Source organism: Vicia villosa, unplaced genomic scaffold, assembly GCF_029867415.1.
Source record: "Vicia villosa cultivar HV-30 ecotype Madison, WI unplaced genomic scaffold, Vvil1.0 ctg.002000F_1_1, whole genome shotgun sequence".
Classification (NCBI taxonomy): domain Eukaryota; kingdom Viridiplantae; phylum Streptophyta; class Magnoliopsida; order Fabales; family Fabaceae; genus Vicia; species Vicia villosa.
This window is the reverse complement of record NW_026705807.1, coordinates 103,079-175,167: the sequence shown is the minus strand read 5'-3', so window position 1 is coordinate 175,167 and position 72,089 is coordinate 103,079. Positions and strand designations below refer to the sequence as shown.

The 72,089-nt window shown below is 38.7% G+C and overlaps 3 protein-coding genes across 3 annotated transcripts in view; all 3 read right to left on the bottom strand.

The window, feature by feature from the left end:
- LOC131637445 (RING-H2 finger protein ATL33-like) overlaps positions 1–88 on the bottom strand; it is a 1,025-nt gene extending 937 nt beyond the window's left edge. The window contains exon 1 of the mRNA XM_058908030.1: positions 1–88. This exon is cut by the window's left edge and continues 937 nt beyond it. The gene's annotated coding sequence lies outside the window, so the exon portion shown is untranslated.
- A 27,287-nt stretch (positions 89–27,375) lies between these two features.
- On the bottom strand, positions 27,376–30,591 carry LOC131637451 (uncharacterized). The gene has a single exon (XM_058908035.1). It carries the CDS (start codon positions 30,589–30,591, stop codon positions 27,376–27,378), a length of 3,216 nt encoding a protein of 1,071 aa, XP_058764018.1.
- Positions 30,592–30,976: 385 nt separating this feature from the next.
- Positions 30,977–32,785, bottom strand: LOC131637450 (uncharacterized). The gene is made up of 3 exons (XM_058908033.1): positions 32,208–32,785; positions 31,630–32,093; positions 30,977–31,473 (listed from the first exon to the last, which is right to left on the bottom strand). Exons 1-3 carry the CDS (start codon positions 32,783–32,785, stop codon positions 30,977–30,979), a joined length of 1,539 nt encoding a protein of 512 aa, XP_058764016.1.
- Between the last annotated feature and the right edge of the window lie 39,304 nt (positions 32,786–72,089).

Genomic DNA, 72,089 nt, shown 5'->3' with positions numbered 1-72,089 from the left:
AGGAGTAGGGTGAAAGGGATTGAATTTGGAGTGTTGAATTTTGTAGTGAATTTCTTTGTAGCAATAATTGATTTGGGTAAAGTTTGTGTGTGAGAGTGTGTGTATGATTTGATGATGAAAATGGGAATGGGGAAAAAATTGATTACATAATGTCAAGACAAAGAACTAACATGTGGACCCTTTGGCCACATTATCTAGTTTCTTTGACGTTGTTTTTTAATGTAGCTTTCTACATTTCTTTTTTTTTTTTGATAAATGCTTTCTACATTTCTTAATACTAATAAAATATGATTAAGTTAATTTTGAACTTTCATTTCATAGTAATTAACCTTCACATTAATAATTTTTTAATCAAATTAGTTTTAAGAGAGCTCGAAGATGTTTGGATGGAGCATTTTATTGAAGGAAAGAAATTTTTGAGAAAACTAAAAATGGTTTGACCAAAATCTATTGTTTGGATGAAAAATATGAAAAGTTATTTATGAAGTATTTTGTTCAAGTTAAATTTATAGAATTTCAAATGACACAAAAAAATAAAGAATTTGAAATTACTTCATAACTTAAGTGTTAAATTGTTTATTATTATTTTTTTAAAATTTGCAAAATGGTCCTTATATTTTATTAAAATTATAAATTTATTCCAAAAAATTTCATAAAATTGTAAATAAATCTTTAATAATTTTCCAAATTTACAAAATAGTCTCTTATTCCCTATTTTTAATCTAAGAGTTGTCCGTTAAGGATTTCTTAAACAAGTTCACAAAGGATTTTTCAATATGAGGTTGTTCTTTAATTGGTTTAATCCTAAAAGATTTAAAATCATGAATATTGAACGGATGAAGATTTTAATTTTAACCTAAAAGGAGATACATGAATTTTTCGCAATATTTGGTTATGGTTTAGCATTGGTATGTTGATATTTAAGTTAAAAGTTTACTTTTCATCAAAAAATTTAAAAAATCTATATGAGTTCAACTATGGAGGGTTCATTTCAAAGTTCCAGACAAATCAATTTGGTAGGAAATTGAGATAAAAAATAAAAGAAATTATTAAATTAGATGGTACTTTTTTTTTTAAAAATAGGTGATTATGGAAGATGCATGTGTTTTAAGGGTTATGGTTTTGTTGCTTTAGTTTTAAATTTTTGGATTTAGTTTTATATCATTGAATTTTCTCATCAATTGTACTTTTTTAATTGACTTTTAGATCTATATTTTTGTTAATTTGTAATTCCTTGTGTCGAGGCAGTTTGTTACTCGAACACAAGGTGTGTCGAAGTGTGTAACAGCTTGTTACACATAAGTTTGTTTTAAATTTAGATAGTTTGTTTTAGATTTAAAATAGATTAGATTTGATTTAGCTCCAAAATAGGTATTTTGGGCTTTTATAGTTTTGGGCTTTGGCTTAGGGAGAAGACTAACCTAAATCTATAAATAGGGAGTAACCCTCATTATTTGTAATCAAGTCATTAATCTTGTATTCACAGAAGTTGCAGTTGCAAGTGAATAACAGAATTTCCACAGTTTGTGGGCAGAGAGAAACTCTGCAGAAAATACTTCCTTCTTCTCTTTTAATTTCCGCAAACCCTAATCCTAGTTTTGTTCCTATTTTCTTCATTGTCATCTTTAACGATAAGGAATTACTCAAAGGTTTGAGAGTCTAATTCCAACATCTGGTATCTAGAGCTCCGGTTAATCGATTCAAGGCAAGAAGAATGGCGATGGCAATGAATCATCCGAATGGGCATTTTCCAGCAACACTACCAATTCTGAAAGGAGATAACTATGAGAATTGGTGCAAGCAGATGAAGGTTGTATTCTGTTGTCAAGATCTTTGGGATCTTGTAAAAGAAGGAGTAGAACCGCTTGCAGAAGGTGCGAAGGAGGAAGAAAAGGCTGCTTATAAAGAATTGAAGAAGAAAGATTATAAAGCTCTCTTTATAATCCATCAATGTCTGAGTCCAGATAATTTTGAAAAGGTTAGTGATATTGAATCTTCAAAAGAAGCTTGGGAGATTCTTGAAAAATCTTTTGGAGGTGCAGAAAAAGTGAAAGAGGTGAGGTTACAAACTCACAAGAGAACATATGAATTGCTTCAGATGGAAGATAGCGAAAGCATAACTGATTTCTTCACTAGGATTACGAAACTAGTGAATCAAATCAAGATATGTGGAGAAGTATTAACAACAAGAGCTGTTGTCTCAAAGATTTTGAGATCTTTGGCCCCTAAGTTCGACCACATCGTGGTAGCCATAGAAGAGTCGAAGGACTTGTCGAAGTTGACAAAAGAAGAGCTTCAAGGGACGCTTGAATCTCATGAACAAAGAATGGCTGAAAGAGCTGCGGGCAAGTCGAAGAGCGATGTGGCCTTGCAGGCTCAGTCAGCAAACGAAAAGAAAGGTAAAGGAAGTTGGACTGGAAATAAAGGTAGAGGTGGCTACAACAATTCGACTAGTCGAAATCAGCAAGAAGGAAATTGGTCGAATCGGAGAAAACCCTCATATCAAGGCAACCAGAGAGGTGGTGCTGCAGGTAGAGGAAGAGGTGGTGGTCGAAAGCCTGACAAGAGTCACATTCAATGTTTCAACTGTCAGAAGTATGGTCACTATTCGACAGCTTGTCCAGAAAAGAATAAAAGTCAAGAAAGTGATGCAAAGCTTGCAAAACAAGAAGAAGAAGAAGAGATGTTGCTGATGGTCACAACAAAAGATGAAGATAAATTCAAGGACCAGTGGTACTTGGATTCAGGATGCTCATCACATATGTCTGGAAGAAAAGATTGGTTTGTCAACATAAAACCCTCAATGAAGAACATGGTGAAATTTGCAAATGACAATACTTTAGCAGCTGAAGGTATTGGTGATGTAATGATTACGAGGAAAGATGGAAAGAGGTCAGTAATTTCCAATGTGTTGTACATACCAGGCATGAAGAGCAACTTACTCAGCATTGGGCAGTTGGTCGAAAAGAATTACAAAGTTTCGATCGAAGACAAGATGATGAGAGTTGTCGATGCAAGTGGGAGGTTAATCTTGAAGGCTCCTATGTCACAGAATAGAACCTTCAAGATCGAACTCAATGTGATGGAGCACGAGTGCCTTGCAACTGCAGCTAGCAGAGATGAATGGATATGGCACTATCGACTAGGGCATCTCAACTTCAATGACATCAGAGACTTGAAAAGAAAGAATATGGTTTCAGGACTGCCAGAAATCGACATTCCAAACGAGGTATGTGAGGAATGTGTGCAGGCGAAGCAGCACAAGAATAGCTTCAGCAAGGATGCAGGAAGTAAGTCGAAGGCTATTCTCGAAATCATATACTCTGATGTATGTGGACCAATCCAGGTGGATTCGAATGGAGGTAACAAATACTTTGTTACATTCATAGATGATTTCAGTCGAAAACTATGGACTTACCTGATCAAGAAGAAAAGTGAAGTGATCGAGGTATTTGTCAAGTTCAAATCTATGGTCGAAAGACAAAGTGGTCGAAAGCTCAAGGTTTTGAGAACTGACGGTGGTGGAGAATATGTGTCGAAAGACTTCGACATGTTATGTGAGAAAGAAGGGATTGTGCATGAGGTGGTGCCACCCTACACTCCACAGCAGAATGGAACTGCAGAAAGGAAGAATCGAACCATCATGAATATGGTAAGAAGTATGTTAAAAGGCAAGCATTTACCTAAAGAATTTTGGGGAGAAGCAGTGTCGACTGCAACATACATTCTAAACAGATGTCCGACAAAGAAGCTAGAAGGAATTACTCCAGAAGAATGTTGGTCTGGTGTGAAGCCTAGCTTGAGTCATCTGAAGGTATTTGGATCTATAGCACATAGACATGTACCAGATCAGTTGAGAAGAAAACTTGATGACAAGTCGAGTCAAATGATACTTATAGGATATCATTCGACTGGAGGATACAAGTTGTTCGACCCAGTGAACAAGCAAGTAGTGATCAGCAGGGACGTGATCATAGATGAGCTTAAAGAATGGGATTGGACTGAAAATGTCAAGAAGGATTCAGTGAGAATTCTTTATGAAGAACCAGCTATTGAAGTCGAAAGAGAAGAAGTTCGGCAAGAAGAAGTCAGAGGTGATGCAGGCCCAGGCAGACCTCAGAGAACAAGACACATGCCTGCAAGGTTGCAAGAATGTGTAATTACATCAGATGATGTAGTCAATGATGAAGGTGAGCTGGTACATTACGCTTTCTATGCAGATGTCGAACCTGTCAATGCAACTGAGGCATTGAAGGATTCGAAGTGGGTGAAAGCTATGAATGAAGAATTGAAGTCCATCGAAGACAACAATACTTGGTCACTTGTCGAATTGCCTCAAGGCAAGAAGGCAATTGATGTGAAGTGGGTATACAAGGTGAAGTGTAATCCCAAAGGTGAAGTGACTCGATACAAGGCAAGGCTTGTGGCAAAAGGATTTCTTCAGAAGGAAGGAATTGACTTCGATGAGGTCTTTGCACCTGTTGCCAGGATCGAAACGATCAGGTTGGTTGTTGGTCTGGCGAACATGAACAATTGGCACATGTGTCAGATGGACGTTAAATGTGCATTCCTGAATGGACCCTTGGACGAAGAAGTCTATGTTGCACAACCAGTTGGGTTTGTGAAACATGGAGAAGAGAAAAAAGTGTACAGACTGCATAAAGCACTGTATGGGCTGAAGCAAGCTCCAAGAGCTTGGAATAAGAAGATCGACAGTTTCCTAAGGGAGGAAAAATTTGTGAAGTGCACAACTGAACATGGAGTATATGTAAGAAGAAGCAAGAGTGAATTGCTTATACTATGTCTCTATGTCGACGACTTGTTGATAACAGGTAGCTGCAAGAAAGAGATCGAAGGCTTTAAAGGTGATCTCAGCAAGGAATTTGAAATGTCAGATTTGGGTGAAATTTCATACTTCCTTGGCATTGAATTCCACAAGAGTAGTAGAGGATTGATGATGCATCAAAGAAGATATGCAAGTGAAATTCTCAAGAGATTTGAGATGGAAGAATGCAATTCGACTTCGACACCTGCTGAAACAAGATTGCAATTGTCGAAGAACCCAGATGAAGAAGATGTCGACCCAACCCAATACAGAAGACTTATTGGGTCATTGAGATACCTTTGTCACACAAGGCCTGACTTAGCGTACAGTGTAGGTATGATAAGTAGATTCATGCAGAAGCCAAAGGTATCACACCTAGCAGCGGCGAAGAGGATACTGAGGTATCTGAAAGGAACTCTCGACTATGGCATTCTGTTTCCTGCAGCTGATAAGGGAAAAGAATGCAAATTAGTGGGTTACACCGACTCGAGTTGGTGTAGTGATGCTGAGGATCGAAAATCCACAGCTGGTTATGTGTTTATGCTAGGTGGTGCACCAGTTGCTTGGAGTTCGAGAAAGGAACCAGTAGTGGCACTATCATCATGCGAAGCAGAGTACATAGCTGCTTCTCTTTGTGCATGTCAAGCAACATGGATGGTGAACTTGGTCGAAGAGATAACAGGTAAAGATCATGGAGCAATTACCATGAAGATCGACAGCATGTCAGCTATCAATCTGGCGAAGAACCCGATAGCACATGGTCGAAGCAAGCACATCGAAATGAGGTTCCATTATCTTCGAGAGCAGGTAGCTAAAGGAAAGATGAATTTGGAACACTGCAGAACTGAGAATCAGATTGCAGATATCATGACGAAGGGAGTGCTGGTCGAAATCTTCAGAAGACTAAGAGCTATGATGAATGTGGATAGCTTAGACACAATGAATTAGGTGGTGTGTTAATTTGTAATTCCTTGTGTCGAGGCAGTTTGTTACTCGAACACAAGGTGTGTCGAAGTGTGTAACAGCTTGTTACACATAAGTTTGTTTTAAATTTAGATAGTTTGTTTTAGATTTAAAATAGATTAGATTTGATTTAGCTCCAAAATAGGTATTTTGGGCTTTTATAGTTTTGGGCTTTGGCTTAGGGAGAAGACTAACCTAAATCTATAAATAGGGAGTAACCCTCATTATTTGTAATCAAGTCATTAATCTTGTATTCACAGAAGTTGCAGTTGCAAGTGAATAACAGAATTTCCACAGTTTGTGGGCAGAGAGAAACTCTGCAGAAAATACTTCCTTCTTCTCTTTTAATTTCCGCAAACCCTAATCCTAGTTTTGTTCCTATTTTCTTCATTGTCATCTTTAACGATAAGGAATTACTCAAAGGTTTGAGAGTCTAATTCCAACAATTTTTTAGCATACATAAACTGTTTGATTACCGTGTAAGCAATATACTTTAAGTTATTTTGTCAAGTTTCTATATCAAGAATTATATTTGAGATTGATTTAAGTCGTGACATTGGTAGAATCTCAAAACATTATTAAATTTGCAAAAAAAAATTGAGATTCTAGGAGAGTGTGATTCGAATCGCACATTTCATGACTCAAATCAAATGAAACATAAACTTTTAGGAAATGTTTCAACTTTCATGACTTGAATCACAACTTGTACTTGTTTCAAATAATAGCACCTTTTGATTCGAATCACATATTACACTTTGTAGCAACCTGCCCTAAAAATTAAAGATTAGAGTCGCCACCTATTCTGCCAAGGCGAATAGGAAACCTCGCGCGGTTAAGAGATCAGGGTAAGATACTATATTCAGGTCGAGGGAAGGTGTTAGGCACCCTCAACCCTTTCCTATGGTTTGCATTATAGGGCTAATATAAAGAAAGGTGATAGAAAGTTAATAGGGTAAATGGCAAAAATTATCAAAGTTAAAGGTTTATGATTAAGGAACATAATCGGGACAAAATGAGATTTATGGGGGAGGGGACTCGCCTTGTTGCCAAGTGCCTACATACCTCCTTATGGAGGATCAGAGTCTACGTAGTTCGGGGAAGGGTTGTACGCCCTTAGGATTAGAATTTGATTTGATATGGTTTGAAGGCTTTTTGAATGGCCTATCGTAGTTTTGAATAAGGATGAAAATCCGTAGTTTAATTTGAAGTGTTTTGAATGTTTTAGATTTGGGAAGTGTTTTAGGATTTGGACGTACAACCCTGATTTTAGTATGTACTATTAACCGCAATGATCAATAGATTCGATCACCATAGTTAAAAGATTAGTAGTTGTATCATTACCAATTTTAATTGATGGATTCAATTATTACTAATAATGAATGAAAGTATCTTTTAGAAATTTTAATAATTTAATTTGTATCATTACCCCTCGTAATCGATTGATTCGATTAAAAATAATAATGACTTAAAATAAGGAAAATAGGCTAATCATCGCAACCAATAAAAATGGTTGAAACCCTTTAGCCAAATAAAAGTATTTATTTAAATTAAATAAGTATTTTAAATAAAATCGATTATTGCCCATCACGATTAATGGATTTAATCGAGACGAATCAATAAATTGGGAATTCAACATTTATAATATATATTAACTTATTTATAAAAATAATTTATTATTATATAATTAAATATTAAAAGGAATTAATTAAAATATATAAATTAAATAAAATATACAAGTTTATTAGAGATTTTGGTTCAATGTGATCATCACTAAGGTACATGGCATAGGGACTAAATTCTGGGCGTTAGATTTAAGTTTAGTGATGATTTAGTGGTCCAAATCTGAGGGTATATGGTGGGCTACTGAAGTGCAGGTGCATGGGATCATGTGAGAAAGTTCAGAAAAAATGTATGCAAAGGGCCAGGGATCGAACCCTGGACCCTTGGGACAAACACACGCGCGCTCACCATCTCAACCAACACACAATTCTGTTTTTTATATGCGTTAATAAAATAATATATGAAACGAAGACCCTGGGCTAACACGCGCGCGAAAATTTAAACCAACCAGTGGCGTAATGCCACGCAATCGTCTTCCCCAACAGAACCTGTAAAACTCTGGATATTTAGCTACGATTTAGCTACGAGCATGTTCGTAGCTTTTTGACCTGGATAATAGCGAATAGCATATACATACGCATAAATATTTCGCGACCTCTCTAATCTCTTTGTCTGAGGCATGCGAACCCAACCATGCATTTGTTTTATCCTAATTTTGGCCCTAGCAAAAAGCCCTAATTTAAAGCTCCTAAAACCCTAAACGGCCAACAATGGTGATCAGTGCTAATCTTGCCCAGAATTCCAATTAAAGGATCATACACGTTCGCAACACACATACAAATCATAATATGCACACAAATTGACATGAAGACGCATAGATTATGGCCATCGATCCAAATTTCAGAATGACTTACCTTGGCTAAGTGGAGATTAAACTGGGGGTGCTGAAGTCGTGTGATGATCCCAACAGATTCAAAATGCTCCAAGGAACGTGTAGCAATGCTCAAACCTCTTTGAAACGCTCCTAATCCTCGAAACCGGATTTGAGTTTCTTGAAGAATTTTAGGTTCTTGAATGCTCTGCTCTGCCCAGATTTTCCAACCCCTAATGCATTGCTTTATGTTATATATTTATAGAGGCACAAATTAGGTCAATAAAATAGTCCAAAGGCCTCCTGAATCCAATCTTGCAAAATTTAAGAAATTCCATTTGGAACTTGAATGAAATCTTTCTATATTGGACCAAAATTTGATTTAATCTTTCCAATCTTTGCTAGCACGAAATTGTATTGAAAATATGCCATAAATGTTGATTGGGATTGATTACTTTAAGACTTAGAATCCAATATTTGATTTTCCTTTGAATTATACAACTTTAAATCACTTTTTAAATGAAATAAAATTATATAATTCGTGGCATATGGTTTGGATAACATAGATAGCTTGTGGACCAAGATTGAATCATAAAAAGGTGGGCCCATTTGCAAAAAATTCCAATTTGAACCTCTTTCATTTCACATTTTGCCTCCAAAATTACCCAACTTTGGCAAGGCATATCTCCCTCAATTTTTAAGCTATGATGGAGTTCTAGGACTTTTTGGAAACCTCAAGATGTCCTCTATAAGACACTTTGGAACATATTTTTCATTTGGAGATTTTATCTTGATCATATGCCCTCTGACAAAAAGCTGCTTTTGATTGATGTTTGAAAAGGACCTGTAATCTTTTATATCATATCTCCCAAATGAAGCATTTCTGGCTTTGGCTTGTGAGAGAAAAAGTTGTAGAGAATCCAATTTCCTTCCAATTAGGCTTTGAGTGGGGAATTTTTGATGTCCCATGTGAAAGTTATGGTCAGTCAAAGTTGAATTGACTTTCTCCTAAAGAAACCCTAATTTGAACCTTTTTGCATTTGTCCATTTCTGAGTTTCTATTGATGAATCATGATCAACCTTTGATCAAATGATGGATATAATCTCCCATACTTGATGTTGACCAAAAATCAGAGGTTTTGACTATGCTTTGACCATGGTTGACTTTTAGGTCAAACCAGTTGATTGTGGATCATCTGAGCTATTGAACAAGTAAACTTTGGAATTGGGTCTTGAATTTTGACATAGAGGTATCTTGGATCATAATGGGTCTTAGAGAACTTCATTAGAGACCTTGTTTTGCTAATTCCTTCAGGAGAGTAACAAACCCTAGCTTTAGGAGACTCTTGCTCAGGAGAATGACTGGATGAATCTCTTGAACTTTGAATCCTTGTGAATGATTATGGAAGGCAAATTTTGGGGTATGACAGCTGCCCCTGTTCAATCTTCTTAAACCTGAAGAGGTAGATTGGCTTGTTCACCTATCGTGATCTGATGGTGGAAGAGGATTGAACACTAAAATACCCAGAAATTTGCGATTGCCGGTGTAGGAAACAATTTTTTTTTTGAGATGGGCTTAAAGATGCCATCCAGTTGTTTGACAAGGTGCTTGTCCAAAGCATATGCTTTTCATACCGGGATCATATTGATTGTGTCTGAGGAGATGTGTGTCGCTACCGCGAAAAATGGAATCAGAGTCGCCACTAATATATTTATCCCATAAGGGAAAGGAATACCAGGAAACCTAACTCAGAACAAGAACAAGGTCTTTCGACCAGAGAACAGGGCACGGGAGTCGGTTACGCAAGGGGAAGGTGCTAGCACCCCTCACGCCCATCGTACTCGATGGTATCCACCTATGTTTGTTTCTATCTAAAGGGTGTATCTATGTCTAAAACTAAATGCGAATGAATGCAAAAGAAATACGGGGAAAAGAAGGAATTATTTACAAGTGTGCTCGCTTAGGCCCCGCGACCCAATGCCTACGTATCCCTTACAAGGAATCAGAGCGACCGTAGTTCGGCTCCATATTTTCTATGTTTTGGTGTTTTTTAGGTGAACAGAGGTTAAAGTCGCACTCCACGATGCTCGACCTTTGGAGACTTATACGCCTAATTATGGAATGGATTCAACATGTTCTTAAGAATGCCACGAGGGCGAGAGATAGAAGAGAGTTTGAGCGTTTCGAGGAAATCCCTTAAGCAAGGGAAACTCGAGTTACTCTTTGGTTTGTGTTTTTTAGAAGTTGGGAACTTACGCCTGAATGAGACCCTTAAGCAAGGGAGATCCAAGCACTCGAACATTCCCTTAAGCAAGGGACGTTCAAGCTTCCATTCCCTTTTTAAGAATTTTCACTTTGATTATTAATGTTTTAAGTATTTTCTTTGTATTTTTTAAAAGGGATTTTATTTAACCATTTATTAGTGTCTTAAAGTTGAAAAAGAAAAAAGAATGAAAATGGGGGGACTAGCCTAATTTCTAAACCTAGAGTTATTCTAATTCTTATCTAAACTAAATCCAAAGGAGATTAACTAAAAAAAGAGTCGTTTTAACAACTAAGGGCATTTTCGGTATTTCTCAAAATATTGAAAAATATTCACAAAAAGGAAGAAAATAAAATCTAGACTAACCATGAAATATTCACAATCAATACTATTTTTTATTCATTTTAAGACTATTTTTAAGAATTGAAACTAAAAAACTATGTATTTATTACTTAATAACCAACCAAAATAAAGAAATTCTACTATTAAAATTCTAATCAAAACAATTAATCCTAAAAATTCTAATTGGTAAGAAAATATTTTGTCATTTTTTATTTAGGCGAAATCAGTTAACAAGCAATAAAAGTAATTAAAAGAACTATTTTGTTTTTCTTTTTATTTATCACCAGCAGGGGGTGAATTAGCAAACTAAATGAATTGGGAACTGGTTAATAGACGCATTGGGCCTGAAACTGGGGGGTGTAAAAAGCGCCATGGCTAGGCCCAAATGCTTAAACATGAGACTGCATTAGTGGAAGGGGTGTACAAACAGAAACAGATTCGGGCCCCAAATGATCTTAAAGCAAAACATGGCCCAACGTCCCTTTTTATTAATCACTTCATTTTATTTATTTTATGATCAGCATTCATATCATCACCTTATTATCATGCGGACTGACTAAAGCGTGACATGCCAAAGAAATAGACAAAAATCAATTGGTCACCAATGGTTTAAGTCACAAAATAACAAAGAAAAGATTTCCAGCCAATCAACACATGCCAACTCACTCGTTCCAATCATGATAATTAAACAAAAACTCAAAAAAAAGGGAAACCATCCAACACATGCGCGACACCTCAGCAAACGTGGGGAGGGATTATGAACAAACAGAGACGCCGGAGCTAGGGCTCCGGTCGTCTTCCACGGCCGGTCTCACGGCGGCGCCACCACCTCTTTTCCAGAAATAAAGAACCATACTACCGCTCCACTCGGATTTCCTCACTGATTCTAGATCTACCATTTGTTTCCTCTAACTCTTTCACTAACGCACAAACCGAATCATACTTCCGTGATCTTGACATGAACAAACTTCACTAACACATCAATCCATTCCTAAGCATTTACAGTAAATGAACACAAAGCTTAAACACTTAAACACTTAGCATATCAACAGATCGAAACAGACTAAGAATCAGATTTTCACAGCAAATCGATACATAGCAAAGCATGCACTTAATCTTCATTTCAGATCTAAATAGCCTATCACATGCTTCTATTATGCTGAGAGAGTTTTCAGGTCTTACCTGAAAAAGTTCTGGATTCGCGTTTATGCAGAAACTTCGCAAGATGCAATCCAACGCCTTGAGTTTTGAAGATGATGATGAGTGACAAATGCTTCAAATGCTTTACGAGAAGTAGACTCAGAAACCTTTCAGGATGAACCTTGATCTTCGATTCTCAGTGAGGTGATAGTAACAATATGCAAGACTCGAAGCTCAAAGATGAGGATGATGGAATTCGGATCTCTGAGCGATGATGGTGCAGTGGCGGTGATGAAGATGGAGACTTGAAGAGAGCGATGATTGATGAAGGTTGGGAATGGATGAAGGTTCGCTTATGGTGGTGATGTTGAAGATTCGGTTGAGAGTTTGTTACAGTTTGTAACAAACTCTGTGGAAAGGGAGAGTTGAAGATGAGAGAAGGGAGAAAAATGGAAGAGTGTGTGATGAGTGAAACTGAAAAAAATGAATCGTGAGAGAGCCCTGCGTGAGAGTGTGTGTGTCCTTATATAGCAAGTGTGGGAACTTGTTTTTTTTGTGAATGTGTGGAGTGGGACTTGTAGCTTTTCCTTTTCCCAAAACTTAGTGAACACATTTGTGATATTTCAAGTAAGTTTTGTATCTGCTTTCCATGTACCTAGCAATTGCATGGCAACTTATGGGGTGGTGACTGTTGACAACAATGCATGCACATCTTTCCAACACCTTGCATGGATGACTTCGTTTGCACATAATTCTCACCATAAACCATCAATTGTTTCGAATTCGGTATCAACATGAAGAGGACACATAGTAGAGAGAATTTTGTGCTGGAGACTTCTCATAATAATGCTTGGAAAGAAGATAAAAATGCCTTTAAACTCATGGTGTCATCACTGCAGGAGCTTTGCGCGCGCGTGTCTTGAACTGGCCTCAGAAACTTGGTAAATCGTGACTAGGTTAAGGCATGACTTTAATGCCTCATGAATGATTGCACACGCATCCATTTTGCTTGATTCCGGTTTTAATGGATAATGGGCATGGAGGAGAAGAGGATTGTGTTGGACTTGCTCTCATATGATGCTTATACCTCTCTACAATTAACTTTGGAAACGACCCGCCACATGCTTGACAAAATGCCTAGTGCTTGCCTTGGATTTGTGTCCCTGCCTTGGCTAGAACATGACTTGGTGGGATCATGAATTTAAGCTTCTCTATCTCGATCAACACTTGTCTAAATGATCCAATTCTTGTCTCATTAGATAAAGGGAATGGAGGAGAAGAGATGCACACCAATTTTGTGTTTTATGAAACTTCATACTTCTCCAAAACTGGCCTCAAAGATGGCACACTACATGTTCGATTAAATGACTGCGCATGCCCAGCAATTCTGCCCAGCATCATGACTTGAATAACTTGGAACCTTCAAACTTTGTACCTTTGTATCTTTTCAACCATGATTCAAATGCAAAAACTTTTAACTACAAAGTTGTAGTGTGCCATGAGATGAACAATTTTTATGTTGACCTTGTCTTGGAATGATGCATAGAACCACGTGTAAACTGGGCCTAAAGTGAGCTGTCCAACCATTTCCCAAACTTCTTAAAATTTCTCTAAGTGTAGATACTTTCTCTTTTGGGAAATTTCATTTTTCAACTACTTTCTAAATTTGGCAATTTGACAAATTTCTTGATTTTGATTATTTTTGTTGACCTTCTTTGACCAATTTTCATCCAAAATTCAACATTTGACAGTTGACTTTGACTTTGACCAAAAAGTCAACATTTCCTGATTTTTCTGATTTCAGATGAATTTCCCGATTAATCCGTTTAAGATCTAGTTCTCAATCAATTTTCAATCAACATAAATCCACTGAATATTTCCTCAAGCGTTTGCACTCTTGTACTTAAAAAATCATTCCTGATTAAATGTTTGACCAAAAAGTCAACCTGGTTGACTTTGGTCAAAAACCCTAGTTTTGAAGGATCATATGAATCTGGAGACTGTATCTTCTATCAAAGCTTTGACTTGTAAATATTCAAACCCTGATTTCAGAAGGATGTGAATGAAATGTCTCACCCATCAATTTCAGACCTGACTTTCCTTTTAACCAGAGCGTTCTCAATTTCCGCTTCTTTTTATCAGTTTCTTGGAGTCATGGTAATGAAATGAATGGATATATGAATGAAGGACCTAGATGAGGTATGCATATGAATGTGATATGAAATCCAATTGGATATAAATAAATGGGCAAATTTTGGGGTGCAACAATGTGAAGTAATGTTTTACATAAGACTACCTGAAGAGGTTCCTGAATAGGGTATATCAAAGGCTGGTGCGAAGAAGCTTAGGCTTTGAACAAAGCTTAGGAAGAATGTCTTGGAGAAGACTCACTAAGGAGTTCTTTGAAAGAACAAGGTATGTCTTAGAAAAGATTGAATAAATAATTTAAGAAGGCTACCTAGAAAGGATATGGAATGTCTTAAAAAAGATTACCTAGAAAGGCTATGATGCATATTAGGGAAGACTATCTATAAAGGCTCCTAAAAGGGACATGATATGTCTTAACAAGACTGCCTAGAAAGGTTCCTCTAAAGGATATGAAACTTCTTAAACAGGACTACCTAGACAGGTTCCTATAAAGGATATGAAACGTCTTAAACAAGACTACCTAGACAGGTTCCTATAAAGGATATGAAACGTCTTAAACAAGACTACCTAGACAGGCTCCTATAAAGGATATGAAACGTCTTAAACAAGACTATAAGGTTAACTTAGATATGTCTCAAACAAGACTGACCTAGAAAGGCTCCTGGAGAGGATAAGGAGGGATTGGATATATGTTTTAAGAAGATTACCTAGAAAGGTATGATATGTCTTAAACAAGACTCGCCTAGAAAAGTTCTTGGAAAAGATGTGATACGTCTTACACAAGACTCACCTGGAAAGGCTCTTAGACAGGATATGGGATACCTTAAACAAAACTACCTAGAAAGGTTCCTATAAAGGATATGAAACGTCTTAAACAAAACTACCTAGAAAGGTTCCTATAAAGGATATGAAACGTCTTAAACAAGACTACCTAGAAAGTCTATGATACATCTTAAACAAGATTACTTAGAAATGCTCCTGGAAAGGATACGGTACGTCTTGAACAAGACTACAAGGTTAACCTAGATATGTCTCAAACGAGACTGACCTAGAAAGGCTCCTAGAGAAGATAAGGAGGGTCTTAGAGAAGACTGATTGGAAAGGTTGATAATCATTTTGGACAAGACTACCTGGAAAGGTAAGGAATTCTTTGATTGCTTCTGGATTGCCTTTGAAGAAAGACTTGGAATGAGGTATTAGAATTGTATCTGTCATGATTGAATCGTTGATATGATCGTATTTGCACTGTACTTGGACGATAATATCCCTTTGATTATGAAATGACCTGAAAAGGCAACGTTAATTTTATGCAATGTTATGATGCATATGTCATGTAATGAGATTCTCGAAATAAATGAGAGTCTCTTATGTTATGTATGACGATTCCACATTGTAGGTTATAAGTAATACAGGCGTAGGAAGGCCAATTACACAACAATGCTCCTTGTGTGATACTAGTGTGATTTCCCCAATATCAGAAATTTTGAGAGACGTGCCCCTTAACCTGAAGGAGGGATCTTTAGAGGGAACTCGAGTTTTACCATGTCCTGCCACGAACCTGATATGCACTGCCCCAGTAATTGAATTCTTGAAAGATATGCCCCTAGTCAATAGGATCCTTGATTGTATGCCCCTGTTTTAGGAAAACCCTCTGGACGTGGTTTCCCCATTCAAGAGTTTTTATCAGAAATGATCGCCTTTGATTAAACCAATTTCGAGGTCTCCTTGATGCTAAGTGTTGATTTGAATGTGAAGCAGATGCTTTTCAGAATTAGCCATGCGTTTTTTTTGTCGTATCCGATGGACAAAGTTCGTTGAATACTCAGAATGAGATGACGTTTTCTGGGATATTTCCTAAAGAGGTTCCTTGAAAGGATAGGAAGTTGTCTTAAACAAGACTGTGCTTTTAAACAAAGCTCAAGGCGACATGTTTGTGAAGAGGGTCAGAAGATTCCTATAGAGGATAAAGACTATTTCAAGGAATGTGGCGTTTTAAACAAAACTTAGGGAAAGACATCTTGAAGAAGATTATCCTAGAAAGGGATGGGAGACCGTCTTAGAGAAGACTCTTTACTTTAAACAAAGTTTGACAAGGTTCTTGGAAGCATAAGAGAGATTCGAACGTGTTTTAAGAAAGACTAACTGAAAAGGTTGACGGGTATCTTAAAGAAGGTTGCCTAGAAAAGTTCCTGAAAAAGTTAAGAGACGTCTTACAGAAGACTACCTAGAAAAGGTTCTTAGAAAGGAATATGTCTTGGAGAAGACTATCTGAAAAGATTCGAAAATAGAAAGGACGAGAGGGTGTGTCTTAGAGAAGACTTTCTGAACACGGCTCCTAGAAAGGATAAGAGATTTTTGAACCTGTCTTGAAGAAGACTACCTGAAGAGGTTAAGAGACGTCTTTAACGAAAACTACCTAGAAAGGCTTCTAGAAAGGGTGTGAGAGTGGAATTGACACCATTTGATACTGAGTGACCTTTGCCACGTGCTCCCAGGTAATGGGCTTGCCCCCAAGTAAATAGGATAACGATGGGCCATGCCCTTGTGTATACAATAGCCATCCGAGTCAGACGTAAGAGATATTTCCTCTTTTTGCCGTGCTTCTAAAGCTACTTCGTCAGTCAGTAGGATTTTTAGCCATTAGCCATGCCCCATGCAACTTCTCCCTGATGTTTAAACATTTGAATCCACATAGACAAGTGTACTTTATAATGAAATTCATAAGATGCGAATGCATATGTCTGTCTTGAAAGCTTAAAAACATTTTTTTTGAGTAAAACGAAGTTTTTTTTGTAAGAAAGTGATATCAACTCAAGAGTTATAGTAGACCTTAAGGAGTCGGGATACCTTTTGGTAACGGTATGCTTTCGAACTAACCATGCTTCAGTTAGGGCTTTTGAGGGTTGTAACGTGGCCTGGTTCACGGTTTTAAGAAACAAAGGATAGTGGCTCAAAGTTTATTTGTATCCATCCCCATCTTCGTGATGTTCTCCAGTCCTATGCTCAGTTAACTATGCGTTTAAGCTCCAAAAGACTTTGGGAATACTGATATTTATGATGGTTTAAAAACCAAAGGTTTATTTGCAAAGGCAATCATCCTCCTTTCTTGTAATATTTTCCTTTTGTCGAGGGTATGTAGTGACCTCTTCTCGAATTTGTTATCCCTAACTTTTGCCTGAACTGTTCATTTTAAAACTACAGTCAGCGGGATGCCCTAATTTTGCCTAAGTCTCCTTAATAGGTTTTGCCTTAGCAGGCCCTTGCATTGCTTTCTTTTTCTTTGCGGCTATTGACTGCCAGACTTAATGATGACGGGGAACCATCGGTGATTATGTTCAAAGGAACAGTTTGGAGTAATTAAGTTAACTGAGCAGCTACCCTACCCCAGGTTATGTATTAAGGGTTTTATTTTATATGAAGGAAAACTCCTACTTCTTTAGGCTCAAAGGGGTTGACGAGGGATTAACATCCTTATATCTCCATTATTTAGGAATTGAAACAATGCCTGTACATCGTCAACACGGTCTGTTCGAAAGCGTAATGTATGAAATCGTGGTATCGTTTTCGTCATTCTCCCTCTAAAGGTGTACAGCTTTAACGAGAGTTGAATATCGCAAAGATGAAAACTAGGTAAAAACACAGTTTTAAATATAGTGAGAACACTAGGAATAAATCAAGACAAACGTAAGCAATGCATTAATGATTATTGTAAGGTACATAGCATATGTCGTAAGACCAATGTTTAAACAAACGGAAAGAAATTGCGAATGAAAACGAAACTAATGATCTAGAAAATCCTCCTTCTAGCCACCTATGGCATTAGACTTGCGAGGATCTTCGAACTCAATGAGCCCTTCTTCAATTAAATCTTGGATCTTGTGCTTCAACGGTCCATAATCCTCTGTATCATGACCAGGACTATCTGAATGATAAGCGCACCTAGCATGATGCTTGTACCCGGGAGCGGGGTTAGCTGGAGCTGAGTATGGAGGTAGCAGAGTTACGAAGTTCTGACTGAGCAGGCGTTGCAAAGCTTGAGACAGTGACATGTGCAATGGGGTGAATGATCGTTTTGGCTTGGACCTCCAAGTGTGTTGGCCACCCTGTTGCTTTTGCTGATCCTTTCGTTGTAGTACTGGGGTCTGATTAACCAGGATTGCCCCCACAGTGTTGGATTCCTTTTTTTCCGTCATATGACTTCTTTGTGTGATAGGAACCTGAGGGTGCCCCTTGTATCTTCCCATTTTTTATCCCATTTTCAATCCTCTCACCGATGACAACCAAGTCCGAGAACCCTGAAGATATGCTTCCGACCATCTTGTCGTAGTACGGTCCTTGCAAAGTGCCCATAAATATGTCCACCAGCTCTTTTTCCATCAAGGGAGGTTGGACTCGAGAAGCCATTTCCCTCCACCTTTGGGCATACTCCTTGAACGATTCATCCTTCTTCTGTGACATATTTTGTAATTGCATCCGGTTGGGTGCCATGTCCAGGTTGTACTTGTATTGCTTCAAGAATGTGTTAGCAAGATCATTCCAGCTTCGGATATAGGATTTCTCCAGTTGCATGTACCAGTCAATAGATGCTCCGCTTAAGCTATCTTGGAAGAAGTGTATCATCAGCTTTTGATCGTGAGCATAAGCAGCCATTTTTCGCACATACATGCGCAAGTGATTCCTCGAACACGTGAGTCCTTTGTATTTCTCGAAGTCGGGAATCTTGAATTTATGTGGGATAGTCAAGTCTGAGACCAAGCTCATTTCGAAGGCATCCACGTCGAAGACATCGTATCCTTCTACCATTTTTAGTCTCTCTTCTAGCGCCTTGATTTGTTCACTGTCCTTGGAGTCTTCCCCATAGTTAGGGATAGACTGTTGTGTCCGAGGTGCTTGGTCAGTGTTGTCCACCTCTTGTACTCCGTATTGTAGATCTAGGTGATCATCATCCTTAGGGACATTGTTAGCGGGAATGCGAACTGTGCGGGTTGTCCCTTTCGTTTGTGGAGTGGGGACAAATCCTTCTTGAGAGGTCTCTCCTTTCTCTTGGAATTGGATAGCTCTCCTGACAGATCGGACCTGAGGTCTGTCCTTAGCCGGGCCAAATCCTGAAACAAATCCTAGCAGCGGGTTTTCGTCGTTGGGGATCTCATCCTGAACCAGGGTATCCCCAGACTGAACCTTTTTTGCCTTGTCTTGTTTATCTAGGAGGGCCTTCATGAATCCTAGCATCTGAGCCATACCTCCTTTAACCTCTTCCATACTAACCTTTAGTTGATCCACTTCCTCACGAAGGGCGGCTTGATTCTGTTCTAGCTGATCCATTGATTTCTTTTGCTGAAATCTTGTTTGATAAGACGATCGGGATGTTAGGTTACCCTTCCCAATGATCCCTTGCTCCGGAGATAAAAGAGAAATCTTCTCTCAATGCCATGGAAATGACGTGCATGCCATGAATGATATGCTTTATTCGTATTTATGTCTTATCCACGTTTATGGATAAAATATAATAAATCTCTTTTTTTTTATCTCTCTTATTTTTTTTTGAATAAGACATGATGCAAGAATGCACATGATGCATGATGAATGGAAAAAAAAATAAAGAAATCACAAACAAATAATAAACAACATATATATATATATATATATATATATATATATATATATATATATAGCACATAATCACATAGGCCCTAGGTTCATAGGTTCGACGTAGCGGCTTTAGGGAGCCTACCGTTTCCATGGGTATGTCCTAGACACGTGTCTCATGGGGTCGTTCGTAGCCTCCGAGACTTTTTGTCACTTTGGATTTTAGAACAACTCATTTTATCCAATGAGGTTCGAATTTTTGGGGTAGGTTCTCGGAGAGATCAGCTGAATACCAAGTCCTGCCCTCAACAAGGTCAAGCCTCGTATTGGACATTTCCGGATATTCAACCCACTCCGAGTGGAGTTATCAATGAGACTCGTAGGCGATTCAAGTCCCCCCTGGTCTCAAGGATAACTCCCACACTTAGGTTTTAACACGACATAATATACCCAACAGTGCATATAAAAATATAACAACCAGGCAGTTAAATATAAATATATTAACATAAACAATTAAATATTTTTAGACAAAAACAAATTTAAAAATAAAAAATAATTACAAACCCTAAAAATGGCAAATTAGCCAAACCCTAAAAATTTGCGACACCTAAACCCTGCCAAAACCTATAGGAGCATAGTATTCACCATTTTAAGTTGTCCCCAGCAGAGTCGTCAGCTGTAGCAACCTGCCCTAAAAATTAAAGATTAGAGTCGCCACCTATTCTGCCAAGGCGAATAGGAAACCTCGCGCGGTTAAGAGATCAGGGTAAGATACTATATTCAGGTCGAGGGAAGGTGTTAGTCACCCTCAACCCTTTCCTATGGTTTGCATTATACGGTTAATATAAAGAAAGGTGACAGAAAGTTAATAGGGTAAATGGAAAAAATTATCAAAGTTAAAGGTTTATGATTAAGGAACATAATCGGGACAAAATGAGATTTATGGGGGAAGGGACTCGCCTTGTTGCCAAGTGCCTACGTACCTCCTTATGGAGGATCAGAGTCTACGTAGTTCGGGGAAGGGTTGTACGCCCTTAGGATTAGAATTTGATTTGATATGGTTTGAAGGCTTTTTGAATGGCCTATCATAGTTTTGAATAAGGATGAAAATCCGTAGTTTAATTTGAAGTGTTTTGAATGTTTTAGATTTGGGAAGTGTTTTAGGATTTGGGCGTACAACCCTGATTTTAGTATGTACTATTAACCGCAATGATCAATAGATTCGATCACCATAGTTAAAAGATTAGTAGTTGTATCATTACCAATTTTAATTGATGGATTCAATTATTACTAATAATGAATGAAAGTATTTTTTAGAAATTTTAATAATTTAATTTGTATCATTACCCCTCGTAATCGATTGATTCGATTAAAAATAATAATGATTTAAAATAAGGAAAATAGGCTAATCATCGCAACCAATATAAATGGTTGAAACCCTTTAGCCAAATAAAAGTATTTATTTAAATTAAATAAGTATTTTAAATAAAATCGATTATTGCCCATCACGATTAATGGATTTAATCGAGACGAATCAATAAATTGGGAATTCAACATTTATAATATATATTAACTTATTTATAAAAATAATTTATTATTATATAATTAAATATTAAAAGGAATTAATTAAAATATATAAATTAAATAAAATATACAAGTTTATTAGAGATTTTGGTTCAATGTGATCATCACTAAGGTACATGGCATAGGGACTAAATTCTGGGCATTAGATTTAAGTTTAGTGATGATTTAGTGGTCCAGATCTGAGGGTATATGGTGGACTACAGAAGTGCAGGTGCATGGGATCATGTGAGAAAGTTCAGAAAAAATATATGCAAAGGGCCAGGGATCGAACCCTGGACCCTTGGGACAAACACACGCGCGCTCACCATCTCAACCAACACACAATTCTGTTTTTTATATGCGTTAATAAAATAATATATGAAACGAAGACCCTGGGCTAACACGCGCGCGAAAATTTAAACCAACCAGTGGCGTAATGCCACGCAATCGTCTTCCCCAACAGAACCTGTAAAACTCTGGATATTTAGCTACGATTTAGCTACAAGCATGTTCGTAGCTTTTTGACCTGGATAATAGCGAATAGCATATACATACGCACAAATATTTCGCGACCTCTCTAATCTCTTTGTCTGAGGCATGCGAACCCAACCATGCATTTGTTTTATCCTAATTTTGGCCCTAGCAAAAAGCCCTAATTTAAAGCTCCTAAAACCCTCAGGCCAAAGGCGGGGTGTACTCTTCAAGAGTGGCATTCATTCGAGTTGCCACACACATAGTATGGATTTCAAATGATTGAAAAATGAGATGGGTTGAATGCCCACCCTCATTCGCACTCTAATCTGCACGCAGCATACGGGAAAATAACCAAGGCAAACTTGCAATAAGCAAGAGATATCCCTTATGCAAAAGCCAGTAAGGGGACTTACAAAAAGTGAATACAAAGAGAGGACTGGTGACGACCAGACTCTATTAGATGATGCCAGTAAACACTGGACTTTGAAAGAGGTATTGTTATTCATGGAACGTAAGAACTACATGGTTCCCTCAGGCCAAAAGGCGGGGTGTAATTCTACAAGAGTGACGATCATTCGAATTGCCACACACAAAGTATGGGTTATCCAAACGATTGATCTCAACAACGGGAAAAAACCATAGAGACAACGATCTTGACGAAGAAAGACTTTTTATCCAATCCACACAGGAGTGAGACTTCTTCTGGGGATATACATTACCTTGTGCCTTTGGGGCACAAACAAACTTGGCTTATGCATGCTTGATTTTTCACGGCGTAATGCTCCATATTCATGGAAATGCTACGCTTTTTTGTAGATGCAATGCGAATGCGATGATTACTATATGCAAGAGAGGATGAATGAACATCGGAGGGAGCCCTCCGTCCTAAGCACTCTGTGGGGACTCTTTTTGCTTTCTTGTTTGTAAGGCCACCAGATGGTTTCTTGGACGACCCCCCAGTGTGTCACTTCTGTAGGGGAGAACTTACACCAGAGAGGCCGCATCGTCATCTTGTTTTGAAGCTTGAAGATTGCACCTCCCCTTTTGAACTTTCACATCTCTGCCGAAGAATAAGGGAATCTAATCAACACTGCGGAGCATTTGATCCTTGGATGAGAGCTCTTCAGAGAAATAAACTCTGGTACTTGAAGGAGTGGGGGCCTTTGGGTTCTTGAAGCGTGGGTACTGGCATCTGACTATGCTGAAGGATCAAAAGGCTCCTGCAAAACAAATCAAGCAAATATGCCCCAGGTATGATGGTTCGACCTCGTCCACCATCCCAAGTACTCAGAATCTTTGAGCAATTCTATCTGTTTTAGATCATGTTCTTTTTGTAGGACTTCGATGTTAGAAATGCAATGCTTACCAAAATAATTGGACGTTTTTGTAAACAAAATGGTAAAAGTAAAATGGTGTAAAAACAAAATTTGAGTGAAATATCTTTTTATTAATGAAGAAATAAATGCCTAACATAGGCGAGTACATCAGGAAGCGGCCTCCTTAAGGAGGTGGGCCGCCAAAAAAGGGAAAACAAACAGCATTTACAAACATGGCAACGTAAGAAAAGATTCCATTGGGTTCCAATCTTGCTATGCCTTGCAGATCTTCCATGTTCCTTCTATTTTGCTTTCAGAAATGGATGAATAAATTTGATCCTTTACCCCTCTGAGTCCTCCAATTGTGGTGACTAACTATGCTCGAGGATCCAATGCACGACGCAGTCATTCGCTTTTTGTCCCTCTTTTGCCTGGACCGCCCTTTCGGGTTTTCAATCCACCAGGACCCCTTTTTGCCTAAGTCGCCCTTTCGGGTTTTCAACTTAGCGGGTGTACTTTATTTCTTTTTCATTCTTTTTCCTGATCTTCCCTTTTCTTTTATTTTTATTTCTGATCAGGTTTATGCGAAGTATTTTTTAACTGCGTCGGCATTCACGGGAAGTGGGAAGTCTTCGCCATCCATAGTTGAGAGGATCATGGCGCCACCTGAGAAGACTTTCTTTACAACATAAGGCCCTTCGTAATTCGGAGTCCACTTTCCCCTAGGATCGTTATGAATAGGCAGGATCTTCTTGAGCACAAGGTCACCAACCTGAAAGTGTCGAGGTCGAATCTTCTTGTCGAAGGCTCTCTTCATCTTCTTTTGATAGGCTTGCCCATGGCATATGGCCGCTAGTCTCTTTTCATCAATGAGGTTCAGTTGATCAAATCTGGTCTGAACCCAATCAGCTTCACTGAGCTTCACATCTGTTAATACCCTTAATGAAGGAATCTCAACCTCAACCGGAAGAATCGCTTCCATGCCATATACTAATGAGAAGGGAGTTGCCCCTGTGGAAGTACGCACCGAGGTACGATAACCATGTAAAGCAAAAGGCAACATCTCATGCCAATCCTTATAAGTGATCACCATCTTTTGCACAATCTTCTTGATATTCTTATTGGCCGCTTCAACTGCGCCATTCATCTTTGGCCTATACGGGGAGGAGTTATGATGCGTGATCTTGAAGTCCTCGCATAGTTCCTTCATCATCTTATTATTGAGGTTGGATCCATTATCAGTGATAATTCTCTCAGGAACCCCATAACGACAAATTATATGGTGCTTGATGAAGCGAGTCACTACTTGCTTGGAGACATTTGCATAAGAAGCAGCTTCAACCCACTTGGTGAAGTAGTCAATGGCAACGAGGATGAAGCGATGTCCGTTAGAGGCGGTGGGCTTAATTTCCCCAATCATATCGATGCCCCACATAGCAAACGGCCAGGGAGATGTCAACACATTCAGAGGAACCGGAGGTACATGAACCCTATCTGCATACACTTGACATTTGTAACACACCACCACATGGTTGAAACAATCGTGTTCTAGGGTCGACCAATAATAACCTGCTCTCAATATTTTTCTAGCCATGGTATGCCCACTTGCATGTGTACCAAAGGATCCTTCATGCACCTCTTGCATGATCTTTGCTGCTTCGTGTCTATCCACGCATCTGAGCAACACAGAATCAAAGTTCCTCTTGTACAACACACCTCCAGCAATGAAGAACTTGGCAGACAGTCTCTTCAAAGTTTTCCTATCTGTAAGGGAAGCACCCTCAGGATATTCTTGGGTCTCCAGAAATTTCTTAATGTCATAAAACCATGGTTTCTCATCAGGAACATTATCAATAACACCACAGAATGCAGGCTCATCCAACCTTTTGATCACGATTGAGGGCGCTTCATTATCCCATTTGACTTTGAACATGGACGCTAAAGTGGCCAAGGCATCAGCCAAATGATTTTCCTCTCGAGGGATATGATCAAAAGTGATCTCATCGAAATATTGAGCCAGTTTCACAACATGTTCTCTATAAGGAATCAAATTGGGGTGGCGTGTTTCCCAATCTCTGTTAATTTGGCTAATCACCAAAGCGGAATCTCCATACACTGCGAGATTTTTAATCCTCAAATCAATGGCGGCCTCAATACCATATATGCAAGCCTCGTATTCAGCCACATTATTAGTACAATCAAAACAAATCCTGGCCGTGAGTGGAATATGAAAACCTGTTGGAGAAGTAAGTACAACCCCAATACCATTACCCAATGCATTAGAGGCACCATCGAACACGAGCGTCCATCGCGCCCCTGGTTCAGGTCCTTCCTCTTGATCTTGACTTTTGGAAGTCTCTGCCACACACATTATATCCTCATCAGGAAACTCGAAGTACATAGACTGGTAATCATCCACAGGTTGATGCGCAAGATAATCAGCAATTACACTACTTTTAATGGCCTTCTGAGTAGTGTATTGTATGTCATATTCTGTCAAGATCATTTGCCAACGGGCAATCCTTCCTGTCAATGCTGGTTTCTCAAATATATATTTGATCGGATCCATCTTTGAAATCAATAAAGTGGTGTGAGTCAACATATACTGTCTCAGTCGGCGAGCAGCCCATGCCAAAGCACAGCAAGTTTTCTCGAGTAGTGAGTATCTTGATTCACAATCGGTAAACTTTTTGCTAAGGTAATAAATCGCGTGCTCTTTTCGACCGGACTCGTCATGCTGACCCAGCACACACCCCATTGAATTCTCGAGGACCGTCAGGTACATAATCAAAGGTCTACCTTCCACTGGAGGCATGAGAATTGGAGGCTCTTGCAAATACTCTTTAACCTTATCAAATGCCTTTTGACAATTGTCATCCCACTTTATTGCCTGATTCTTTCTCAATAGCTTGAAGATAGGTTCACACGTGGCGGTAAGGTGTGAGATGAACCTTGCAATATAATTCAACCTTCCCAAGAAACCACGAACCTGTTTCTCAGTTCTCGGCTCAGGCATCTCTTGTATAGCTTTTACCTTGGCGGGATCGACCTCAATACCCCTTTCACTTACGATGAAACCAAGCAACTTTCCTGATCTCACTCCGAAAGTGCATTTATTGGGATTCAACCTTAACCTGAATTTTCTTAACCTTTCAAACAATTTCTTCAGGTGGACAAGGTGTTCCTCTTCAGTATGGGACTTTGCAATCATGTCGTCCACATAGACCTCGATCTCTTTATGAATCATGTCGTGAAACAAAGTCACCATAGCTCTTTGATATGTTGCCCCAGCATTCTTCAACCCAAACGGCATGACCTTGTAACAAAAGGTGCCCCAAGGCGTAATGAATGTTGTCTTTTCCATGTCCTCGGGTGCCATCTTTATTTGATTGTAACCTGAAAAACCATCCATGAAGGAGAAAACCGAGAACTGAGCAGTGTTATCTACCAATACATCGATGTGAGGAAGCGGGAAATCATCCTTTGGGCTTGCTCTATTCAGATCTCGATAGTCGACACACATTCGTACCTTCCCATCTTTCTTAGGTACAGGTACAATATTGGCGACCCATGGCGGATAAACTGTTACAGCAAGAAAACCTGCATCAAACTGTTTCTGAACCTCTTCCTGGATTTTCTTGGACATGTCAGGACGTGTTCTCCTGAGTTTCTGTTTGACCGGTGGAGAGTTTTCTTTAAGAGGTAACCTGTGCACAACAATATCAGTATCTAATCCAGGCATATCTTCATAAGACCAGGCGAAGATATCAGAATACTCTTTCAACATTCCAATCAACTTTTCTTTCACATCCTCATTCAAAGACGCCCCTATTTTAACCTCCCTTCTCATCTCTTCGGTGCCAAGATTCACCGTCTCAATAGGCTCTTGATGTGGCTCGATCACTTTCTCTTCTTGTTTCAACAATCTGGCCAACTCATCAGGGAGTTCACAATCTTCTTCATCCCCTTCTTCAGCGGTATAGATAGGATTGTTGAAGTCATAACGAGGCATAGCAAGATCGTTATCAACAGAATCTGGAGGAGCGATGGATCTGCATGAATTATGATTTATGCTTTATTTTAGAATGGAGGGATGATTATGAGTGAGAAACGTTGCCATTTTTTATTATTATTTTTTTTAATTTAAAACAAATATAAAAGTAAAAAAAAAAGATGAAAGACAGGGAGCAAAATATTTGAATGCAAAAACGTCCTTTTATTAATGGTTTTAACATTGAAAAACAACAAATGATGCCCTACATGTGTTCACTGTGTCTTGGGCAGAACACAGGAATTATTGTATGATAAACAAAACAAACAGTATTACTTTTGATCAGGAGCAGTTGAGATGATGTCTTCAGATGACCAGTTGAGAAGCTTCTGTCCCGGGACACACGGCTTGATCCATTCTTCAATGTCATAATCGCTGTCCATATCATCATCAGCAGCACAAATATGATCCTTGACGATGCCAGCACTAGAGAACTTGATCGGAACGAAGGTTCCGGGCTTCTTGGAGGCCTCATTAGATGAACTCTGACCCAGCTGATACCCAATCCCACATTTATCCTGTTTGATTGGTAGATCCAAGACTCGGCCCCATCCTTCAGGATGACCAGATTCAACCACAGCTTTAGCTTCCTTTAGTGAAGACATGGGAGCCTCCAACTTCTTATTGTCAACATAAGGGATCTTGACAGTCTGGACAGCCTCAAAGGCTTGGCAAGGCGTCTCGTGGACCTCTCCTTCCACATCAATATACTTGAAGGACGCAAGATGGTTTACCACGTGTTCTTCCTTCCCACATATTGTGACTATCTTTCCTTGAGTCGCGAATTTGAGTTTCTGATGCAATATGGAAGTCACGGCCCCAACAGCATGGATCCATGGACGTCCCAGGAGACAACTGTAAGACGGGTGGATATCTATCATAAAGAAGGTAATAGTGAAGAGCTGAGGGCCTATCATTATCGGCAAGTCAACCTCCCTAAATACTGATCTTTTGGACCCATCAAAGGCTCTCACTGTCAATTCACTCGGCCTTATCTTGACACCAGAATAATCTAGCCTCATCAAAGACGACTTCGGTAATACATTCATAGAAGATCCATTATCCACGAGAACACGAGATAACATAGTCCCTTTACATTCCACTGATATATGCAAAGCTCTATTGTGGTTTCTGCCCTCAGGAGGCAGATCAGCGTCAGTGAATCCCAATCCATTACCAGCATTGATGTTTGACACCACTCCTTCAAGTTGATTCACTGAGATTTCTGGGGGGACAAAGGCAGTACTTAGAAGTCTCAATAAAGCATTTCGATGTGTCTCTGAACACAAGAGCAACTGCAAAATCGAAATCTTTGATTGAGTTTGACTCAGCTGGTCAACCACTTTATACTCACTTTTCTTGATGATCTTTAGGAACTCTTCCATCTCTTTGGCCACAGTATCTTCAGAATTAGAGCTTTGCCCCTGGTCCACTGTATCCTCTACCACTCTTTTCCCTTTTGCTTGAGCTAGAGCTTCTGCATTGTCATCACGAGTATTATGGGGAGGATTAAAAATACGACCACTTCTCGTCATTCTTCCAATGCCCACAACATTATCAACATCTTCTTTCTCAACCGGCGCTTTAACCTCATACTTGGCCCCTTGGTAGAAAACTTCTCCTCCATAATTCCATGGGATTGCTTTTTCACTGTTATATGGGACGGGACCAGGAAGTGTAATAACCAAAGGAGGTGCTCTGGCAGGAATTGGAATCTTGGCAGGAGTATACGGGATAGATGCCACATTAACTGCGTTTTCAACCATTTCAGGACGTCGCACACGCTCAAACTGTAGATACCCACTATCCATCAACTGTTGAATCCCTTCTTTCACCTTATCACAAACTGAGGAAGTGACCAAGCAATTAGTACAGAATTTTCCACAACCAGCGTATAGACTCATCCTCAACAATTCCTTCTTCAATAATGGCAACAATGAACCCAATTCGATCACATCTTTAACCAGGTGAGTATCTTCAACAACCTCGATAGCATTTGCCGCATGGGTTCCATGGGGAGGCATAGGATTCTGAACAACATTAGGTCCTTGAGTAGGAGTAAACTCGATGGCTTTAGAGTCGAGAAGATCCTGGACTTTATGCTTCAATGCTTTACAGTTTTCAATATTGTGTCCAGGTGACCCAGAGTGGAACTCACATCTTGCATTGGCATCCCAATTGGCAGGCAACTTAGCAGGAGTGGCCAAAGTCCTCAATTGGACCAAGTTCAAATCGAGGAGATATGGCAATACTTGTGCGTATGTCATTGGGATCGGATCAAAAACTCTTTCTGGCAATTTCGGCCGTTGCTGATACTGACGCGGCTGATACCCTTGTTGTTGATGCTGGAAGGGAACATTTGGGATAGTCACAGCGGCTACTTGTTGATGAGCCTGGCTTTTGCCTTTACCATAGTAAGCAGCACTCGTTTCACCTTCTCTTTTCTTAGCAAACCCATTATATGGCTTCTTTCCACCAGCCCCAGAGGAGGAACTAGCAGCACTTGGATTCTGTATTCTACCAGCCTTAATTCCACTTTCAATTCGCTCACCAATCATAACAAACTCGGCAAAACTTGAGGATGCAGAGCAGGCGGAGTAGTATTGACCCTCCAGAGTGTTGGTGAACAGGTCCATCATTTCTCTTTCCAACATAGGTGGCTGGACTCTAGCCGCCAACTCGCGCCATTTCTGTGCATATTCTTTGAAGGACTCATTAGCTTTCTGGGATAGATTCTGTAACTGAGTGCGATTTGGTGCCATGTCAACATTATACTGATACTGCTTTATGAAGGCCTCAACTAGGTCCCTCCAACTTCGGATGTGAGTTCTCTCCAACCTCATATACCATTCCAAGGATGCCCCAGTCAGGCTATCTTGGAAAAAGTGCATCAACAGTCCTTCGTCCTCAGAGTATACATGCATTTTGCGATAGTAAGCTCGGACATGTGTCTTAGGGCAAGTGTTCCCCTTGTATTTCTCAAAATCAGGTACTTTGAATTTCGGTGGCACACGGACGCCAGGAACCAAACCCAAATCACTGATATCCATACCAAGTCCTTGGCCTTCCATGGCCCTCATCCTTTCTTCCAGACCTCTAAACATCCTTCCAGCATCATGTGGAAATCCCCATTCACTTTCAGGAAACAAGTCCTCATGTCGGTCCTCTTCCAACACGGGGATAGCAGCAACCCTTCTGATTTGTTGTGTGGTTTGTCCTTCAGGAGTAGGCTGGGGAGGCCCACGAGGATTACTTTGATTAGCAGCAGGAGGAATTACACCAGGTCCTCCGATCACAGGCTCACCATTGACACGAATATCAGCAGGATTTCTTTGCGGGGGGTCCGCAACAACCTGAGCAACTGTGTCCATCCTGATTCTAAGCTCTTCTTGGCGATCAGCCATGTTTTGCATGACTTCCATGAACTGAGCCATCTGAGCGGTGACCTGAGTTCTCATTTGGATAAGATCATCCCTTAACTGATCCATTTGCAGTGAATGATTAGCCCTTGTGTAGTAGCGATGTGCAGGTGGAGGTGCAATTGTTGTGGATGAAAACCTGGTCAGTTAAGCAAGAAAACCATCTGGTGTACATGTCATGTGTATGAATGCATGAGATGCATGTGTGCATGGATATGTCATGTTCTATTATTTTTAGGAAACTTTAGCTTTGTCTCAAACCAACAACACAAAATAATAGCATGAACTGAGATACCACCAAGATGAATAAGAAAACTCCATTAGATTTATAACCAAGTTTTTGACATAATCAGAATCACAAATCAATCCGCTCTCATGAGCCAACAAAGCAAATAAATGGAACTAAGAACCCCATCCAACAAGTCTGGTGGTGGTCCAAATAACAAAGTCATCACTAAGCGGGATCCCCCATGTCTACATGACGGAGGGGACTCTCTCCAATGTTCTTATCACTCCAGGTCTTCATTTCTTCAAAGAGCTTCTTGGTCTCAACACGGGTTGGCCTCTTAATGATCTCTTGAATCAGCAGGTCTTTTCTGAAATGCATTGTCTCCATGTGGCGATTCTTCACCTCCCAATACCTGGCTTCTTCTTGAGCTTGGGCATTACTCTGGTCTTTTTCTCTTATCTGACCCTTCAGCTTTCGGATCTCTTCATAACACTTCTCTATGGTATTCTGGCGATCCAACAAGAGTTTGTCTGCTTTCTTGCGACGAGATTTCTCTGAATTGGCATTTTCAGTCTGAATCTGGAGTCTTTTAGTCAAATCTGCCAACTGAGCCTCGTAATGTTCTTTCAGTTTCTTCTCTTGAGTTTCAGTAAATTTAGGGTCTATAGTCACCCTTGGCCTTTTCTGAGAAGTACTTCCTCTAGCATACAATTCTTCAAGCTCTATTTCTCTCATTTTCAACTTATGAAGAGCAGAAAGCTTCTCTTGCCTATCAGTATTCATCTTAACTTGCATTGTTTCCATTTGTTCAGTCAATTTCCGATTCTGCTCAACAGTTTGATTATAACGAGGCATGGAGACAATGTTGGGTTGTTCACCAGCAGGGGGGTACAAAGGATCCTTAGGAGGGAAAGGCATCCCTTGGGTATTGGCCACAGTCTTGACCCATTCAGTATAGTCTCCATAAGTTGCATTGTCTCTCTGTCCAAAATGCTTCTTATCTCTCCAACAAATACTCCTCCAAGCCTGCACAGCTTCTGCCATTTGTCCAATGTTGGTGGCCGCATGATAGAAAATGTTCTCAGCAATCTCAGTTTGCTCAGGAGGATTGATAAAAGCATATCCATAAGTTCTCCTAGCCAAGACGGGATTATAATTGATCCCACCTCTGATACCCATGAGAGGTACATTGTTGAACTTCCCACAACTCATAACAACTTCCATGTTATCTAAAGATCTATTATACCAGACAATGTCCTTGGCCCTAAGCCCCATAATCCTTTCAGCCCATTTAGATGTGTGCCTACTATCAACGAAAGCTCCACGCTCAGGCAAATGTGATCTGAACCAACAGTATAGCAACGGAGCACAACATCTGACCAAACCTCTCTTCTGACTATTCCTGTGATGAATGGAGTGATAAACATCCCCCAGAAGTGTAGGAACAGGATTCTACAGAATGAATATGTGAATGGCATTCATATCCACAAAGTCGGGCACGTTTGAAAACATCACGATACCATAGATACTTAGAGCCAAGATAGCCCTAAAAGTGTCCCATTCTTTCGCTTCAGCGGCCTCACAACCCCTTTTAACCAAAAACTCCATGCGAAAACCCTGAAAACCTCCTTTCTTGGAGAGACTTGCATCGACAACTGACTTGCTCAAATAAAGAGCCTTGGATATTTCGATGGAAGTGGGAGCCTCCATGGTGCCATAGTACGGAACTTCTCCCTTCTTGATCAGAATACCGAGGAAAAGAGAATATTCCTCCAATGTGGGAACCAAAAGATAGTCGGGGAACGTGAAGCAACGGAGGGAAGGATTATAGAACTGAAGCAAGGTATGAACTCCCTCTTGCTCGTACTTGGTGAACGGCATCTTGAGAAGACTCAGAATATACCCATATTTCTCGCGGAACTTGGTTGATTCATCCGGCGTGATCTTTTTTGCTAAACATTCAAGAGAATCCAGATTCGGATTTGGAAACGTATAGGAAATGTTGCGACTACCAGTCTTCAATGGTGGAGCCATGTGTTGGTCGGAGACAAAGCCAAATTTTCCTGAAAATAAATGAACATGCATGTCAAATGATATGGTGGAATGCGTTTCATTGGGAGAATCCTAAAGTCTTTTCATTATTTCTTTTCTTTTTCTTTTCTCTTTTCTTTTTTTTTTTTTGCACAAAGTGTACATTTTGTCACTATTTTTGGAAACAGACTTTAGGATTCTCCATTAATGAAGTGAGGTGGATGCAATAGCGTGACGTGTCATGTGTGTGATGTGGTGAGAGATTGAATGTCCCTCGCAGCTCTGTATATCTGGGTAACACTTGATGTAACAGGTTCAAAGTTCCGGCTTCAGATTGCAAAATGGAAATCAGGGTATGATGAAGGCTAGTATCCTGTCCCACCCCAAACTCACGGGTATGAATTCTAGACACGGACAGGTGGTCCCTAATGGTCACTAGGGTCTACAGTTCCCATGGGGTACAAAGTGTTTGAGGCAGCAAGCGTGCCAGACACAGTGTTCCATGAAAGAACCTCGCCCAGTTGTGGTACCCCATGTCAAACTCATCCATAGCAAGCGCTACGGGAGTTAAGATGAGCATCCACGCTAATCCTATGTGTCATTGGCCTGGGTAGTGGGCCTTTTACCTCACAAAAACCCCCCACCTGCAAAACAAAGCAGAGAAATATGTGGCCCCCACGGGGACCCATAATATAGTCCAGATGCATGATGTGCAAGCAGAAATAAACATGATATGCAAGCAGAAAATAAACATGCAAAAATATATACAAGATATAGACATAAAAACAAGTAAACACCCAATAAAATAAAACAAACAAAAGCTAGGATCGACTCGCCAAGAATGGACCAGCACAGGTCTATCACCTCCCCAGCAGAGTCGCCAGCTGTCGCTACCACGAAAAATGGAATCAGAGTCGCCACTAATATATTTATCCCATAAGGGAAAGGAATACCAGGAAACCTAACTCAGAACAAGAACAAGGTCTTTCGACCAGAGAACAGGGCACGGGAGTCGGTTACGCAAGGGGAAGGTGCTAGCACCCCTCACGCCCATCGTACTCGATGGTATCCACCTATGTTTGTTTCTATCTAAAGGGTGTATCTATGTCTAAAACTAAATGCGAATGAATGCAAAAGAAATACGGGGAAAAGAAGGAATTATTTACAAGTGTGCTCGCTTAGGCCCCGCGACCCAATGCCTACGTATCCCTTACAAGGAATCAGAGCGACCGTAGTTCGGCTCCATATTTTCTATGTTTTGGTGTTTTTTAGGTGAACAGAGGTTAAAGTCGAACTCCACGATGCTCGACCTTTGGAGACTTATACGCCTAATTATGGAATGGATTCAACATGTTCTTAAGAATGCCACGAGGGCGAGAGATAGAAGAGAGTTTGAGCGTTTCGAGGAAATCCCTTAAGCAAGGGAAACTCGAGTTACTCTTTGGTTTGTGTTTTTTAGAAGTTGGGAACTTACGCCTGAATGGGACCCTTAAGCAAGGGAGATCCAAGCACTCGAACATTCCCTTAAGCAAGGGACGTTCAAGCTTCCATTCCCTTTTTAAGAATTTTCACTTTGATTATTAATGTTTTAAGTATTTTCTTTGTATTTTTTAAAAGGGATTTTATTTAACCATTTATTAGTGTCTTAAAGTTGAAAAAGAAAAAAGAATGAAAATGGGGGGACTAGCCTAATTTCTAAACCTAGAGTTATTCTAATTCTTATCTAAACTAAATCCAAAGGAGATTAACTAAAAAAAGAGTCGTTTTAACAACTAAGGGCATTTTCGGTATTTCTCAAAATATTGAAAAATATTCACAAAAAGGAAGAAAATAAAATCTAGACTAACCATGAAATATTCACAATCAATACTATTTTTTATTCATTTTAAGACTATTTTTAAGAATTGAAACTAAAAAACTATGTATTTATTACTTAATAACCAACCAAAATTCAAAGAAATTCTACTATTAAAATTCTAATCAAAACAATTAATCCTAAAAATTCTAATTGGTAAGAAAATATTTTGTCATTTTTTATTTAGGCGAAATCAGTTAACAAGCAATAAAAGTAATTAAAAGAACTATTTTGTTTTTCTTTTTATTTATCACCAGCAGGGGGTGAATTAGCAAACTAAATGAATTGGGAACTGGTTAATAGACGCATTGGGCCTGAAACTGGGGGGTGTAAAAAGCGCCATGGCTAGGCCCAAATGCTTAAACATGAGACTGCATTAGTGGAAGGGGTGTACAAACAGAAACAGATTCGGGCCCCAAATGATCTTAAAGCAAAACATGGCCCAACGTCCCTTTTTATTAATCACTTCATTTTATTTATTTTATGATCAGCATTCATATCATCACCTTATTATCATGCGGACTGACTAAAGCGTGACATGCCAAAGAAATAGACAAAAATCAATTGGTCACCAATGGTTTAAGTCACAAAATAACAAAGAAAAGATTTCCAGCCAATCAACACATGCCAACTCACTCGTTCCAATCATGATAATAAAACAAAAACTCAAAAAAAAGGGAAACCATCCAACACATGCGCGACACCTCAGCAAACGTGGGGAGGGATTATGAACAAACAGAGACGCCGGAGCTAGGGCTCCGGTCGTCTTCCACGGTCGGTCTCACGGCGGCGCCACCACCTCTTTTCCAGAAATAAAGAACCATACTACCGCTCCACTCGGATTTCCTCACTGATTCTAGATCTACCATTTGTTTCCTCTAACTCTTTCACTAACGCACAAACCGAATCATACTTCCGTGATCTTGACATGAACAAACTTCACTAACACATCAATCCATTCCTAAGCATTTACAGTAAATGAACACAAAGCTTAAACACTTAAACACTTAGCATATCAACAAATCGAAACAGACTAAGAATCAGATTTTCACAGCAAATCGATACATAGAAAAGCATGCACATAATCTTCATTTCAGATCTAAATAGCCTATCACATGCTTCTATTATGCTGAGAGAGTTTTCAGGTCTTACCTGAAAAAGTTCTGGATTCGCGTTTATGCAGAAACTTCGCAAGATGCAATCCAACGCCTTGAGTTTTGAAGATGATGATGAGTGACAAATGCTTCAGATGATTTACGATAAGTAGACTCAGAAACCTTTCAGGATGAACCTTGATCTTCGATTCTCAGTGAGGTGATAGTAACAGTATGCAAGACTCGAAGCTCAAAGATGAGGATGATGGAATTCGGATCTCTGAGCGATGATGGTGCAGTGGCGGTGATGAAGATGGAGACTTGAAGAGATCGATGATTGATGAAGGTTGGGAATGGATGAAGGTTCGCTTATGGTGGTGATGTTGAAGATTCGGTTGAGAGTTTGTTACAGTTTGTAACAAACTCTGTGGAAAGGGAGAGTTGAAGATGAGAGAAGGGAGAAAAATGGAAGAGTGTGTGATGAGTGAAACTGAAAAAAATGAATCGTGAGAGAGCCCTGCGTGAGAGTGTGTGTGTCCTTATATAGCAAGTGTGGGAACTTGTTTTTTTTGTGAATGTGTGGAGTGGGACTTGTAGCTTTTCCTTTTCCCAAAACTTAGTGAACACGTTTGTGATATTTCAAGTAAGTTTTGTATCTGCTTTCCATGTACCTAGCAATTGCATGGCAACTTATGGGGTGGTGACTGTTGACAACAATGCATGCACATCTTTCCAACACCTTGCATGGATGACTTCGTTTGCACATAATTCTCACCATAAACCATCAATTGTTTCGAATTCGGTATCAACATGAAGAGGACACATAGTAGAGAGAATTTTGTGCTGGAGACTTCTCATAATAATGCTTGGAAAGATGATAAAAATGCCTTTAAACTCATGGTGTCATCACTGCAGGAGCTTTGCGCGCGCGTGTCTTGAACTGGCCTCAGAAACTTGGTAAATCGTGACTAGGTTAAGGCATGACTTTAATGCCTCATGAATGATTGCACACGCATCCATTTTGCTTGATTCCGGTTTTAATGGATAAAGGGCATGGAGGAGAAGAGGATTGTGTTGGACTTGCTCTCATATGATGCTTATACCTCTCTACAATTAACTTTGGAAACGACCCGCCACATGCTTGACAAAATGCCTAGTGCTTGCCTTGGATTTGTGTCCCTGCCTTGGCTAGAACATGACTTGGTGGGATCATGACTTTAAGCTTCTCTATCTCGATCAACACTTGTCTAAATGATCCAATTCTTGTCTCATTAGATAAAGGGAATGGAGGAGAAGAGATGCACACCAATTTTGTGTTTTATGAAACTTCATACTTCTCCAAAACTGGCCTCAAAGATGGCACACTACATGTTCGATTAAATGACTGCGCATGCCCAGCAATTCTGCCCAGCATCATGACTTGAATAACTTGGAACCTTCAAACTTTGTACCTTTGTATCTTTTCAACCATGATTCAAATGCAAAAACTTTTAACTACAAAGTTGTAGTGTGCCATGAGATGAACAATTTTTATGTTGACCTTGTCTTGGAATGATGCATAGAACCACGTGTAAACTGGGCTTAAGTGAGCTGTCCAACCATTTCCCAAACTTCTTAAAATTTCTCTAAGTGTAGATACTTTCTCTTTTGGGAAATTTCATTTTTCAACTACTTTCTAAATTTGGCAATTTGACAAATTTCTTGATTTTGATTATTTTTGTTGACCTTCTTTGACCAATTTTCATCCAAAATTCAACATTTGACAGTTGACTTTGACTTTGACCAAAAAGTCAACATTTCCTGATTTTTCTGATTTCAGATGAATTTCCCGATTAATCCGTTTAAGATCTAGTTCTCAATCAATTTTCAATCAACATAAATCCACTGAATATTTCCTCAAGCGTTTGCACTCTTGTACTCAAAAAATCATTCCTGATTAAATGTTTGACCAAAAAGTCAACCTGGTTGACTTTGGTCAAAAACCCTAGTTTTGAAGGATCATATGAATCTGGAGACTGTATCTTCTATCAAAGCTTTGACTTGTAAATATTCAAACCCTGATTTCAGAAGGATGTGAATGAAATGTCTCACCCATCAATTTCAGACCTGACTTTCCTTTTAACCAGAGCGTTCTCAATTTCCGCTTCTTTTTATCAGTTTCTTGGAGTGATGGTAATGAAATGAATGGATATATGAATGAAGGACCTAGATGAGGTATGCATATGAATGTGATATGAAATCCAATTGGATATAAATAAATGGGCAAATTTTGGGGTGCAACAATGTGAAGTAATGTTTTACATAAGACTACCTGAAGAGGTTCCTGAATAGGGTATATCAAAGGCTGATGCGAAGAAGCTTAGGCTTTGAACAAAGCTTAGGAAGAATGTCTTGGAGAAGACTCACTAAGGAGTTCTTTGAAAGAACAAGGTATGTCTTAGAAAAGATTGAATAAATATTTTAAGAAGGCTACCTAGAAAGGATATGGAATGTCTTAAAAAAGATTACCTAGAAAGGCTATGATGCATATTAGGGAAGACTATCTATAAAGGCTCCTAAAAGGGACATGATATGTCTTAACAAGACTGCCTAGAAAGGTTCCTCTAAAGGATATGAAACTTCTTAAACAGGACTACCTAGACAGGTTCCTATAAAGGATATGAAACGTCTTAAACAAGACTACCTAGACAGGTTCCTATAAAGGATATGAAACGTCTTAAACAAGACTACCTAGACAGGCTCCTATAAAGGATATGAAACGTCTTAAACAAGACTATAAGGTTAACTTAGATATGTCTCAAACAAGACTGACCTAGAAAGGCTCCTGGAGAGGATAAGGAGGGATTGGATATATGTTTTAAGCAGATTACCTAGAAAGGTATGATATGTCTTAAACAAGACTCACCTAGAAAAGTTCTTGGAAAAGATGTGATACGTCTTACACAAGACTCACCTGGAAAGGCTCTTAGACAGGATATGGGATACCTTAAACAAAACTACCTAGAAAGGTTCCTATAAAGGATATGAAACGTCTTAAACAAAACTACCTAGAAAGGTTCCTATAAAGGATATGAAACGTCTTATACAAGACTACCTAGAAAGTCTATGATACATCTTAAACAAGATTACTTAGAAATGCTCCTGGAAAGGATACGGTACGTCTTGAACAAGACTACAAGGTTAACCTAGATATGTCTCAAACGAGACTGACCTAGAAAGGCTCCTAGAGAAGATAAGGAGGGTCTTAGAGAAGACTGCTTGGAAAGGTTGATAATCATTTTGGACAAGACTACCTGGAAAGGTAAGGAATTCTTTGATTGCTTCTGGATTGCCTTTGAAGAAAGACTTGGAATGAGGTATTAGAATTGTATCTGTCATGATTGAATCGTTGATATGATCGTATTTGCACTGTACTTGGACGATAATATCCCTTTGATTATGAAATGACCTGAAAAGGCAACGTTAATTTTATGCAATGTTATGATGCATATGTCATGTAATGAGATTCTCGAAATAAATGAGAGTCTCTTATGTTATGTATGACGATTCCACATTGTAGGTTATAAGTAATACAGGCGTAGGAAGGCCAATTACACAACAATGCTCCTTGTGTGATACTAGTGTGATTTCCCCAATATCAGAAATTTTGAGAGACGTGCCTGTCATACCCCAATTTTTGACCTAAGATACCACCTCATATCATCTGCACATGCATCATTTGCATCTCTAACAAATTGCATAGCTTGTGTTTGCTACTTGTGACTCAGCAGGGTTTAATCTGGAAATCACTCATCAGTACAAGTAACAATCAATTAGGGTTTTGTTCTCCCTTCATCTCAAATGAATCATCTTCATCTACAATCAACATTTGGTCCTCAGAAATCCATCTCAACAGGCTCAGAGGCTCTGAATCAACCAGATTAGGGTTTTGACTGAAGATAGCCTACTCCTGACTTTTGCTCAGGATTTGACCTAATGACTTGGGACATGACCTCAAGACCCCAAGTGCATCATTTTGACCTAATCCATTGGCTCATAACATCTCCTACACAAGGATTGATCAACAGTGAAATTTCAAATCATCAGATTAGGGTTTTGGAACTATCAGGGACTGAAATCAGGGATCACATTTGAGAAACCCTAAAAAACCCCAGGGAGTCAATTAAAGGTTTCAATCATCCTCAAATAATCCCTATGACATCCAATGGAAATTGTGTCTCAATTCAAGATCCATAGTCATCAATTTGTGTTCATTTGAAGTGTGTCATTTTCAATTTGTGCGATTCAAGAGATTAGTTTGGAATTTGTTCAAAGAATTGGCATGTGGATTTGTCATTGATGAAAGAAAGTGTTTCATATGAATTGCTTGGAATTTAGAACAAATTCAAAATTATCCATAAGGATTTCTTCAAGGTTTGCAAAAAAGGAGAAGACATTATCCATTTTGAGTTCATTTTGAAAGAATTGCTTCAAGTATAATTCTAAAACCATAAATTCAAGAATTAAAAGTTCATTGGTGCAAGAACATTTTTCACATTACTTCAAGGACTTTTCTTTCAAGAATATCCAACATTCATGGTTCATACAAATTTATCCAAGATTCTAAAGGAAATTCAAGTGGAGTGTCTTTACATGAACAAATTCCAATTTTCAAATGAATTACAAAGGAACTTTATCTAAAGTTCAAGAATTAAAAAATTCTATTCATTTTCAAGGATACAAGTTCATACAATTTTAAAGTTGGAATGAATTGGAAATTACAAGAAAAAAAGAGAAAAACTACAAAGACATTCTTGAAGACTTTCTTCAATCTTCAAATCTCCATTCTTGGAATTCAAGTTTCTTCATTCTTTCTTCAAAGAATACTCATGTCACATGAAAAAAAGAAACAAAAAAGGGGTGAGATTAGCAAAAAGTCCAACAAAAGAAATAATTCAAAAAGAAGAGATAATTCAAGACAAAAAGGGATCAAAGAGAGATTTTTCTTCCACTTGCATGATTCATATCATAAGAAAAATCTCATAAAGAATATTCTTATTCTTTTTCTTATCTTGCAATGATGAAGAATATATTCTTTTTCTTATCTTGCAATGATTAAAAATTGCCAATCAAGTTCACCAAATTGCCAAACACATCCTAAGCTTTTCCTATAAATAGAAGGCTTCACTTCATTGCAAATCACACCAAAGCTACTATACTACTAGCTTTCTCACTTCTCCCTCTTCTCTCATAGTTTTCTAGTTTCTTGGTAAGAAGGAGAAATTCTTCAAAACCAAAGAAAACTACTTGAAAAGTGAGAATTGCTAGCTACAAAGTTCCATAGTTTGAAAAGGAGTGAGAAGTAGTTCATACCTTAGAGGAGAGTTCCAACTTGAAGTCCATCTTCAAGTCTCCCTAATATCCAAAGAGGTGTTGTGGCATCACCTTCATCAAAAAGCCTACAACAAGCAAGGTTGTTAGAGAAGTTGTTAGTAACAATTTAAGATTGTTAGTAACAATAGAGGAGTCAACACATACCTCAACAATAAAATCCGGCGAAAACCTCCTCGCCGTAGGTAAGTTGTATTCATCCTCATGCTCAAATATTATTGTTTAAATCATTCTTGCAAATATGTTATTATTGTGCATAGCTGAAAATTGAAAGCATAAAAGTTGAATTATTGTTGCTGTAAGCTAAAAAAAAACAAACACAGTTGCAACAACAATAACAGATTTACAATAATACATACATCAACTAATTCAAAATTTTAGTGGCTGTATCAACATCAATTGCAGCAAAAGTTCATGACAGGTTCAAAGCCTTGACAACAGAAATTTAAATTGTTCTTCAAAGATTCAGCAACAGAATCTTCACAACAAATTTGCAGTAAGTTCATAAACAGAAGCATAAGGATCAAAGCTTACCTCAACATCAAAACCGCAAAAATCCCCTTGCCTTGCCGTAGGTAAGTTGATTCTACTCTTTCTCTAAATTTTGCATTTTTGTTGCTGTTAAACTTAGTCCCCTGTTAGAACGAAAATCACCAGAAAAATTGAAACAGGGAGAGTGAGCCATCAATTGAGTTATGATTATAAAAGGAAAAACGAATTGATTTAAGAAGTTGAAAAAATAATTCGTATTACCTTCAAAATGAAAGAACTGAGAGCACCCTCAGAAGTTGTTAGCATCATTGTTCTTCGCGAGAGAGCGACCATGAGAAAGAGAGAGCTTTGTCGCCGTTGTTGTTGTTCGCTATGAGCAAAGAAGAGAGAGCCATGAGCAATCGCGAAATAGAGGGACTGAGCGATTATTGTTCACCGAGAGGAAATAGAAATCAAAAGAAAGAGAGCCGAGGATTCTTGTCCTTCGCGAGTCTGAGATCGTTGCTGTTGTTCATAGGAAGGAGAGAGCCATGGAGAGGAAAACGAAATTTTGCTCTTTGTTTTTGTTTCTTACAGAATCGTGAGTGAGAAAGAAAGAAGGAGGCGCTGCCTCTCTTCATGTGTTAGGGTTTTCAAACCCAATCCACTTGTGTTAAGAGGCGGATCCGGGTCCTTCCTGACCCGACCCGGTCCGACCCACTTCTCTTTATTATTTTTTTTTATTTGTTGCATTCAGCTTAAGTTAACATATTGGGCCTGCACCCCCCAAACGGATTTTATATCCCCCTCAGCCCAATTATTAATTTCTTCTAACTATTTCCTTTAGAAACTTTTTTTTCATAAAAAAGTATTTAGGATTTAGTTTTATTTTTTATAATCCTTATTAAAAAAATGACAAAAATATGTTTTTTATGTTAATAAGTGTGTTTTTGTTAATTCTAATTAAAAACTCCAAAAAAATATATTAGATGCATATTTTAGTTTATGTTTCTAATTATTTTCTCTTTTCATAAAAATCACAAAAAATATCTTCTTTTTTACTTTGAATTTAATATTTTCATATAATTTTGTGTAGTTAATCATTTGAATTTATATTTGATTACTGTTGCACATTTTACTTGAGCTTTCTAACTTCATCCAAGAATTCGAGATTATTTCTCTGTTGTCTTTTGGATTTGTCTGTTTTGTTTGGTCTTCCATTTGTTGTAGAATTCCAAAACAATTACTGGATGATCATGGAATGCTGAAAGCTGTGAGCTTATTCGACGTTCTATTTTGCTGGTGTGGATGCTTAATATCTGTTGAGATCCTAATTTATTCCAAGCACATCACTTGAGGATCACGGTAACACCTCAAACTCAGAAATCCAATTTTCTTATTCTTCAAGGTAAGCCTAAAACTCAATCAACTGTTTTCACAACAGTAATCAATTCATTTTCAAATCATTCAACTCATTTTCAAAACGATGTGGGGCCTCTCGAATATTAGAGAGTATAAGTCCCTTTTCTTTTTCTTTGTACAGTTTTTTAAACAGAAAACTTTTTCCAAATTACTTCCAAACAGTTTTTAAAACAATAAATCTCACATCTTTTTTCAAAACCATCCACCCTGTTTTATGAAAATAAAACAGGGGCCTCTCGAATATTAGAGAGTGTAAGTCCCATTTCTTTTCTTTTTGTACAGTTTTTCAAAACAATAAAACATTCTTCAAAAAAAAATCTTTTCAAACAATTTTCAAATCATTTTCAAAACAACAAAACTTCAAAGAAACTTCAAAACTTTTCAATATACCATGGGCCTCCACGTAGGTATAAGCCCCAAGCCCTTTTGTACATACTCACTCCAGTACATGAAATTAGGTATTTCATTGTACGCCTTTTGTACATATCTCGATCAGTTTGATTTTTTAACTTTGAAATACAAACCAAAAATGAAGGTTTCTTTAAATCTTCCCAAAAAATACCATGGGCCTCCATGTAGGTATAAGTCCCAAGCCTTTTGTAAATACCTGTTTAAATAGCTTTGAATAAACTCAAGTGGACCTCTCCCCGAGTGTGAGTCCCGAGCCCTGTGTATACAAATGGATCATGCTTACAGGTATATTTCCTTCATAAACTCCATTATATACACACACTTTGTCATATATGTGCTTGTTCATACTTGTTCATATCTGTTCATATAACTGTTCATATTTGTTCATGTACTTGTGCATATTTGTTCGTACTTGTTCATACTTGTGATTGTGTTATATACTTATTCAACTTAGTACAACACTAGGTTCCCCATAGCCTCCTATTGGGCTTCGTGCAAAGAATCTCCACTAGTTTAGGTTAGGACATAGAGTATGGTTTCCCGGTGAAATCGCTCTAAGAGCTCAGACCAACTATACCATGCCTCCCCTTGGGCTTTGCACAAACGAGTGTCCCTCCCATAGCCTCCTCTTGGGCTTACAATGCAAGGACCCTGGATTGTCCCTCCCATAGCCTCCTCTTGGGCTTACAATGCAAGGACCCTCGGATAGCCTCCTATTGGGCTTCGTACAAGGACCCACGGGCTTCTTATAAGCATCCCCAATATCCAAAACAAATACCCTAGGAGATTAGACATTTTTCATCTCTATGCTAGGAGTATCTCTTATATATCATCACAAACAATCAATCAATCAAACTTTTTTTCCACAAGTCTGGCTAATCAATCAAACTTTTTGCCACAAGGCTGGCTAATCAATCAAACTGTTTTACCACCGTACTGGATGATTAATCAAAGTTTTTGTCACAAGGCTGACTTCATTGAAACTTTTGCCACGAGGCTGGCTGATTAATCAAAACTTTTTGTCACAAGGCTGACTTCATTGAAAGTTTTTGCCACAAGGCTGGTTAAACAAACAAAAATCAAACAGATGTATGTGATGATATAGATTAGATACATCTAGAATTTAGACGACATTTGTCTATTTTCCTTTGCTTCCACTAGCATAAGTGGGAACTACGATTGCTCTGACTTTCTCAACATCCCTTTGAGAATACGTAGGCACAAGGTCGATCCTTGGCGAGCAAAACAAAACACAAAAAAACCCATTCAAACCTTAGCACCCGTAGACCCCGAGCTACAGATGCTCTGATTCCCTCTAAGGGATATGTATGCAGAGGATCGCGATGATCTTTGCGAGCATAATCAAACAAACACCTTAGGTCCCACCTATTTCACAAGAACCTCCACCACAACAAGAATGGAATAAACAAAGCAAAGAAACCTATAGAGTACTATAGATACGTTGGGTGCTAATACCTTCCCTTCGTATAACCAACCCTCTTACCCAAAGATCTCTCCCCCCACTTTTAGGTTATTGCAGCTTTTTTCCTTTTCCTCCTTTGGAAATAATAAAAAGTTTGGTCGATACAAAAGAAAAATCATTTTGTATGAGCACTCGAGCCCAAAGAAGGCATCAGGTGTCTCATCCACAAAAAAGAGGAACAAAACGATTTTTTGCCCGCGACAGAAAAATGGCGACTTCACTGGGGACCATCTTTTTATTGTTTCCAAAGGAAGGGTTAATTCTATTTGCTTTATTTTTCATTTCATTTTTTGTTATATGTGTGGTTCTGGTTCTGTTACATGCGTGGTTCTGTTACAAGTGATACATTATGGACAAATCCTAACCCGGATTAAGTACACATAAGAATTAGGTGGAGGGTATAGTCATGTGCAGGCGCACGTGAGAATCCTTCCGCTCAGTGGAGGTTCCTTGTTGGTAATATATGTTTAGCATGTTTCATAGCGAAGACATTGTTACTTTCATTGAACTGTAGAAGCTGAGAGACCGTAGAACCCCAACCCATCTTGGCCTTATTAGGTTGTGGTGCAGAAACTATTCAGGTGAAGACTTGGATTAGTTGTCATGCGGAGAACCACACTCAGACGAGTTTTTCTTGAGAATATTACTGGCTCATGAGTTTAATTGTGGAAGGCCGGTAATATCCGAAAGAAAAATGTAGACTCTGACGTATCAGTAGAACATGTCATGCAGGTGATTAACTAGATCTATCCCATTTTTGGTTCTCTGACCCCATGCTCGTGACTTTGGACCTTTGAACCTATGCGTTACCATGTTTGTGTTACCATGTTTATGTTACCATGTATGCGTTACCATGTTCGCGTTACCCTGTTTGCGTTACCATGTTTGCTTTACCATGTTTGAATATGTGGCATCCACGCATCCATGCATTCATACATTCATTAAAAAACCCATCTTTTTCCATTAAAAACATGATTTTTCCAAAAAATTTAGAGAATTTTCTTTGCAAACATTATAGGATTAAGTTATGGAAAAAAGGTATACCAAAAAGTACGGTTTCAAAACGCCTGATGTAGAAAGACTGATAGAGTTAGCATCTTTTGTACAAGATCCTTCTAATTTTAGGAAAAGTTATGGAAAGCTTTTGCCTATCCTGAACACTCATGTTGATGAAGGACTTCTCAAAACTCTGGTTCAGTTCTATGATCCCATCTACCGTTGTTTTACCTTTCCAGACTACCAGTTGGTACCGACCTTGGAAGAATATGCCAATCTTTTAGGTATTCCTGTGTCTGACAAAATACCCTTCAATGGTTTGGAAGCCATTCCTAAGTCACACATCATTGCAACGAGTACCCATTTGAAAAAGTCTGAAGTAGAGAGTAATTGGACTACCAAAGGAAATCTCCCGGGTTTAACCTCACACTTCCTGATAAAGAAAGCCTTTGATTTCATCGAAACTGGTAGCATGATAGCTTTTGAAGCCATACTAGCCTTGCTCATCTATGGGTTAGTTCTGTTTCCCAATGTCGACAACTTTGTCGATATCAATGCCATAAAGATCTTTCTGATTGGAAATCCTGTTCCGACTTTGCTTGGTGACATGTATTTCTCTGTCCATCATAGGAATCGCCAAGGCAGTGGAATCATTGTATGTTGTGCACCTTTGTTGTTCAAATGGATTGTTTCACACTTACCTGAGTCTCCTATTTTCACGGAAAACCGAGAAGGTTTGCGTTGGCCTCGAAGACTTATGTCTCTTACTAATAATGATATTCATTGGTATACTTTGGCTCGCTGTGGTACAGAAACCATTGATAGTTGTGGAGAGTTCGCCAACGTACCCCTCATTGGTACACAAGGAGGAATTAACTATAATCCGGTCCTGGCCCGACGACAACTCGGGTATGCAAATTCAGTTAAACCTGTTGGTCCCACAGTGGAAGGGTACTTCTACCGAGAAGGGGATAATCCTAAAAAGTTGAAAGCAAGGATGGTGAGAGCTTGGTACGATGTCCGATGGAAAGAAAAAGGTGAGGAAAGAAATTGCATTGCCATGGACGCCTACACCTGCTGGGTAAAGAAAAGAGCAAAAGAGTTTCAAATGCCTTATGCTTATGAAAAACCCATGTTTCCTGCAGTGTCTCAACGACCCAACATTCCCACTATGAAAGAATACCAAGACACTTTGGCTAAAATGAGGACAGAAAAAGATGCTTGGGAAGAAAAGTTTCGTAGCACTGAGGTGGAAAATAGAAAGTTGAAGAAAAGAGTGAAAGATCACGAAGAAACTCTCTATTATCAAGATGGATGGCTCATGAGCAAAGATGAGAAGATTCGTCAGAAAGACGCTGCAATCAAGAGGTATATCAAAGAAAGCAAGAAAGATCTTGAAGGCTCGACAAGCAACGCTCCGAATCCTGATGATTGGAAGACTGTTGTTGACAAGCTGAGAGCTGAAAAGGCCGAATTGAAAGCTCACTATGGGAAAGAAATCATGAAGCTCAAGCTGCACAATGCATTTGGTTCTTCGTCTGATGAAGATGTTTAGGATTTGTTTAGATTTTTATTTATCATTTGCTTTTGTAAGGAGCTACGCTCCAATGTTGTAACATTTCCCATTATTGCAAAAAATAAAAAAAATGAATGAATAAAAGATTTGTTTGTGTTCAAATGTTTGCAAGAAAATAATTTTTAAAATATTTGGAAAAAATCATAAATTTCTTTTTTGCATGCATCATTCTGCATATCGAGTCTGTTGTATAGAGTCTCATCTTTTGGATCTTTCTCCAATAGATCGTCAAGCTGTCGCGTCTCAAAGTTTCTCGACCGCGCTCGCAATCAGATCACAGATACAATACTCGTTCAAGCAGAAGAAGAGTAATGGAACACTCTGAACAAGAGAATATTGAGCTTCGTGGTACAGTGACCTCCCTTCAGGAAAAGTTGGAAAGTCTCACGACTCTGGTTGACTCCTTGATGGCCGCACAGAATCAGCCGCCGCCACCCAACAGCCAAGCAACAGTAACATCTGAAGTCACTACTCCAGTTTCTACAGTTGCATTCAACATTCCATCTTTCTCCATGCCAGAAGGTTGGGGCCCGCCTTTCAGCTTTGGTACAGGTTTCCGTCATAATTTCTCTGGGGTTCAAACAGCTACAACTGAAGCGCCTGCTGCACAAGGTTCGGCGTTTATTCCACATTCGGGGGTAACTTTTTCCCAGATTACTATGGCACTTTCTCAACCCACTATGACAGTTCCAACCCCTACGGTTCACACAGTTCCTTATGGTGGCAATGAGATTTATCATGATCAGGGTGATAGCACGAATCAGCGTAACCTTGTGGAAGATCTCCAAGAGCAGTTCAACAAGATTCAATTGGAAGTCAAGGCTATTCGTGGGAAAGATTTGTTTGGAAAGAATGCCCAGGAGCTATGTTTGGTTCCCAGTGTACGAATACCAGCTAAATTCAAGGTCCCTGACTTTGAAAAGTACAAAGGTAGTTCTTGTCCGCAAAGCCATCTTGTGATGTATGCCAGAAAGATGTCTACTTATGCAGATAATCATCAGTTGCTTATCCATTACTTTCAAGACAGTTTGACTGGTGCCGCACTGAAGTGGTACACAGGCTTGGATAGCACCAATATTCGGACTTTCAATGACCTAGGTGAGGCCTTTGTCCGACAATACAAGTATAACTCGGACATGGCTCCGGACAGAGATCAGCTTCGGTCCATGGCTCAGAAAGACCATGAAGCTTTCAAAGAATATGCCCAACGATGGAGAGAAACCGCTGCTCAGATTAATCCACCGTTAAAAGAGAAAGAGATGACAAAGATCTTTTTGAATACTCTCAGTCCGTTTTATTATGAACGCATGATTGCTAGTGCTCCAAGTGATTTCACCGAAATGGTAAACATGGGTATGCGTTTAGAAGAAGGAGTCCGAACCGGACGTCTGACTAAAGAAGGTGGATCTTCAAGTGGAACCAAAAAGTTCGGAAGTGGTTTCCCAAAGAAGAAAGAACAAAGTGTTGACATGGTATCCCAAGGGAGGCCAAGAGGAAATGTCAATCATCAACGACAGATTGCTGCTATTGCGCCAGTCGTTAATACAACACCGAATCCGGGGTTTACTCCGCAGTTTCAACAACAACAGCCTCGACCACAGGCTCAGCAGTTAAACAATAATCAGAATCGAGTACAAAGAGCTCCACAGTTCGATCCGATTCCAATGACCTACACAGAATTGTACCCTGCTTTGGTTGAAAGAGGTCTTGTTCAAACTAAAGCACCACCACCAGTACCTGAGAAACTCCCATGGTGGTACAAAGCTGAGGTCTCATGCCCTTATCATCAAGGAGCACCTGGCCATGATCTTGAGCATTGCATAGCCTTGAAGTATGAAGTTCAGAGGTTGGTTAGATCTAATCTCCTCTCTTTCAGAAATTTGAATCCTAATGTGCAAGCAAATCCGCTGCCCAATCATGGAGGGCATGTGGTAAACATGGTATATGGATGTCCTGGCCAATACCGAGTCTATAATATCAACTTCTCAAGAGCAGATTTGGTACAAATGCACGCCACTCTTTGTCGAGGGCCGAGTTTTCGCCAGCATCAATATGGTTCCTGTAGAATATGTTGTGTGGATCCTCACGGGTGTTCGATTGTGAGAAGAGATCTCCAAGTTTTGCTAGATAATGGTACTATTGAGATCTACAGAAATAGGGATGAAAATGAAGTTAACATGATAGGATGTTATCCGCATGAGCTTTTAGTCTCAGATATCAACTCGGAAATGCCTACAGTTAACGTCATCGTTCCTCATTTCAACATGCCTGAGCGCATGGAAGTTACTTACAACAAGCCGAAGGTTCCTATTGCTCCTTTGATCATTTGTCTACCTGGACCTGTTCCTTATGACTCTGACAAGGCAGTTCCATACAACTACAATGCTACAATGATAAAAGATGGACAAGAAGTTCCTTTGCCTACTCTCTCATCTGTTGAAAACATTGCTGATGTAAGTCGTGTAACAAGAAGTGGACGTGTGTATACTCCGCTACCTCCGAAACAGCCTGTTGCTCCTGTATCCGGGCAAAATCCTGTGAATACACCATTGGGGAACCCTGTGGAAACTCCTGTCAGTAATACAAACATTGATCTTGGTCAATCCAGTGGAACCAATGTGAATCCTGACTTCGATGAAATTTTGAAACTTATCAAAAGAAGTGAATATAAGATTGTGGATCAGCTTATGCAGACTCCTTCGAAGATCTCGATACTTTCATTGCTGTTGAATTCAGAAGCCCACAGGGAAGCCCTGATGAGAGTCTTAGATCAAGCTTTTGTAGATCATGATGTGACTGTTGACCACTTTGATGGGATAATAGCCAATATAACAGCTTGTAACAATTTAAGCTTCTGTGATGAAGAACTCCCCGAGGAGGGTAAAAATCACAATCTTGCTTTGCACATTTCTATGAACTGTCAGTCAGACTCTTTGTCCAATGTGTTGGTAGACACCGGATCTTCCTTGAATGTGATGCCAAAGACGACTCTTGCTCGCTTGTCTTACCAAGGAATGCCTATGAAGTTCAGTGGTGTAGTTGTCAAAGCATTTGATGGATCGCGAAAATCGGTTATTGGCGAAGTCAACCTTCCCATGACAATTGGTCCACATACATTCCAAATCACCTTCCAGGTCATGGACATTCAAGCTGCTTATAGCTGCCTGTTAGGACGACCATGGATCCATGAAGCAGGGGCAGTAACTTCTACGCTCCATCAAAAGTTAAAGTTTGTAACAAATGGAAAATTGGTAACAATAAGTGGAGAACAAGCCTTGATGGTGAGCCATTTATCCAATTTCTCCTTCATTGGTGCTGATGATGTGGAAGGAACTCAGTTCCAAGGTCTCTCTTTAGAAGAAGAATCTTCCAAGAAGAAAGCATCAATCTCTTCTTACAAAGAGGCAGTGAAAGTAGTGAAAGATGGAACTACCACTGGTTGGGGGCAAGTTGTGATCCCGACCAAGAATGAAACTAGAGCAGGTCTCGGATGTTCACCAACATTCTCAAACTGCACCAAGAAGGATGAAACCCTTCGTCCGATCAAAGAAACATTCATTAGTGGAGGATTCCTTAACCCAATTCCTCAAGAGGTCAATGTCCTTATTGAAGAATGCATCGAAGAAGGTCTCTCCGATAGTGAAGAAGAATGGAAATGTTATCTCAATGACTCAGGATACATATCTCAGGAAGAACCATATCCTCCGTCACAGAAATCCAAAGGCAAAGAAACTGAGCCTATTCCTGCAGAAATTTGGGATACCTTAGGACAACCAAGTGGAAAATTTGATTACATGGTGAAATATACTGCGCCTGAAAGTTCAAAAATTGCGATTGAGGATATCCAACCAACTGGATGGGGAGATTCCTTTGAATATAATAGTCAACCAGAAGAGGTTTATCAGCCCTGTCAATTTTCTCAGCAGCCTGAAATTACTGGAGATTTCGGATTCAATGCATCTACCAAGATTAACAATCCTGAAGATGGTTATTATCACATAAATGCCATTTTTGAAGATGAAGGGGAAGATGGTCCCGCAGCTGACTCAGAAAGTGTCGCTGACAATGAGTCTCTTCATCCTGAAGACTGGGAAATACATCCTGAAAATTCTGAAGATTGTGACTCATCATATGCTCTTCAAGAAGTAGAAGAAGACCGTTTCAACTCTACAAAGAACAAGGTTGACAAACCAGGACCTTCAAATCCTGCTCGACCAGCGGTCAATGTCAATGTTGGAGATGACTCTGAGGAGAATTTTCCTGAATACATAATACACAGAGGAGTTCGTTGCTACTGGAAAGCTGTTGACGTTCCGAATATTGTTCGCCGCTCAAAGTAATCACCTCGCTGTTATTTTGACCTCCTGCCTTGCCCAAAGCAGAGAGATGTTTTATAGGGCTTTACTTTTAAATGTTCCGCCCAAATAACTTTGTGTATAGGGCTTTGTTTTAAAAGTTTCCCTCTTTGTCCTGCCCAAGACAAATGAGTTTGTGTTTAGGGCTTTGTTTCAAAAATGAATCATAAATAAAGTGTCATTTTGAATTCCCTACATTATATGTTTTATTTTTGTTTTTTTCTGGAAATGGTAATCCTAAAAAACCAATAAAATAAAAAAAAAATAAATAAAAAAAAAACTTTCTCAAAATAATCTGCATACACTCCTGCATTCATAAATTTTCTGAAATAAATATAAATCACATGTGCAGATTTACTATTGATAAACCCATTGAATGCAATAACCCTATGCCCTCTCCCAACTTTGAGTTTCCTGTGTTCGAAGCCGAAGAAGAGGAAGAAGAGGAGATCCCGGACGAGATCTCTCGATTACTTAAGCACGAGGAAAGAACCATTCTGCCTCACAAAGAGCCTTTGGAAAAGATCAACTTGGGTTCTGAAGAAGACAAAAAAGAAGTGACCATTGGATCGCTGCTTGATGCTGATATCAAGAGTAAGTTGACAGACCTTCTCAAAGAATATGTTGACGTGTTTTCCTGGTCCTACCAAGACATGCCTGGGTTGGATACCAATATTGTTCAGCATTACTTGCCATTGAAGCCAGAATGTCCGCCAGTTAAGCAGAAATTGCGAAGGACTCACCCTGATATGGCTAATAAGATCAAAGTGGAAGTTCAAAAGCAACTCGACGCAGGTTTTCTTGTCACCTCAGAATATCCTCAATGGTTGGCCAACATAGTGCCAGTTCCGAAGAAAGATGGAAAAGTTAGAATGTGTGTTGACTACCGTGACTTGAACAAGGCCAGTCCAAAAGATGACTTTCCATTACCACATATCGACATGCTGGTCGATAACACCGCTAAGTTCAACGTCTTTTCCTTCATGGACGGGTTCTCCGGTTATAATCAGATCAAGATGGCTCCTGAAGACATGGAGAAGACATCTTTCATCACCCCATGGGGTACTTTTTGCTACAAAGTGATGCCATTTGGATTAAAAAATGCAGGCGCAACTTACCAAAGGGCAATGACTACTCTCTTTCATGACATGATGCATAAAGAAATTGAAGTTTATGTGGACGACATGATAGCCAAGTCCAGCACAGAAGAAGAACATATTGAATACCTTTTGAAGTTGTTTCAACGACTAAGGAAATATCAGCTTCGCTTGAACCCTAACAAATGTACTTTTGGGGTTAGATCTGGAAAACTCTTGGGTTTCATTGTCAGCCAAAGAGGTATTGAAGTAGATCCCGACAAAGTCAGAGCTATTCAAGAGATGCCTGCACCAAAGACTGAAAAGCAAGTAAGAGGATTTCTCGGACGATTGAACTATATCTCCAGATTTATCTCTCAAATGACTGCTACTTGTGGGCCAATTTTCAAGCTTCTCCGCAAAGATCAAGGGGTTGTATGGACTGAAGATTGCCAGAAAGCGTTCAACAGTATCAAAGAGTACCTGTTAGAACCACCAATATTGATTCCTCCAGTTGAAGGAAGACCACTAATCATGTACCTTACCGTGTTAGAAGAATCCATGGGTTGTATGCTTGGACAACAAGATGAAACCGGTAAGAAGGAGCATGCCATCTATTACTTGAGTAAGAAATTCACAGACTGTGAGTCTCGTTACTCCATGCTCGAAAAAACATGTTGTGCTTTGGCTTGGGCTTCAAAACGTCTCCGCCAATACATGATCAACAATACTACTTGGTTAATCTCCAAAATGGATCCGATCAAGTATGTCTTTGAAAAGCCTGCCTTAACAGGAAGGATTGCCCGATGGCAAATGCTGTTGTCCGAGTATGACATTGAATACCGTGCTCAAAAAGCGGTCAAAGGAAGCATTCTCGCCGATCATTTGGCGCATCAACCAATTAATGAATATCAATCTCTCAAGTTTGACTTTCCTGATGAAGATGTCTTGTACTTGAAGATGAAAGATTGTGACGAACCGTTACTTGAAGAAGGTCCTGAGCCCGGATCAAGATGGGGCCTAATTTTTGATTGAGCAGTAAACGCTTTTGGCAATGGAATTGGGGCAATCATCATCACTCCCAAGGGCACTCATATCCCATTCTCCGCCAGATTGCTATTTGATTGCACCAACAACATCGCAGAATATGAAGCTTGTATCATGGGTCTCGAAGAAGCCATTGACTTAAGGATCAAGATCCTCGACATATATGGAGATTCAGCCCTCGTGATCAACCAAATCAAAGACAAATGGGAAACTTATCACCCTGGCTTGATTCCCTACAGAGATTATGCAAGACGTCTGTTGACTTTCTTTAACAAGGTTGAATTGCATCATATACCTCGAGATCAGAATCGAATGGCAGATGCCTTGGCTACTCTATCTTCCATGTTCAAAGTCAATCACTGGAACGATATGCCTACAGTTAGAATTACGCGCCTTGAAAGGCCCGCATATGTGTTTGCAACCGAAGCAGTCATCGATGATAAACCGTGGTTCCACGACATCAAACGCTTCCTTCAAACTCAAGAATACCCGCTTGGGGCATCAAACAAAGATAAGAAAACTCTAAGGATACTTGCTGGCAGTTTCTTCCTGAACGGAGATGTGCTATACAAAAGAAATTTCGACATGGTTTTGCTCAGATGCGTGGACAGACACGAAGCAGACATGTTAATGCACGAAGTGCATGAAGGGTCCTTTGGAACTCATTCAAATGGGCATGCAATGTCCAAAAAGATCTTAAGAGCAGGATACTATTGGTTGACAATGGAATCTGATTGTTGTAAACACGTGAAGAGATGTCACAAGTGCCAGATCTATGCAGATAAGATCCATGTGCCACCGACTCTACTCAACGTTCTCTCATCTCCGTGGCCTTTCTCCATGTGGGGTATCGACATGATTGGAATGATCGAACCGAAAGCTTCAAACGGTCATCGTTTCATCTTGGTAGCCATTGATTACTTCACCAAATGGGTCGAAGCAGCATCTTACGCCAATGTTACAAGACAAGTGGTTGTGAGATTTATCAAGAATAACCTCATTTGCCGATATGGTATTCCCAGCAAGATCATTACTGACAATGGTTCAAACTTGAACAACAAAATGATGAAAGAATTGTGTGAGGAATTCAAGATTGAGCATCATAACTCTTCTCCTTACAGACCAAAAATGAACGGCGCCGTCGAAGCTGCCAACAAGAACATTAAGAAGATCGTCCAGAAAATGGTCGTCACTTACAAAGACTGGCATGAAATGCTGCCATTTGCTTTACATGGGTACCGTACTTCAGTGCGTACTTCAACAGGGGCAACTCCCTTTTCTCTAGTATATGGCATGGAAGCTGTGCTCCCCGTAGAAGTTGAGATCCCGTCAATGAGAGTCCTCATGGAAACTAAGTTATCAGAGGCTGAATGGTGTCAAAGCAGATACGATCAGTTGAACTTAATCGAAGAAAAACGTATGACTGCTCTATGCCATGGACAGTTATACCAAGCAAGGATGAAACAAGCCTTCAACAAAAAGGTTCGACCTCGTGAATTTCAAGAAGGCGACCTCGTGCTTAAAAAGATCTTGTCTTTTCAACCAGATTCTAGGGGCAAATGGTCTCCTAATTACGAAGGCCCGTATGTTGTCAAAAGAACATTTTCTGGCGGCGCCATGACTCTTGCAACCATGGATGGCGATGAACTCCCACATCCTGTGAATGCTGATGCAGTCAAGAAATACTTTGTCTAAAAAAACAAAAGAACAGCTCGGTAAGTCGAAAACCCGCAAAGGGCGACTTAGGCAAAAATGAGCGTCTCGGTGGACTGAAAACCCGAAAGGGCGGTCCAGGCAAAAATTAGAGACAATAAACAGAAAAAAATTCATCCTGGTAGATTGAAAACCTGAAAGGGCAATCTAGGCAAAAATTAGGGAATTATGACAAAGTAACTGCATCAGTCCGTACTTCGTCACCTGAAGAGTCTTTCTCCATCAAAGGATCTTCAATCAAATCATCGCCAATATGAAGCGACAAGCACAGTTGGAACTCAAAGTTGATAGGGAATAGTGGTTATTGCTTTCAATGTAGCCTTTTCCGCATAATTACCATTTCCAACTTTTGTAAATACTCCATGGAATCACGCCTTTAGCTGATTTCCATCCTATTAAATAAATTTGAGCCTTGTGCCCATTTGTTTGCAATTCTAATTTCTTTTAGCTTGCAAAATGACGCTTTAATTGTGTTATTCACTTTTGAAAGAAAAAAAAAGAAAAAAAGTTTTAAATGAATTTACTTCACTTTTTCAAAATAAAAGCGAAACTTTCCTTTGAGTTGTGAACAACAGAAGGAACATCAACAGCTATCTCCATAGGACGAAGCTCTTCTATCCCCAGTGAAGAGGCTCTTCTATTCCCAGTGAAGAAGGTCTTCTATCCCCATTGACGAAGATTTTCCATCTCCAGTGAAAAGGTTCTTCCATCTCAATGAGAAAAGATGCTCATCTTCCCCAGAGAAGTTTAAAGCACGCAACACCATTCATCACCTGTGTTATCTACACCGTGTTGAAGAACATTTGCCAAGTATCTGGTTGTATTGCGACGTCGGTCCTTCTCCAGTACATACTTCATTGTCTGTCAGTATTGTCAGTATGCTTGCTACATTCATGACATTCATCATTCATACATATTTGCATCATTTATGCATTCTTGCATTTTTCAATAATCACTTGTTCAGGATATATCTATCCCAAAAAAAAGCAAAAAAGAAGAAAAAAGAAAAGAAAAAAAGAAAACAAGTATGGGTGTGTCATCTCTCCAAATAGGTTGTCACCCATAAGCAGAAAAAAACTTCTTGTTTCTCCAGTTCCCCACTGAGATCATTCCTTGTGGAAGAAGGTTGCTTTAGTTTCTCCTCTCAAAACAAAGGAGAAAATCCCCATTTGAGTTCATTCCTCATGGGTACAAAGTCTTGTTTGACTGTCTCTTTCCAATTCATTCTTGGTTAGAACCTTGTCTTTACCAGAGATTCAAATTCCGATTCCCCAAACAGAGTCGTGAAAAACAGACAATAAGCAATAGCCTCATCATCCGAGCAGCTTATGTCTCTTTCAAAAGCTTTTCCTCTCTAGGAAATCAATCATGAAAACCATGTGACAATCAGGGCCTTATTACTGTTCACAAGGCTGAATAACCAGTAATTTCCCTAGCAAAGTCTCCAGGATCATTTTATCACTTGGCTGATAATTGATCATGTCTTCAAAACCACTATCACAAGGCTGGTAGTCGGTAACCTTTTGTTCTGGTTATATTATTAAACATGTCTATCACCATGCTGATAGTCGGTAATATTAACCAAAACTTTGAAACTTTTTTTTACCTTGACAAGTCTATCACAATGCTGATAGTCGGAAATACAGTTTCATATCTTTCACCTTCGCATTATTAAACAGGTCTATCCCCATGCTGATAGTCGATAATGTCGATAGGTAAGCTTTTCTTACAAAGCTATCATTCCCTGGTGAAGCATACACTTGCTTTCCCGAAAAGACAAAACGGATTCTCTTCCTAAAACGGATTGAGACATCCTTCCCAATCTCTTGTCCCCAGTGGAGTCAGTTCTTGATATCCCCTCGGTAAAGATATTTTGGCATCGTTCGCAATTTTGGTATCTTAGGTCCAAAATTCGCGTCTTCTGATATTTAAGTCTCTTCTACCCTATTAAAACGAAGATTTTCAATCTTCATGTCTCAGGTTGAAGAAACTTAAATAGGGGCATCTGTCATACCCCAATTTTTGACCTAAGATACCACCTCATATCATCTGCACATGCATCATTTGCATCTCTAACAAATTGCATAGCTTGTGTTTGCTACTTGTGACTCAGCAGGGTTTAATCTGGAAATCACTCATCAGTACAAGTAACAATCAATTAGGGTTTTGTTCTCCCTTCATCTCAAATGAATCATCTTCATCTACAATCAACATTTGGTCCTCAGAAATCCATCTCAACAGGCTCAGAGGCTCTGAATCAACCAGATTAGGGTTTTGACTGAAGATAGCCTACTCCTGACTTTTGCTCAGGATTTGACCTAATGACTTGGGACATGACCTCAAGACCCCAAGTGCATCATTTTGACCTAATCCATTGGCTCATAACATCTCCTACACAAGGATTGATCAACAGTGAAATTTCAAATCATCAGATTAGGGTTTTGGAACTATCAGGGACTGAAATCAGGGATCACATTTGAGAAACCCTAAAAAACCCCAGGGAGTCAATTAAAGGTTTCAATCATCCTCAAATAATCCCTATGACATCCAATGGAAATTGTGTCTCAATTCAAGATCCATAGTCATCAATTTGTGTTCATTTGAAGTGTGTCATTTTCAATTTGTGCGATTCAAGAGATTAGTTTGGAATTTGTTCAAAGAATTGGCATGTGGATTTGTCATTGATGAAAGAAAGTGTTTCATATGAATTGCTTGGAATTTAGAACAAATTCAAAATTATCCATAAGGATTTCTTCAAGGTTTGCAAAAAAGGAGAAGACATTATCCATTTTGAGTTCATTTTGAAAGAATTGCTTCAAGTATAATTCTAAAACCATAAATTCAAGAATTAAAAGTTCATTGGTGCAAGAACATTTTTCACATTACTTCAAGGACTTTTCTTTCAAGAATATCCAACATTCATGGTTCATACAAATTTATCCAAGATTCTAAAGGAAATTCAAGTGGAGTGTCTTTACATGAACAAATTCCAATTTTCAAATGAATTACAAAGGAACTTTATCTAAAGTTCAAGAATTAAAAAATTCTATTCATTTTCAAGGATACAAGTTCATACAATTTTAAAGTTGGAATGAATTGGAAATTACAAGAAAAAAAGAGAAAAACTACAAAGACATTCTTGAAGACTTTCTTCAATCTTCAAATCTCCATTCTTGGAATTCAAGTTTCTTCATTCTTTCTTCAAAGAATACTCATGTCACATGAAAAAAAGAAACAAAAAAGGGGTGAGATTAGCAAAAAGTCCAACAAAAGAAATAATTCAAAAAGAAGAGATAATTCAAGACAAAAAGGGATCAAAGAGAGATTTTTCTTCCACTTGCATGATTCATATCATAAGAAAAATCTCATAAAGAATATTCTTATTCTTTTTCTTATCTTGCAATGATGAAGAATATATTCTTTTTCTTATCTTGCAATGATTAAAAATTGCCAATCAAGTTCACCAAATTGCCAAACACATCCTAAGCTTTTCCTATAAATAGAAGGCTTCACTTCATTGCAAATCACACCAAAGCTACTATACTACTAGCTTTCTCACTTCTCCCTCTTCTCTCATAGTTTTCTAGTTTCTTGGTAAGAAGGAGAAATTCTTCAAAACCAAAGAAAACTACTTGAAAAGTGAGAATTGCTAGCTACAAAGTTCCATAGTTTGAAAAGGAGTGAGAAGTAGTTCATACCTTAGAGGAGAGTTCCAACTTGAAGTCCATCTTCAAGTCTCCCTAATATCCAAAGAGGTGTTGTGGCATCACCTTCATCAAAAAGCCTACAACAAGCAAGGTTGTTAGAGAAGTTGTTAGTAACAATTTAAGATTGTTAGTAACAATAGAGGAGTCAACACATACCTCAACAATAAAATCCGGCGAAAACCTCCTCGCCGTAGGTAAGTTGTATTCATCCTCATGCTCAAATATTATTGTTTAAATCATTCTTGCAAATATGTTATTATTGTGCATAGCTGAAAATTGAAAGCATAAAAGTTGAATTATTGTTGCTGTAAGCTAAAAAAAAACAAACACAGTTGCAACAACAATAACAGATTTACAATAATACATACATCAACTAATTCAAAATTTTAGTGGCTGTATCAACATCAATTGCAGCAAAAGTTCATGACAGGTTCAAAGCCTTGACAACAGAAATTTAAATTGTTCTTCAAAGATTCAGCAACAGAATCTTCACAACAAATTTGCAGTAAGTTCATAAACAGAAGCATAAGGATCAAAGCTTACCTCAACATCAAAACCGCAAAAATCCCCTTGCCTTGCCGTAGGTAAGTTGATTCTACTCTTTCTCTAAATTTTGCATTTTTGTTGCTGTTAAACTTAGTCCCCTGTTAGAACGAAAATCACCAGAAAAATTGAAACAGGGAGAGTGAGCCATCAATTGAGTTATGATTATAAAAGGAAAAACGAATTGATTTAAGAAGTTGAAAAAATAATTCGTATTACCTTCAAAATGAAAGAACTGAGAGCACCCTCAGAAGTTGTTAGCATCATTGTTCTTCGCGAGAGAGCGACCATGAGAAAGAGAGAGCTTTGTCGCCGTTGTTGTTGTTCGCTATGAGCAAAGAAGAGAGAGCCATGAGCAATCGCGAAATAGAGGGACTGAGCGATTATTGTTCACCGAGAGGAAATAGAAATCAAAAGAAAGAGAGCCGAGGATTCTTGTCCTTCGCGAGTCTGAGATCGTTGCTGTTGTTCATAGGAAGGAGAGAGCCATGGAGAGGAAAACGAAATTTTGCTCTTTGTTTTTGTTTCTTACAGAATCGTGAGTGAGAAAGAAAGAAGGAGGCGCTGCCTCTCTTCATGTGTTAGGGTTTTCAAACCCAATCCACTTGTGTTAAGAGGCGGATCCGGGTCCTTCCTGACCCGACCCGGTCCGACCCACTTCTCTTTATTATTTTTTTTTATTTGTTGCATTCAGCTTAAGTTAACATATTGGGCCTGCACCCCCCAAACGGATTTTATATCCCCCTCAGCCCAATTATTAATTTCTTCTAACTATTTCCTTTAGAAACTTTTTTTTCATAAAAAAGTATTTAGGATTTAGTTTTATTTTTTATAATCCTTATTAAAAAAATGACAAAAATATGTTTTTTATGTTAATAAGTGTGTTTTTGTTAATTCTAATTAAAAACTCCAAAAAAATATATTAGATGCATATTTTAGTTTATGTTTCTAATTATTTTCTCTTTTCATAAAAATCACAAAAAATATCTTCTTTTTTACTTTGAATTTAATATTTTCATATAATTTTGTGTAGTTAATCATTTGAATTTATATTTGATTACTGTTGCACATTTTACTTGAGCTTTCTAACTTCATCCAAGAATTCGAGATTATTTCTCTGTTGTCTTTTGGATTTGTCTGTTTTGTTTGGTCTTCCATTTGTTGTAGAATTCCAAAACAATTACTGGATGATCATGGAATGCTGAAAGCTGTGAGCTTATTCGACGTTCTATTTTGCTGGTGTGGATGCTTAATATCTGTTGAGATCCTAATTTATTCCAAGCACATCACTTGAGGATCACGGTAACACCTCAAACTCAGAAATCCAATTTTCTTATTCTTCAAGGTAAGCCTAAAACTCAATCAACTGTTTTCACAACAGTAATCAATTCATTTTCAAATCATTCAACTCATTTTCAAAACGATGTGGGGCCTCTCGAATATTAGAGAGTATAAGTCCCTTTTCTTTTTCTTTGTACAGTTTTTTAAACAGAAAACTTTTTCCAAATTACTTCCAAACAGTTTTTAAAACAATAAATCTCACATCTTTTTTCAAAACCATCCACCCTGTTTTATGAAAATAAAACAGGGGCCTCTCGAATATTAGAGAGTGTAAGTCCCATTTCTTTTCTTTTTGTACAGTTTTTCAAAACAATAAAACATTCTTCAAAAAAAAATCTTTTCAAACAATTTTCAAATCATTTTCAAAACAACAAAACTTCAAAGAAACTTCAAAACTTTTCAATATACCATGGGCCTCCACGTAGGTATAAGCCCCAAGCCCTTTTGTACATACTCACTCCAGTACATGAAATTAGGTATTTCATTGTACGCCTTTTGTACATATCTCGATCAGTTTGATTTTTTAACTTTGAAATACAAACCAAAAATGAAGGTTTCTTTAAATCTTCCCAAAAAATACCATGGGCCTCCATGTAGGTATAAGTCCCAAGCCTTTTGTAAATACCTGTTTAAATAGCTTTGAATAAACTCAAGTGGACCTCTCCCCGAGTGTGAGTCCCGAGCCCTGTGTATACAAATGGATCATGCTTACAGGTATATTTCCTTCATAAACTCCATTATATACACACACTTTGTCATATATGTGCTTGTTCATACTTGTTCATATCTGTTCATATAACTGTTCATATTTGTTCATGTACTTGTGCATATTTGTTCGTACTTGTTCATACTTGTGATTGTGTTATATACTTATTCAACTTAGTACAACACTAGGTTCCCCATAGCCTCCTATTGGGCTTCGTGCAAAGAATCTCCACTAGTTTAGGTTAGGACATAGAGTATGGTTTCCCGGTGAAATCGCTCTAAGAGCTCAGACCAACTATACCATGCCTCCCCTTGGGCTTTGTACAAACGAGTGTCCCTCCCATAGCCTCCTCTTGGGCTTACAATGCAAGGACCCTGGATTGTCCCTCCCATAGCCTCCTCTTGGGCTTACAATGCAAGGACCCTCGGATAGCCTCCTATTGGGCTTCGTACAAGGACCCACGGGCTTCTTATAAGCATCCCCAATATCCAAAACAAATACCCTAGGAGATTAGACATTTTTCATCTCTATGCTAGGAGTATCTCTTATATATCATCACAAACAATCAATCAATCAAACCTTTTTTCCACAAGTCTGGCTAATCAATCAAACTTTTTGCCACAAGGCTGGCTAATCAATCAAACTGTTTTACCACCGTACTGGATGATTAATCAAAGTTTTTGTCACAAGGCTGACTTCATTGAAACTTTTGCCACGAGGCTGGCTGATTAATCAAAACTTTTTGTCACAAGGCTGACTTCATTGAAATTTTTTGCCACAAGGCTGGTTAAACAAACAAAAATCAAACAGATGTATGTGATGATATAGATTAGATACATCTAGAATTTAGACGACATTTGTCTATTTTCCTTTGCTTCCACTAGCATAAGTGGGAACTACGATTGCTCTGACTTTCTCAACATCCCTTTGAGAATACGTAGGCACAAGGTCGATCCTTGGCGAGCAAAACAAAACACAAAAAAACCCATTCAAACCTTAGCACCCGTAGACCCCGAGCTACAGATGCTCTGATTCCCTCTAAGGGATATGTATGCAGAGGATCGCGATGATCTTTGCGAGCATAATCAAACAAACACCTTAGGTCCCACCTATTTCACAAGAACCTCCACCACAACAAGAATGGAATAAACAAAGCAAAGAAACCTATAGAGTACTATAGATACGTTGGGTGCTAATACCTTCCCTTCGTATAACCAACCCTCTTACCCAAAGATCTCTCCCCCCACTTTTAGGTTATTGCAGCTTTTTTCCTTTTCCTCCTTTGGAAATAATAAAAAGTTTGGTCGATACAAAAGAAAAATCATTTTTTATGAGCACTCGAGCCCAAAGAAGGCATCAGGTGTCTCATCCACAAAAAAGAGGAACAAAACGATTTTTCGCCCGCGATAGTGCCCCTTAACCTGAAGGAGGGATCTTTAGAGGGAACTCGAGTTTTACCATGTCCTGCCACGAACCTGATATGCACTGCCCCAGTAATTGAATTCTTGAAAGATATGCCCCTAGTCAATAGGATTCTTGATTGTATGCCCCTGTTTTAGGAAAACCCTCTGGACGTGGTTTCCCCATTCAAGAGTTTTTATCAGAAATGATCGCCTTTGATTAAACCAATTTCGAGGTCTCCTTGATGCTAAGTGTTGATTTGAATGTGAAGTAGATGCTTTTCAGAATTAGCCATGCGTTTTTTTTTGTCGTATCCGATGGACAAAGTTCGTTGAATACTCAGAATGAGATGACGTTTTCTGGGATATTTCCTAAAGAGGTTCCTTGAAAGGATAGGAAGTTGTCTTAAACAAGACTGTGCTTTTAAACAAAGCTCAAGGCGACATGTTTGTGAAGAGGGTCAGAAGATTCCTATAGAGGATAAAGACTATTTCAAGGAATGTGGCGTTTTAAACAAAACTTAGGGAAAGACATCTTGAAGAAGATTATCCTAGAAAGGGATGGGAGACCGTCTTAGAGAAGACTCTGTACTTTAAACAAAGTTTGACAAGGTTCTTGGAAGCATAAGAGAGATTCGAACGTGTTTTAAGAAAGACTAACTGAAAAGGTTGACGGGTATCTTAAAGAAGGTTGCCTAGAAAAGTTCCTGAAAAAGTTAAGAGACGTCTTACAGAAGACTACCTAGAAAAGGTTCTTAGAAAGGAATATGTCTTGGAGAAGACTATCTAAAAAGATTCGAAAATAGAAAGGACGAGAGGGTGTGTCTTAGAGAAGACTTTCTGGACACGGCTCCTAGAAAGGATAAGAGATTTTTGAACCTGTCTTGAAGAAGACTACCTGAAGAGGTTAAGAGACGTCTTTAACGAAAACTACCTAGAAAGGCTTCTAGAAAGGGTGTGAGAGTGGAATTGACACCATTTGATACTGAGTGACCTTTGCCACGTGCTCCCAGGTAATGGGCTTGCCCCCAAGTAAATAGGATAACGATGGGCCATGCCCTTGTGTATACAATAGCCATCCGAGTCAGACGTAAGAGATATTTCCTCTTTTTGCCGTGCTTCTAAAGCTACTTCGTCAGTCAGTAGGATTTTTAGCCATTAGCCATGCCCCATGCAACTTCTCCCTGATGTTTAAACATTTGAATCCACATAGACAAGTGTACTTTATAATGAAATTCATAAGATGCGAATGCATATGTCTGTCTTGAAAGCTTAAAAACATTTTTTTTTGAGTAAAACGAAGTTTTTTTTGTAAGAAAGTGATATCAACTCAAGAGTTATAGTAGACCTTAAGGAGTCGGGATACCTTTTGGTAACGGTATGCTTTCGAACTAACCATGCTTCAGTTAGGGCTTTTGAGGGTTGTAACGTGGCCTGGTTCACGGTTTTAAGAAACAAAGGATAGTGGCTCAAAGTTTATTTGTATCCATCCCCATCTTCGTGATGTTCTCTAGTCCTATGCTCAGTTAACTATGCGTTTAAGCTCCAAAAGACTTTGGGAATACTGATATTTATGATGGTTTAAAAACCAAAGGTTTATTTGCAAAGGCAATCATCCTCCTTTCTTGTAATATTTTCCTTTTGTCGAGGGTATGTAGTGACCTCTTCTCGAATTTGTTATCACTAACTTTTGCCTGAACTGTTCATTTTAAAACTACAGTCAGCGGGATGCCCTAATTTTGCCTAAGTCTCCTTAATAGGTTTTGCCTTAGCAGGCCCTTGCATTGCTTTCTTTTTCTTTGCGGCTATTGACTGCCGGACTTAATGATGACGGGGAACCATCGGTGATTATGTTCAAAGGAACAGTTTGGAGTAATTAAGTTAACTGAGCAGCTACCCTACCCCAGGTTATGTATTAAGGGTTTTATTTTATATGAAGGAAAACTCCTACTTCTTTAGGCTCAAAGGGGTTGACGAGGGATTAACATCCTTATATCTCCATTATTTAGGAATTGAAACAATGCCTGTACATCGTCAACACGGTCTGTTCGAAAGCGTAATGTATGAAATCGTGGTATCGTTTTCGTCATTCTCCCTCTAAAGGTGTACAGCTTTAACGAGAGTTGAATATCGCAAAGATGAAAACTAGGTAAAAACACAGTTTTAAATATAGTGAGAACACTAGGAATAAATCAAGACAAACGTAAGCAATGCATTAATGATTATTGTAAGGTACATAGCATATGTCGTAAGACCAATGTTTAAACAAACGGAAAGAAATTGCGAATGAAAACGAAACTAATGATCTAGAAAATCCTCCTTCTAGCCACCTATGGCATTAGACTTGCGAGGATCTTCGAACTCAATGAGCCCTTCTTCAATTAAATCTTGGATCTTGTGCTTCAACGGTCCATAATCCTCTGTATCATGACCAGGACTATCTGAATGATAAGCGCACCTAGCATGATGCTTGTACCCGGGAGCGGGGTTAGCTGGAGCTGAGTATGGAGGTAGCAGAGTTACGAAGTTCTGACTGAGCAGGCGTTGCAAAGCTTGAGACAGTGACATGTGCAATGGGGTGAATGATCGTTTTGGCTTGGACCTCCAAGTGTGTTGGCCACCCTGTTGCTTTTGCTGATCCTTTCGTTGTAGTACTGGGGTCTGATTAACCAGGATTGCCCCCACAGTGTTGGATTCCTTTTTTCCGTCATATGACTTCTTTGTGTGATAGGAACCTGAGGGTGCCCCTTGTATCTTCCCATTTTTTATCCCATTTTCAATCCTCTCACCGATGACAACCAAGTCCGAGAACCCTGAAGATATGCTTCCGACCATCTTGTCGTAGTACGGTCCTTGCAAAGTGCCCATAAATATGTCCACCAGCTCTTTTTCCATCAAGGGAGGTTGGACTCGAGAAGCCATTTCCCTCCACCTTTGGGCATACTCCTTGAATGATTCATCCTTCTTCTGTGACATATTTTGTAATTGCATCCGGTTGGGTGCCATGTCCAGGTTGTACTTGTATTGCTTCAAGAATGTGTTAGCAAGATCATTCCAGCTTCGGATATAGGATTTCTCCAGTTGCATGTACCAGTCAATAGATGCTCCGCTTAAGCTATCTTGGAAGAAGTGTATCATCAGCTTTTGATCGTGAGCATAAGCAGCCATTTTTCGCACATACATGCGCAAGTGATTCCTCGAACACGTGAGTCCTTTGTATTTCTCGAAGTCGGGAATCTTGAATTTATGTGGGATAGTCAAGTCTGAGACCAAGCTCATTTCGAAGGCATCCACGTCGAAGACATCGTATCCTTCTACCATTTTTAGTCTCTCTTCTAGCGCCTTGATTTGTTCACTGTCCTTGGAGTCTTCCCCATAGTTAGGGATAGACTGTTGTGTCCGAGGTGCTTGGTCAGTGTTGTCCACCTCTTGTACTCCGTATTGTAGATCTAGGTGATCATCATCCTTAGGGACATTGTTAGCGGGAATGCGAACTGTGCGGGTTGTCCCTTTCGTTTGTGGAGTGGGGACAAATCCTTCTTGAGAGGTCTCTCCTTTCTCTTGGAATTGGATAGCTCTCCTGACAGATCGGACCTGAGGTCTGTCCTTAGCCGGGCCAAATCCTGAAACAAATCCTAGCAGCGGGTTTTCGTCGTTGGGGATCTCATCCTGAACCAGGGTATCCCCAGACTGAACCTCTTTTTCCTTGTCTTGTTTATCTAGGAGGGCCTTCATGAATCCTAGCATCTGAGCCATACCTCCTTTAACCTCTTCCATACTAACCTTTAGTTGATCCACTTCCTCACGAAGGGCGGCTTGATTCTGTTCTAGCTGATCCATTGATTTCTTTTGCTGAAATCTTGTTTGATAAGACGATCGGGATGTTAGGTTACCCTTCCCAATGATCCCTTGCTCCGGAGATAAAAGAGAAATCTTCTCTCAATGCCATGGAAATGACGTGCATGCCATGAATGATATGCTTTATTCGTATTTATGTCTTATCCACGTTTATGGATAAAATATAATAAATCTCTTTTTTTTTTTATCTCTCTTATTTTTTTTGAATAAGACATGATGCAAGAATGCACATGATGCATGATGAATGGAAAAAAATAAAGAAATCACAAACAAATAATAAACAACATATATATATATATATAGCACATAATCACATAGGCCCTAGGTTCATAGGTTCGACGTAGCGGCTTTAGGGAGCCTACCGTTTCCATGGGTATGTCCTAGACACGTGTCTCATGGGGTCGTTCGTAGCCTCCGAGACTTTTTGTCACTTTGGATTTTAGAACAACTCATTTTATCCAATGAGGTTCGAATTTTTGGGGTAGGTTCTCGGAGAGATCAGCTGAATACCAAGTCCTGCCCTCAACAAGGTCAAGCCTCATATTGGACATTTCCGGATATTCAACCCACTCCGAGTGGAGTTATCAATAAGACTCGTAGGCGATTCAAGTCCCCCCTGGTCTCAAGGATAACTCCCACACTTAGGTTTTAACACGACATAATATACCCAACAGTGCATATAAAAATATAACAACCAGGCAGTTAAATATAAATATATTAACATAAACAATTAAATATTTTTAGACAAAAACAAATTTAAAAATAAAAAATAATTACAAACCCTAAAAATGGCAAATTAGCCAAACCCTAAAAAATGGCAAATTAGCCAAACCCTAAAAATTTGCGACACCTAAACCCTGCCAAAACCTATAGGAGCATAGTATTCACCATTTTAAGTTGTCCCCAGCAGAGTCGCCAGCTGTAGCAACCTGCCCTAAAAATTAAAGATTAGAGTCGCCACCTATTCTGCCAAGGCGAATAGGAAACCTCGCGCGGTTAAGAGATCAGGGTAAGATACTATATTCAGGTCGAGGGAAGGTGTTAGGCACCCTCAACCCTTTCCTATGGTTTGCATTATACGGTTAATATAAAGAAAGGTGACAGAAAGTTAATAGGGTAAATGGCAAAAATTATCAAAGTTAAAGGTTTATGATTAAGGAACATAATCGGGACAAAATGAGATTTATGGGGGAAGGGACTCGCCTTGTTGCCAAGTGCCTACGTACCTCCTTATGGAGGATCAGAGTCTACGTAGTTCGGGGAAGGGTTGTACGCCCTTAGGATTAGAATTTGATTTGATATGGTTTGAAGGCTTTTTGAATGGCCTATCGTAGTTTTGAATAAGGATGAAAATCCGTAGTTTAATTTGAAGTGTTTTGAATGTTTTAGATTTGGGAAGTGTTTTAGGATTTGGGCGTACAACCCTGATTTTAGTATGTACTATTAACCGCAATGATCAATAGATTCGATCACCATAGTTAAAAGATTAGTAGTTGTATCATTACCAATTTTAATTGATGGATTCAATTATTACTAATAATGAATGAAAGTATTTTTTAGAAATTTTAATAATTTAATTTGTATCATTACCCCTCGTAATCGATTGATTCGATTAAAAATAATAATGATTTAAAATAAGGAAAATAGGCTAATCATCGCAACCAATATAAATGGTTGAAACCCTTTAGCCAAATAAAAGTATTTATTTAAATTAAATAAGTATTTTAAATAAAATCGATTATTGCCCATCACGATTAATGGATTTAATCGAGACGAATCAATAAATTGGGAATTCAACATTTATAATATATATTAACTTATTGTTATACCCCAAAATTTGCCCACCTCTTTTTTCAGGAAAGTTTCAATATGAAAATTAAGAGTCTCATATAAACATGGATTTTTTCAAAATATCCTGACATATGAAGAACTTGGTTTTCAGAATTTTTCTTACACAGTAACTTGGCTTACAGTGGAATTTATTCTTACGCAAACGCCAAATACTGTTCTTTACTTCACAAATACTATTTATTTATTTTACAGATAAATAGTACTAACACAGTTCATGCAGGGTTAAATCTTTTTGCAGGCGCAAAAGCAGGAAACTCACACTGTACTGGTAACAATTGTTTTTGTTTTCCCACTAACTTTTGTGCTATATTCCATTATTTTCAAAATCTTTTCAAATCTATCCTTTCAAATTCAAATCTCAACTTTATTCTATCCATCTCTCTTTTCCCAACAATACCTTACACTTTCTTTCAAATCTCACTACCACTCAAATTTCCTTTTGTACGGAATCACATCATTCCCCAACGTCTCTATCATCTTTCCATTCTATAAATACCTCTCATTCTTCCCACAAATCTCACATCAAATTCTAAATCATCTTTCAAATTCCTACCTCATAATCCATCATTTCTTCTTCCCTAGCAAAAATGGCAAAATGGATAGAAACACTGCTTCTTACAGTCATCACCATTGCTACGGTGATCATGACTTTCTTCTGCCTGCATAGTCCTGAAGAGTGTGGACCTGCAATGGTTGCACTCCCAATCATCTACATGTTATTGTTCATAGCATGGGTCATTAATCGTCATTCTTAAAATTTGTCGTATTTCTTATTTCTTAAACGTACCGTTTATTCGTCGTACTTTTCAATATAGTATGTAATATTTATACTGTCAGTATTAAATGTTGTACTAGTTGTCATAATATTGCTTAATTACTAAGATAATATTTTGTGTATTTTCTGCCAGTCAAATATTTCTATTTCTGTGCATTAAATAATTTTCAGGTTATTATCGGTAATTTTGCCCGCATACCGTAAATATCAGTTATTTATTATGTTTCTGTTTTCTAACAAGTCATGTAAATAAATTTTCATGCTTCACACCAAACAAAAACAAAAATAACAACAAAAAAAAAAGAGAAAATTAACTTTGACGGTTGATTTTTCACTTTAACTGCTGCTTCAGTACACGAACAGTCGGTTGACAGACAAACTGCAGACAGTACAATTCACAGTGATTTGTACAATCAATCAAATCAATCATTCACAATTCAAATTTCCAAGATTTTTGTGTTAGAAGTCTTCTGAATATCACATGATTAGCAGAAACTCAACACTGCACAAAAATCAGGTACGCTTAACTGCCTCCTATACAGACAGTCCCTAATCAGGGTTTTTCTTGTTTTAACAGGAGCAACAAGTTTTGAGAGCTCAAATGGATTTCATATACATCCATACATCTCAAAGTACCATCATACAAATTTTCAAACTTCAATTCACTCAGACGCACCGTCAGCAGCTCAAACAGTCAACAGACGACCCGTTTGACCAAAAAAGTCAACTGACAGTCAAAAATGAAATTTTTTGTCAAAGTCCATATTTTGTCAAAGGATTCAACATTTGATCATTGGATGATCACAATTCATCAAGGAAAGATCAAAAATCAACAAAACCCTAAGATTCAAAATTAGGGTTTTTGCCTGAAAAGTCAACTCAACTTTGACTGATCATAACTCTCTCATCCTTCATCCAAAAAATGTCAACCAAAGCTCATTTTGAAGGAAATTCAATTATCTTTCAAATGCAATTGATCCCATGGTCATAGCATTCACCATTTGAAAAATATGGCCAAAGACATTACAGGTCATTTTCAAAGTCAACAAAAAGACACTTTTTTCAAAAGGACACACAAGGAGAACCAAAAATCATTTTGACATGAGACCAAAGACATTGGTTAGAGGACTCTTTGAGGTTTCCAAAAAGTGCAAGATCTCCTTCATATGACAAAAATTGAAGGATTTACACCTTGTTGAAGTTGGCTAAATTTTGGGAAAATGCATGAAATCAACATTGCTCAAAAATGTTTTTTTTCCAAAAGATGCCAAGTTTTTGTGGTCCAAACATCTTTGCCATGTTACTATGGGCCTCCCACGACCAAGACAAAGCCCACATCTATATTATCCATTTTTGACATAATTTTATCTTATTTTAAGATTAAAATTAAAGGAAATTGCATGGATAATTGATGGCTTGATCTCCAAGTATGACACACCTCCAAAGTCTTCATTTTTCTGCAGAAAATTGATGCCCAAGACAAGAGCATTGAATGGAGTCAAGCTTGGTCAACAATTCAAAGATTTTTAATATTTTAAAAATCAAACTTTCAACAAAGACAACAAAGCTTCTTGCTTCACTTCCAAGCAGCCTTTGGGCTATAAAAGAAGCATCATACTTCAGCAAGAAAGGGGGACACGAAGAGATAGCAAGAGAATAGCCACAAACCTCTCAAAATTCTCAAAAAATCTCCATACTTTGTAATTTTCAAAATCAATTTTCCAATCAATATTAATACAAACCAAGCATTCTAATCATCTTCTCAAAGATAATAGAGTAAGATTGAACTTTAAACACAGGCCCATGAGAGTCGTATAAAGCATATAATACTCTTCATGTACATATGAATTTTATTTTCGTTTTTGTATATGCAACTGATTTCAATGCTAACCAACCATCCTATCATGCTCATAAGGTCCTATGCAAATGATCTGGGCCTTAACATGCCAACTCCCACGTGAGGATAGCCATATGCCATTAACATAAGCTTATGAGTGTTCATACTTTAACATCTTCGAACCTATAGCTATGAGCATCAAACCACGAAACTAATGACATATTTGGATTCAGGGCATCATGTTTAGTGGATCTGGGTTGTTTTCATATGTTGCTAACGTGTGTTCTTGCAGGTTTGGGAAGCTACCGAAAATAACGTTTTTGCATCGTGAAATAGAGGGGGTTAAAAACCCCCGCTATCTGTCTGAAAAAGTGCATGGGACGGAGGTTGAAGACGACCACGCGTCCGAGCGTGGTTCGT

What these genes read in the sequence shown, in the direction of transcription:
- LOC131637451 (XM_058908035.1), bottom strand. Translation starts at nt 30,591, where the DNA reads ATGGATCAGTTAAGGGATGATCTTATCCAAATGAGAACTCAGGTCACC.
- LOC131637450 (XM_058908033.1), bottom strand. Translation starts at nt 32,785, where the DNA reads ATGGCTCCACCATTGAAGACTGGTAGTCGCAACATTTCCTATACGTTT. An exon ending in GCCATTCACATATTCATTCT is followed by an intron (nt 32,094 to 32,207) that starts GTAGAATCCTGT and finishes CTGTTGGTTCAG; the next exon opens with ATCACATTTGCCTGAGCGTG. An exon ending in TCCTTTGTACCCCCCTGCTG is followed by an intron (nt 31,474 to 31,629) that starts GTGAACAACCCA and finishes TGAGAGAAATAG; the next exon opens with AGCTTGAAGAATTGTATGCT.